Below are 72,089 nucleotides of genomic sequence, written 5' to 3' on the forward strand. Positions count from 1 at the left end.
AGAGGGCCCGGCTCAGGGTGGTTGCATTATGTGTGTGTCGGATTTCTCCCACGCTCAGTAGTAATTGGCCCCGACAAGCACCGGTCCCTTCTGTCCCGGTGGGTGGAGAGCTGGGGAGACAATGCAGAGTAAGGGGCACTGGCGTTATGGCTATGGGGCTTCTTCTCAGATATGTCCACTCCTGCCCATCCCATGGGTACAACCTGAGAGGAGCAGGAACCGGGAGCGTCCACAAGGGGGACCCAGACACCAAACACTGCACCGAAGCCGAGCGGCCGGGTGGGGCTGAAGAATCGTGTAGTCGATATGTCCGATCACCTCAGCTTCATATCATAGGGATCAGTAATAATAATATTCTATAACAGGGGAAAGGTATGCTGTATCACAGGACAGGATTAGATACACAGCTCAGCAGACAGTATCACACAGGACAGGATTAGATACACAGCTCAGCAGACTGTATCACACAGGATAGGATTAGATACACGGCTCAGCAGACAGTATCACACAGGAGAGGATTAGATACACAGCTCAGCAGACAGTATCACACAGGATAGGATTAGATACACAGCTCAGCAGACAGTATCACACAGGATAGGATTAGATACACAGCTCAGCAGACAGTATCACACAGGATAGGATTAGATACACAGCTCAGCAGACAGTATCACACAGGATAGGATTAGATACACAGCTCAGCAGACAGTATCACACAGGACAGGATTAGATACACAGCTCAGCAGACAGTATCACACAGGATAGGATTAGATACACAGCTCAGCAGACAGTATCACACAGGACAGGATTAGATACATGGCTCAGCAGACAGTATCACACAGGATAGGATTAGATACACAGCTCAGCAGACAGTATCACACAGGACAGGATTAGATACATGGCTCAGCAGACAGTATCACACAGGAGAGGATTAGATACACATCTCAGCAGACTGTATCACACAGGATAGGATTAGATACACGGCTCAGCAGACAGTATCACACAGGACAGGATTAGATACACGGCTCAGCAGACTGTATCACACAGGATAGGATTAGATACACAGCTCAGCAGACAGTATTACACAGGATAGGATTAGATACACAGCTCAGCAGACAGTATCACACAGGATTAGATACACGGCTCGTCTCTTACCTGATGCAGTTTAGTCAGTAACATATGACTCTGCCTTTAAGTCCTGATCCGTCAGTTATACTCACCTGACACATTCTGAGGGATGATGGGAGTTGTAGTCCTCACCCACCAGCTCTTGCTCCCAGGAGTCAGCTGTACCTCATTTCCCAGTACAGGCACTGGTTTGCTCCCAGTAAGTATTTCCGGTTTCCCAGCTTTCCATGGATCCTGAATGGCACATACAACCCCCGGCCGCTCCCCGTGGTCTTACCCTGAAGGCGCGTTTACATGAGACGCATCGAAAACCGCCCCCAGGACTAAAGGTCTTTTACAGGGAGCGATTATCCGGGATACGTGTTTGTAGAAATGCTCCTTCCGGATAATCTGCCTTCATGAAAGATGGCGGCTCATTCATCGGGTGATCGTCGTTCTGCCGGCCCGGAAAATCATGGCTCCTGCGCAGGCGATCCTGGTGTATAAAGACCGATCTGCTGCGCTGAGACAATGATCTTCTATGGGGAGAGGTCATCGCTGTATATGTCGCCTGTCCCCGGACCGCGGAGGGGATTGCGGTTGTGTAAAACGTCACTTACGCGGTTTTACCGCCATTTAGCCGGGCAGTTATTGACTTGCGTTTATTAAACATTTATTTCACCTGTAAAATTAATGCGTCCGATAATCACAGCGACGGCGGTGAAACAATATGTGGTTCTGCACCAGCCCCGGAGGAGAGGAGCGGAGGATGGGAGTGGTAGTGGCTCACAGAGGCAGTGACAGGAGGGCACACCCTTCTTCCCTCGGGGCACACCCTGATGTTGGGGCTCCTGCCTGATGGCGGTCGGGGGCCCTTCATGTTGTTGGTTTGCAGTAAGGAAGGAGGAGGAGATGCAGCGGACGGTGCAGGAGGGAGACAACAAACCTCTTTTTGCTAAAGAGCAGAATGGGAGTTGTAGTACATCCAACGGAATCAAACACAGGTCTGGATAACTCAGTGCAAAACCTTCCCAGATAGAGATGTATGGATGTGAGTAACGATGGGGGTTGTAGTCTCTTTTCTCTCCTCCCAGAGTCTCTGGCGCCGTTCTGACAAAACATATAAAGGTGACAACAGCAGAAAACGGAGGTCACCAGATCGCCGTGTCACACACCGCATCTCACCATAGTCTCCGACCTCCGCCGCTCCAGCTGTCGTGTCACTACAACTCCCAGCATGCTCCAGTCACTTCTAGATTCACTTCAACAGCTGAGCAGGTGTGCATGCTGGGAGTTGTAGTCCTATAACCGCTGGACTGGGGGAGGCTGCTGCCCCCAGGGCACAATGTGCCAGGAAAACATCACAATCTTCATCAGAAATCCCAACCTGCTGGACGAGACATCACCGGGCCCCACAGCAAGAGTCTACACGAGGCCCCAATGCCTCATTCTTAGCCCCTCCCACTACCCGTTCCTGCAGTATATACAGTAGTGTACTGACATGTGAGGTACGAGGTATAAATTACAGCTCACGCCTCATACATCAGTACACTGCTGTATATACTATATATCTGTACACTGCATCTATTACACCTCGTACCTCACATATCAGTACACTGCTGTATATACTATATATCTGTACACACTGCATCTATTACACCTCGTACCTCACATATCAGTACACTGCTGTATATACTATATATCTGTACACACTGCATCTATTATACCTCGTACCTCACATATCAGTACACTGCTGTATATACTATATATCTGTACACTGCATCTATTATACCTCGTACCTCACATATCAGTACACTGCTGTATATACTATATATCTGTACACTGCATCTATTATACCTCGTACCTCACATATCAGTACACTGCTGTATATACTATATATCTGTACACACTGCATCTATTATACCTCGTACCTCACATATCAGTACACTGCTGTATATACTATATATCTGTACACACTGCATCTATTATACCTCGTACCTCACATATCAGTACACTGCTGTATATACTATATATCTGTACACACTGCATCTATTATACCTCGTACCTCACATATCAGTACACTGCTGTATATACTATATATCTGTACACACTGCATCTATTACACCTCGTACCTCACATATCAGTACACTGCTGTATATACTATATATCTGTACACACTGCATCTATTATACCTCGTACCTCACATATCAGTACACTGCTGTATATACTATATATCTGTACACACTGCATCTATTATACCTCGTACCTCACATATCAGTACACTGCTGTATATACTATATATCTGTACACACTGCATCTATTATACCTCGTACCTCACATATCAGTACACTGCTGTATATACTATATATCTGTACACTGTATCTATTATACCTCGTACCTCACATATCAGTACACTGCTGTATATACTATATATCTGTACACTGTATCTATTATACCTCGTACCTCACATATCAGTACACTGCTGTATATACTATATATCTGTACACTGCATCTATTATACCTCGTACCTCACATATCAGTACACTGCTGTATATACTATATATCTGTACACACTGCATCTATTATACCTCGTACCTCACATATCAGTACACTGCTGTATATACTATATCTGTACACTGCATCTATTATACCTCGTACCTCACCTATCAGTACACTGCTGTATATACTATATATCTGTACACAGCGCATCTATTATACCTCGTACCTCACCTATCAGTACACTGCTGTATATACTATATATCTGTACACACCGAATCTATTATACCTTGTACCTCACATATCAGTACACTGCTGTATATACTATATATCTGTACACTGCATCTATTATACCTCATACCTCACATATCAGTACACTGCTGTATATACTATATATCTGTACACTGCATCTATTATACCTCGTACCTCACATATCAGTACACTGCTGTATATACTATATATCTGTACACACTGCATCTACTATACCTCGTACCTCACATATCAGTACACTGCTGTATATACTATATATCTGTACACACTGCATCTATTATACCTCATACCTCACATATCAGTACACTGCTGTATATACTATATATCTGTACACACTGCATCTACTATACCTCGTACCTCACATATCAGTACACTGCTGTATATACTATATATCTGTACACACTGCATCTATTATACCTCGTACCTCACATATCAGTACACTGCTGTATATACTATATATCTGTACACCTCATCTATTATACCTCGTACCTCACATATCAGTACACTGCTGTATATACTATATATCTGTACACACTGCATCTATTATACCTCGTACCTCACATATCAGTACACTGCTGTATATACTATATATCTGTACACACTGCATCTATTATACCTCGTACCTCACATATCAGTACACTGCTGTATACACTATATATCTGTACACTGCATCTATTATACCTCGTACCTCACATATCAGTACACTGCTGTATATACTATATATCTGTACACACTGCATCTATTATACCTCGTACCTCACATATCAGTACACTGCTGTATATACTATATATCTGTACACACTGCACCTATTATACCTCGTACCTCACATATCAGTACACTGCTGTATATACTATATATCTGTACACACTGCATCTATTATACCTCGTACCTCACATATCAGTACACTGCTGTATATACTATATATCTGTACACACTGCATCTATTATACCTCGTACCTCACATATCAGTACACTGCTGTATACACTATATATCTGTACACTGCATCTATTATACCTCGTACCTCACATATCAGTACACTGCTGTATATACTATATATCTGTACACACTGCATCTATTATACCTCGTACCTCACATATCAGTACACTGCTGTATATACTATATATCCGTACACACTGCACCTATTATACCTCGTACCTCACATATCAGTACACTGCTGTATATACTATATATCTGTACACACTGCATCTATTATACCTCGTACCTCACATATCAGTACACTGCTGTATATACTGTATATCTGTACACACTGCATCTATTATACCTCGTACCTCACATATCAGTACACTGCTGTATATACTGTATATCTGTACACACTGCATCTATTATACCTCGTACCTCACATATCAGTACACTGCTGTATATACTATATATCTGTACAGTGCATCTATTATACCTCGTACCTCACATATCAGTACACTGCTGTATATACTATATATCTGTACACTGCATCTATTATACCTCGTACCTCACATATCAGTACACTGCTGTATATACTGTATATCTGTACACACTGCATCTATTATACCTCGTACCTCACATATCAGTACACTGCTGTATATACTGTATATCTGTACACACTGCATCTATTATACCTCGTACCTCACATATCAGTACACTGCTGTATATACTGTATATCTGTACACACTGCATCTATTATACCTCGTAACTCACATATCAGTACACTGCTGTATATACTATATATCTGTACACACTGCATCTATTATACCTCGTACCTCACATATCAGTACACTGCTGTATATACTATATATCTGTACACTGCATCTATTATACCTCGTACCTCACATATCAGTACACTGCTGTATATACTATATATCTGTACACACTGCATCTACTATACCTCGTACCTCACATATCAGTACACTGCTGTATATACTATATATCTGTACACACTGCATCTATTATACCTCGTACCTCACATATCAGTACACTGCTGTATATACTATATATCTGTACACACTGCATCTACTATACCTCGTACCTCACATATCAGTACACTGCTGTATATACTATATATCTGTACACACTGCATCTATTATACCTCGTACCTCACATATCAGTACACTGCTGTATATACTATATATCTGTACACCTCATCTATTATACCTCGTACCTCACATATCAGTACACTGCTGTATATACTATATATCTGTACACACTGCATCTATTATACCTCGTACCTCACATATCAGTACACTGCTGTATATACTATATATCTGTACACACTGCATCTATTATACCTCGTACCTCACATATCAGTACACTGCTGTATATACTATATATCTGTACACTGTATCTATTATACCTCGTACCTCACATATCAGTACACTGCTGTATATACTATATATCTGTACACTGTATCTATTATACCTCGTACCTCACATATCAGTACACTGCTGTATATACTATATATCTGTACACACTGCATCTATTATACCTCGTACCTCACATATCAGTACACTGCTGTATATACTATATCTGTACACTGCATCTATTATACCTCGTACCTCACCTATCAGTACACTGCTGTATATACTATATATCTGTACACAGCGCATCTATTATACCTCGTACCTCACCTATCAGTACACTGCTGTATATACTATATATCTGTACACACCGAATCTATTATACCTTGTACCTCACATATCAGTACACTGCTGTATATACTATATATCTGTACACTGCATCTATTATACCTCATACCTCACATATCAGTACACTGCTGTATATACTATATATCTGTACACTGCATCTATTATACCTCGTACCTCACATATCAGTACACTGCTGTATATACTATATATCTGTACACACTGCATCTACTATACCTCGTACCTCACATATCAGTACACTGCTGTATATACTATATATCTGTACACACTGCATCTATTATACCTCATACCTCACATATCAGTACACTGCTGTATATACTATATATCTGTACACACTGCATCTACTATACCTCGTACCTCACATATCAGTACACTGCTGTATATACTATATATCTGTACACACTGCATCTATTATACCTCGTACCTCACATATCAGTACACTGCTGTATATACTATATATCTGTACACCTCATCTATTATACCTCGTACCTCACATATCAGTACACTGCTGTATATACTATATATCTGTACACACTGCATCTATTATACCTCGTACCTCACATATCAGTACACTGCTGTATATACTATATATCTGTACACACTGCATCTATTATACCTCGTACCTCACATATCAGTACACTGCTGTATACACTATATATCTGTACACTGCATCTATTATACCTCGTACCTCACATATCAGTACACTGCTGTATATACTATATATCTGTACACACTGCATCTATTATACCTCGTACCTCACATATCAGTACACTGCTGTATATACTATATATCTGTACACACTGCACCTATTATACCTCGTACCTCACATATCAGTACACTGCTGTATATACTATATATCTGTACACACTGCATCTATTATACCTCGTACCTCACATATCAGTACACTGCTGTATATACTATATATCTGTACACACTGCATCTATTATACCTCGTACCTCACATATCAGTACACTGCTGTATACACTATATATCTGTACACTGCATCTATTATACCTCGTACCTCACATATCAGTACACTGCTGTATATACTATATATCTGTACACACTGCATCTACTATACCTCGTACCTCACATATCAGTACACTGCTGTATATACTATATATCTGTACACACTGCATCTATTATACCTCATACCTCACATATCAGTACACTGCTGTATATACTATATATCTGTACACACTGCATCTACTATACCTCGTACCTCACATATCAGTACACTGCTGTATATACTATATATCTGTACACACTGCATCTATTATACCTCGTACCTCACATATCAGTACACTGCTGTATATGCTATATATCTGTACACCTCATCTATTATACCTCGTACCTCACATATCAGTACACTGCTGTATATACTATATATCTGTACACACTGCATCTATTATACCTCGTACCTCACATATCAGTACACTGCTGTATATACTATATATCTGTACACACTGCATCTATTATACCTCGTACCTCACATATCAGTACACTGCTGTATACACTATATATCTGTACACTGCATCTATTATACCTCGTACCTCACATATCAGTACACTGCTGTATATACTATATATCTGTACACACTGCATCTATTATACCTCGTACCTCACATATCAGTACACTGCTGTATATACTATATATCTGTACACACTGCACCTATTATACCTCGTACCTCACATATCAGTACACTGCTGTATATACTATATATCTGTACACACTGCATCTATTATACCTCGTACCTCACATATCAGTACACTGCTGTATATACTATATATCTGTACACACTGCATCTATTATACCTCGTACCTCACATATCAGTACACTGCTGTATACACTATATATCTGTACACTGCATCTATTATACCTCGTACCTCACATATCAGTACACTGCTGTATATACTATATATCTGTACACACTGCATCTATTATACCTCGTACCTCACATATCAGTACACTGCTGTATATACTATATATCCGTACACACTGCACCTATTATACCTCGTACCTCACATATCAGTACACTGCTGTATATACTATATATCTGTACACACTGCATCTATTATACCTCGTACCTCACATATCAGTACACTGCTGTATATACTGTATATCTGTACACACTGCATCTATTATACCTCGTACCTCACATATCAGTACACTGCTGTATATACTGTATATCTGTACACACTGCATCTATTATACCTCGTACCTCACATATCAGTACACTGCTGTATATACTATATATCTGTACAGTGCATCTATTATACCTCGTACCTCACATATCAGTACACTGCTGTATATACTATATATCTGTACACTGCATCTATTATACCTCGTACCTCACATATCAGTACACTGCTGTATATACTGTATATCTGTACACACTGCATCTATTATACCTCGTACCTCACATATCAGTACACTGCTGTATATACTGTATATCTGTACACACTGCATCTATTATACCTCGTACCTCACATATCAGTACACTGCTGTATATACTGTATATCTGTACACACTGCATCTATTATACCTCGTAACTCACATATCAGTACACTGCTGTATATACTGTATATCTGTACACACTGCATCTATTATACCTCGTACCTCACATATCAGTACACTGCTGTATATACTATATATCTGTACACTGCATCTATTATACCTCGTACCTCACATATCAGTACACTGCTGTATATACTATATATCTGTACACACTGCATCTACTATACCTCGTACCTCACATATCAGTACACTGCTGTATATACTATATATCTGTACACCTCATCTATTATACCTCGTACCTCACATATCAGTACACTGCTGTATATACTATATATCTGTACACACTGCATCTATTATACCTCGTACCTCACATATCAGTACACTGCTGTATATACTATATATCTGTACACACTGCATCTATTATACCTCGTACCTCACATATCAGTACACTGCTGTATATACTATATATCTGTACACTGTATCTATTATACCTCGTACCTCACATATCAGTACACTGCTGTATATACTATATATCTGTACACTGTATCTATTATACCTCGTACCTCACATATCAGTACACTGCTGTATATACTATATATCTGTACACACTGCATCTATTATACCTCGTACCTCACATATCAGTACACTGCTGTATATACTATATCTGTACACTGCATCTATTATACCTCGTACCTCACCTATCAGTACACTGCTGTATATACTATATATCTGTACACAGCGCATCTATTATACCTTGTACCTCACATATCAGTACACTGCTGTATATACTATATATCTGTACACTGCATCTATTATACCTCATACCTCACATATCAGTACACTGCTGTATATACTATATATCTGTACACTGCATCTATTATACCTCGTACCTCACATATCAGTACACTGCTGTATATACTATATATCTGTACACACTGCATCTACTATACCTCGTACCTCACATATCAGTACACTGCTGTATATACTATATATCTGTACACACTGCATCTATTATACCTCATACCTCACATATCAGTACACTGCTGTATATACTATATATCTGTACACACTGCATCTACTATACCTCGTACCTCACATATCAGTACACTGCTGTATATACTATATATCTGTACACACTGCATCTATTATACCTCGTACCTCACATATCAGTACACTGCTGTATATACTATATATCTGTACACCTCATCTATTATACCTCGTACCTCACATATCAGTACACTGCTGTATATACTATATATCTGTACACACTGCATCTATTATACCTCATACCTCACATATCAGTACACTGCTGTATATACTATATATCTGTACACACTGCATCTATTATACCTCGTACCTCACATATCAGTACACTGCTGTATATACTATATATCTGTACACCTCATCTATTATACCTCGTACCTCACATATCAGTACACTGCTGTATATACTATATATCTGTACACACTGCATCTATTATACCTCGTACCTCACATATCAGTACACTGCTGTATATACTATATATCTGTACACACTGCACCTATTATACCTCGTACCTCACATATCAGTACACTGCTGTATATACTATATATCTGTACACACTGCATCTATTATACCTCGTACCTCACATATCAGTACACTGCTGTATACACTATATATCTGTACACTGCATCTATTATACCTCGTACCTCACATATCAGTACACTGCTGTATATACTATATATCTGTACACACTGCATCTATTATACCTCGTACCTCACATATCAGTACACTGCTGTATATACTGTATATCTGTACACACTGCATCTATTATACCTCGTACCTCACATATCAGTACACTGCTGTATATACTGTATATCTGTACACACTGCATCTATTATACCTCGTACCTCACATATCAGTACACTGCTGTATATACTATATATCTGTACAGTGCATCTATTATACCTCGTACCTCACATATCAGTACACTGCTGTATATACTATATATCTGTACACTGCATCTATTATACCTCGTACCTCACATATCAGTACACTGCTGTATATACTGTATATCTGTACACACTGCATCTATTATACCTCGTACCTCACATATCAGTACACTGCTGTATATACTGTATATCTGTACACACTGCATCTATTATACCTTGTACCTCACATATCAGTACACTGCTGTATATACTGTATATCTGTACACACTGCATCTATTATACCTCGTAACTCACATATCAGTACACTGCTGTATATACTATATATCTGTACACACTGCATCTATTATACCTCGTACCTCACATATCAGTACACTGCTGTATATACTATATATCTGTACACTGCATCTATTATACCTCGTACCTCACATATCAGTACACTGCTGTATATACTATATATCTGTACACACTGCATCTACTATACCTCGTACCTCACATATCAGTACACTGCTGTATATACTATATATCTGTACACACTGCATCTATTATACCTCGTACCTCACATATCAGTACACTGCTGTATATACTATATATCTGTACACACTGCATCTACTATACCTCGTACCTCACATATCAGTACACTGCTGTATATACTATATATCTGTACACACTGCATCTATTATACCTCGTACCTCACATATCAGTACACTGCTGTATATACTATATATCTGTACACACTGCATCTATTATACCTCGTACCTCACATATCAGTACACTGCTGTATATACTATATCTGTACACTGCATCTATTATACCTCGTACCTCACCTATCAGTACACTGCTGTATATACTATATATCTGTACACAGCGCATCTATTATACCTTGTACCTCACATATCAGTACACTGCTGTATATACTATATATCTGTACACTGCATCTATTATACCTCATACCTCACATATCAGTACACTGCTGTATATACTATATATCTGTACACTGCATCTATTATACCTCGTACCTCACATATCAGTACACTGCTGTATATACTATATATCTGTACACACTGCATCTACTATACCTCGTACCTCACATATCAGTACACTGCTGTATATACTATATATCTGTACACACTGCATCTATTATACCTCATACCTCACATATCAGTACACTGCTGTATATACTATATATCTGTACACACTGCATCTACTATACCTCGTACCTCACATATCAGTACACTGCTGTATATACTATATATCTGTACACACTGCATCTATTATACCTCGTACCTCACATATCAGTACACTGCTGTATATACTATATATCTGTACACCTCATCTATTATACCTCGTACCTCACATATCAGTACACTGCTGTATATACTATATATCTGTACACACTGCATCTATTATACCTCATACCTCACATATCAGTACACTGCTGTATATACTATATATCTGTACACACTGCATCTATTATACCTCGTACCTCACATATCAGTACACTGCTGTATATACTATATATCTGTACACCTCATCTATTATACCTCGTACCTCACATATCAGTACACTGCTGTATATACTATATATCTGTACACACTGCATCTATTATACCTCGTACCTCACATATCAGTACACTGCTGTATATACTATATATCTGTACACACTGCACCTATTATACCTCGTACCTCACATATCAGTACACTGCTGTATATACTATATATCTGTACACACTGCATCTATTATACCTCGTACCTCACATATCAGTACACTGCTGTATACACTATATATCTGTACACTGCATCTATTATACCTCGTACCTCACATATCAGTACACTGCTGTATATACTATATATCTGTACACACTGCATCTATTATACCTCGTACCTCACATATCAGTACACTGCTGTATATACTGTATATCTGTACACACTGCATCTATTATACCTCGTACCTCACATATCAGTACACTGCTGTATATACTATATATCTGTACACACTGCATCTATTATACCTCGTACCTCACATATCAGTACACTGCTGTATATACTATATATCTGTACAGTGCATCTATTATACCTCGTACCTCACATATCAGTACACTGCTGTATATACTATATATCTGTACACTGCATCTATTATACCTCGTACCTCACATATCAGTACACTGCTGTATATACTGTATATCTGTACACACTGCATCTATTATACCTCGTACCTCACATATCAGTACACTGCTGTATATACTGTATATCTGTACACACTGCATCTATTATACCTTGTACCTCACATATCAGTACACTGCTGTATATACTGTATATCTGTACACACTGCATCTATTATACCTCGTAACTCACATATCAGTACACTGCTGTATATACTATATATCTGTACACACTGCATCTATTATACCTCGTACCTCACATATCAGTACACTGCTGTATATACTATATATCTGTACACTGCATCTATTATACCTCGTACCTCACATATCAGTACACTGCTGTATATACTATATATCTGTACACACTGCATCTACTATACCTCGTACCTCACATATCAGTACACTGCTGTATATACTATATATCTGTACACACTGCATCTATTATACCTCGTACCTCACATATCAGTACACTGCTGTATATACTATATATCTGTACACACTGCATCTACTATACCTCGTACCTCACATATCAGTACACTGCTGTATATACTATATATCTGTACACACTGCATCTATTATACCTCGTACCTCACATATCAGTACACTGCTGTATATACTATATATCTGTACACACTGCATCTACTATACCTCGTACCTCACATATCAGTACACTGCTGTATATACTATATATCTGTACACACTGCATCTATTATACCTCGTACCTCACATATCAGTACACTGCTGTATATACTATATATCTGTACACCTCATCTATTATACCTCGTACCTCACATATCAGTACACTGCTGTATATACTATATATCTGTACACACTGCATCTATTATACCTCGTACCTCACATATCAGTACACTGCTGTATATACTATATATCTGTACACACTGCATCTATTATACCTCGTACCTCACATATCAGTACACTGCTGTATACACTATATATCTGTACACTGCATCTATTATACCTCGTACCTCACATATCAGTACACTGCTGTATATACTATATATCTGTACACACTGCATCTATTATACCTCGTACCTCACATATCAGTACACTGCTGTATATACTATATATCCGTACACACTGCACCTATTATACCTCGTACCTCACATATCAGTACACTGCTGTATATACTATATATCTGTACACACTGCATCTATTATACCTCGTACCTCACATATCAGTACACTGCTGTATATACTATATATCTGTACACACTGCATCTATTATACCTCGTACCTCACATATCAGTACACTGCTGTATACACTATATATCTGTACACTGCATCTATTATACCTCGTACCTCACATATCAGTACACTGCTGTATATACTATATATCTGTACACACTGCATCTATTATACCTCGTACCTCACATATCAGTACACTGCTGTATATACTATATATCCGTACACACTGCACCTATTATACCTCGTACCTCACATATCAGTACACTGCTGTATATACTATATATCTGTACACACTGCATCTATTATACCTCGTACCTCACATATCAGTACACTGCTGTATATACTGTATATCTGTACACACTGCATCTATTATACCTCGTACCTCACATATCAGTACACTGCTGTATATACTGTATATCTGTACACACTGCATCTATTATACCTCGTACCTCACATATCAGTACACTGCTGTATATACTATATATCTGTACAGTGCATCTATTATACCTCGTACCTCACATATCAGTACACTGCTGTATATACTATATATCTGTACACTGCATCTATTATACCTCGTACCTCACATATCAGTACACTGCTGTATATACTATATATCTGTACACACTGCATCTATTATACCTCGTACCTCACATATCAGTACACTGCTGTATATACTATATATCTGTACACTGCATCTATTATACCTCGTACCTCACATATCAGTACACTGCTGTATATACTATATATCTGTACACACTGCATCTATTATACCTCGTACCTCACATATCAGTACACTGCTGTATATACTATATACCTGTATACACTGCATCTATTATACCTCGTACCTCACATATCAGTACACTGCTGTATATACTGTATATCTGTACACACTGCATCTATTATACCTCGTACCTCACATATCAGTACACTGCTGTATATACTGTATATCTGTACACACTGCATCTATTATACCTCGTACCTCACATATCAGTACACTGCTGTATATACTGTATATCTGTACACACTGCATCTATTATACCTCGTAACTCACATATCAGTACACTGCTGTATATACTATATATCTGTACACACTGCATCTATTATACCTCGTACCTCACATATCAGTACACTGCTAGATTGTATGTGTATTTCTCTTTAAGGAAGTTAGGCCTGCAGCAGGCAATGCAGATTCCAGCCAGCAGAGGGAGCCCCCAGTTCAGTATAAATAGGTCAGGACCTAGCCCAGGAAGGGAGTTCAGAAGTTTCCAGAGTCAGTGCTGGGAGAGACAGAGGCAAGCTCAGAAAAGCAAGAGGTACTAAAGACAACAGAGGAGGTACTTGATAATTATAAAACCAAGGATATACGCCAGAGATAGGGCATCGGCCTTGGAGAAGAGTTTCTATGTTCCAGGATCAGTCAGGAATAGAGTGCAAGCTGCCTGTACTATAAGTCCTGTGTTTAACACTCTGAAGTCACCTTGCTATATATTGCCTGCATCAAATGTACTGCAACCAACTGTCTTCAAAGGAACTGCGCTTCCATCTATGTCCCATGTATGATGACTACTAAAGTTTGAGTTCTGTTTTAACATCACGTGGTTCCTCAGTTATTCCTGCTATCAGCAAACGGCGTGCCACCGTTTAATTGGCACTGGCGTCACGAACATTTCTTATCATCACCTGCCCTTGCAGAGAGTCGGCTGTCTCAGGTTAGTGTCACAATTGCACTACAACACCCAGGAACAATATTAACCCTAACTTGAGTACGCTGCACCTCTCTTTTGGCGTCACGAACAGGATACGCACGCTTTCTAGTGCAAGAAGCGTGAACTTTGCGCCTTATACAGTTGCCCTGTGACCAAAGTGACAAATTGCCTGTTTTATTAAAGTGGACTTTGTGGACCGAAAAACATACTAAAAGTGTCCCTAAAACCTCCGAAAAGCGCTGTGCAGTGTTGCGCTATCAAGAGGAAAGAAATCGCCACATCGGAGTGTGGTTTTATGGACTTTTTACAACCCTGCTTGCTGTCAGGGAATGGTAACCAAGATGGCCACCGGCCGCCTGGAGTAAAGTTTCCCGCGCTGCTGAGGACCTTCGTGGGCGGATCCCTTCAAAGACACAGAAGATCACGCCCCTCGTCATCATCGCACCGCCGCAGCCCGGTTTCTTCTACGTCACCGCGTACTCAGGACGTCCGGAATCTCTCGAGACTTGGCCTGCGCAAGCCCGGCGATACCGGTAAGAACTTGTAACCGGAGGGAAGGGGATTGTTCCGGCCCCTTTAGTCACCAGCGGCCACATCTCAATAGACTAACATGTCAGCCCCGGGAGAGCTTGCAGCTCCTAATCATCCCATTGCCCCCAGCATGATGCCCTTTACCATGCCTTACTATTTCGGGGCCCCATGGTTTCCCCGCTACAGAGGAGAGACCCATACCCTGAAAGACTTTAAAGAAAAGTTGCTGGCATTATTCAAACTGTACCCCATTAATGCCGATCAGCAAATGGAAATCCTGCAAGCGCAACTGGAGGGAGCTGCCCGCAGGGAGGTATTATCCTGGCCTGCTACTGAGCGGAGTACTCTAGAACAGATATTCATCCGCCTCAGGGCCACTTTTGAAACTAGGACTGCCTCAGAGATAAAGATGCACTTCTTTGGCAAGAGACAGAAGCCCGGTGAGTCCCTCCGTGACTATGCCCTATCACTTCAGGAGGCTTTAGGGGCTGTAATTCAGATAGATCCCAAAGAGGCTGATAATCAGGACCAGACCCTGAGGGAACAATTTATCAACGGGGTGTCTAGTGAGCAAATAAGGACCCAACTAAAGATGCTGTCCGCCCAGCACCCTAACAGTACCTTTCTGGACTTTAAAGAACTGGCTATAAAAATTCTGGGGTCAGCAGTATCTCCGGAGTTGAGCACCCTACCTGAATCACCAGCCTGCAAGCCAAAACCGCTTATCACTAACCAAGCTCAGGCCGGTCAAGCTGTTCAAGCTTCAGCTACCGATACTATCGCCATGCTGACAGAGCAAGTAAATCACCTCACTAAAAGTCTAGAGAGAGTGTGCAGAAAAATAGAGGAATGGGAAAAACCCATAATGTCAGAAGAAGAGTTCCTGTCACCTCCTAGGCCGTTCCCACCTCCTTACCAAGAGACTCACCCCAGGGATCCTGGGAGGCGTAATAGAGATCGCAAGCGGCCCGTGTGTACATACTGCAAAAAGCTGGGACACACAGAATCCACGTGCTGGCAGTTAAACGGGCAACCCCTGAGGCTGAGGACCACCCCTCGGGAGGTAGAACACTAGGTCCAAAGGATCCAAATTGGATGCCACGGTATGTAGGATCCCATCCTAAAATCAACATAGAGATCAACGGGGTCTCCTTTGAAGCCCTATTAGATACTGGGTCTCACTACTATTCAGCTGCCCGCCTTTGAAAGATTCTGGGACACCAACCAATTGACCCAGCCGCCTGAATCCTGGGTGGAGATTATCGCCAGCAATGGCAAACCAGTAAAGATTCATGGATACTGGGAACCCACCCTGCAGGTGGGAGAAGTAACCTTGCCTCAACAGGGGGTGATAGTAGTACAGGCCGGCGACAGAGGAGGACATCCTGTCATTCTAGGCACCAATGTCTTCAAAAACTGTTATTCAGAATTACTTGCTGTATTACATCAGACTTTGCCCACTGCTTCCTCTGCATCCAAGAGGGTAATTCAAAAGACTATTACTGTGTTAAGTGCCCAGCAGAGGTTTGCTAATGGGAAAGGAGAAATTTGTACTGCCAGGATTAGTGATATTAAGCCTGTGACTTTGCCTCCTAATTCTCAAACTCTTTTATGGTGTCGTGCTGTCCTGGAAGTCCAAGGCCGAGATTATCCAGCCCTGGTGGAACCAATCCAGATGGAGGATTACCCTTATGTGAGAGCTGCCAAGTGTCTGGTGAACGTCTCCCAAGGTAAAGTACCTGTCCGTCTGATTAACCTGAGTGATCATCCTGTGGCGCTTACTAAGCATTGCCGTGTTGCCCAGCTTTCTCAGGTGTCTTTCCAAGACATCATTCGTCTTCCAGTGACAGAAAAGCCGCCAGCTGCAGGCAGTGGACGCCCGTCAGTGACCCAGCCACAAGTGCCCTGGTGGGAAGAGCTCCATGTGGGGGACGAGACTACCCCCCAACATCAACAAGAAGGGATCCTACAGCTGGTCAAAGAGTACCACCAGGCCTTCAGTAAGCATGCTACTGATTATGGAGAGGTGAGTGCCATACAACACACCATACCTACTGGCTCTCATCCTCCTATCAAGGAGAGATACAGACCCTTACCGCCTACTTCATATCAGACTGTAAAAGAAATGATCCAAGAGATGAAAGACTCTAATGTAATCCGGGACAGCCGTAGTCCGTGGGCTGCACCCCTGGTCCTTGTAAAGAAAAAGGATGGTGGTATCCGTTTCTGTGTGGATTATAGAAAAATTAACCAAATAACCCACAAGGATGCATACCCACTGCCCCGCATTGAGGAGTCGCTAACTGCTCTGGGCTCCTCTGCCTATTTCTCCACCTTGGACTTGACCAGCGGCTACTGGCAAGTACCCATGGCCCCTGCAGATAGGGAAAAGACTGCTTTCACCACTCCCATGGGTCTATTCGAATTCAATTGTATGCCGTTCGGGTTATGTAATGCCCCAGGAACTTTTCAGAGACTAATGGAGCGGTGTTTGGGTCACAAAAACTTCGAAACAGTGCTGCTGTATCTAGATGACGTCATTGTGTACTCAAAAACATATGAAGACCATCTGAAACATTTGGCAGAAGTATTGAAATCCTTATCAAATATGGCCTGAAGGTAAAGCCATCCAAGTGTCACTTGCTCAAACCTGCAGTAAAATACCTGGGGCATGTGGTAAGCGGAGAGGGCGTGCAACCTGACCCTGATAAGTTAGCGTCTGTCCGTAATTGGCCGGTCCCCACTACCGTCAAAGAGGTGAGGGGTTTCCTTGGTTTTGCCGGCTACTATAGACGTTTTATCCCCCATTTTGCTCAAATAGCTGATCCTATCCAGGAGCTCTTGAGGGGGCAACCCAAGAAAAGTCCTAGAACTCCTGTGCCCATCGAGTGGAATGAGGAAAGAGAGATAGCGTTCCAATTGCTTAAAAAGAAACTGACCGAGCCTCCTGTGTTAGGTTATCCAGACTACAGCAAGCCCTTCCATCTGTATACTGATGCTAGCAAGCGAGGCCTGGGAGCGGTGTTAGCCCAGATCCAAGAGGGAAAAGAAAGAGTGATAGCTTATGCGAGTCGCTCCCTGAAAGGAGCTGAGAAAAATGACCAGAATTATAGTTCCTTCAAACTAGAGTTCCTGGCATTAGTGTGGGCAGTGACGGAAAAAATCAAAGATTATCTAGCCGCTACCCCATTCATTGCATTCACTGACAATAACCCTCTGGCACATCTCAATACAGCTAAATTGGGGGCTTTGGAGAAGAGATGGGCCTCTCGCCTCGCCAACTATGATTTCTCTGTAAAATATCGTGCTGGACGTACTAATGATAATGCTGATGCTTTATCCAGGCTTCCCACAGAGACAGCTCCTGATGATGTGCGAGATGCTTGGGAAGATGTAGAGATGCCGGCCTTCTATAACAAATTTGCTCAACAGGATCAGGCTCGAGCTACCAATGACAGAGCTGCAGTTCCTTCACCCTCCAGTAGGCCTGAACCTAAAGAAGAAAGGTGGGTGAAACTACAGTCTGAAAGTAGAGTGCTGGGTGAGTTGTTGGACTTCATTACTAGTGGCAGAGCCCCTGAGAGGATTCGGCGTAAGAGTGCAGATCCTGAGCTCATCAAACTGTGGAGACAGCGCCATCAGCTCTTCATACAAAAGGGCCTATTGCTACGGAGAAGCCTAGACCCAGTGTCCAACGAGAGAGTGCACCAGATTCTCATACCCCGACGAGATGCAGGTATGGTGTTGGAGATGTACCACAATCAATCCGGTCACTTTGGGGTCCAAAAGACTGAGGCTAATATCTGCCAGCGGTTTTACTGGGTGGGCATGAGAGAAGACATGGAGAAGTGGTGTCGGGAGTGTGTAGCCTGTGCCTTAAAACGAAGTGAGCACCATGACCAGAGGGCACCACTGAGACCCATTGTAAGTACTCGTCCTCTTGAACTTGTCGCCATCGACCATGTAAAACTGGAGCCTAGTCGCTCAGGGTATGCTTATACCATGACTATTATTGACCATTTCACTAAGTTTGTTGTAGCGGTGCCTGTGAGAGACCAGACAGCCAAGACTACAGCTGAACTGTTCTGGAAGCACTTCCTCCTGCCCTACGGATGTCCAGAAAAGATCCTCACCGATCAAGGACCTGCTTTTGAGTCCCATCTGTTCCATGAACTGTGCCGCTTACACAACTGTAAGAAGATCCGGACAACGGCCTACCATCCTCAAGGTAATGGATTATGTGAAAAAATGAATCAGACCTTGATAGAGATGCTGAGGGCCGTGCCTCCTGACAACAGAGGAGATTGGCCTAATCTGTTGCCACAGCTCATGTTCACGTACAATCATACCATACATTGTTCCACCGGGTATACCCCCTTTTATTTGATGTTTGGGCGCCAAGGGACATTGCCTGCTGATCATTCATTGGACATACACGTACCTGATTGCATTAACCCATTACCTAACACCGACTGGGTTGCTGAGCATCAAAGGCGATTGAATACAGCCAAAGCCATTGTTCAGGAACGTATGGACGATGCTAGGGACCGACAGCAGAGAGACTATGATCAAGCAGCCCATGCAGAACCCTTGACAATAGGGGCTGTGGTATGGTTAAAAAATAACCGCCGTACCAGTAAACTGGACAGTAAATGGGAGCGAAGTCCCTATGTTGTCACTGCAATCCCAAATGTTGGAACTCACACTTATGAGATCACCCGGGAAGACAAGGGATCCCAAATTGTACACCGAAACCGGTTAAAGCTCTGCCTGACGCCAGAACCTAGTGCCGAGAGTTCTGGATTTGAATCCCCTGTGTCAGAGTCATCAATACCGCCCGAGGATCCTATGCAGGCTGTCAGTAATCTAAGGTATGACGCTGATCCCATGCATTGGCTTCTGACACCGTGGCTGAACTTGTTGGTGCCCGCTCCGGCACCTACTGTACCTTCACGTCCAGAAGAGCCGGTTCAAGATGCCCCGGATCCAGTTTCCCCTCTAGTGGATCTAGTTGTTCCTGTTGTTCCTGTTGTTCCTGACCAAGGTCTCACTGATGGAGACCCTCCTGTTGCTCCTCTCTCTTCTACCTCGTTGCTAAGGGAAGAGGAGACCCCTGTATTGAGAAGGTCCACCCGGATGACCAGGGGACGTCCGCCAGTCCGTTTAGGAGACTTTGACTATGCTGGTGGTGTCTCCTCCCGAGCAGTTGCTACTGGTAATACCTTACTTGACATTTGTGCGCAAGAATGGACTCCTCCACGTGAGCCCTTGCCTGTGATACACCCACAGGATACTCCTGGGTAGTTCCATTATTATACTGCCACCAAAGAGGAATGGACTAACCTGGTTCACCCTAAGTCCGCTGTGCCAGGTCAGCGGCCGTGTCTAAGAAGCAAGAAGACGCCCCTTTCCCTTGCTCATTTGTTCATTAAGTTACAAATGTTATGTTTTCTGTGTGAAATGATTATTTATCATATTTATAATGCATGTTTAAGTTATGTACCATTTTATGCCGGTTCAGGAAGGTGTGTGTGAGTACGAGGCCTTACTCACGTTAAAGTCTGGGGGTGTGCAGCATACGGGTAGGTTACCCGACACTGCTAGATTGTATGTGTATTTCTCTTTAAGGAAGTTAGGCCTGCAGCAGGCAATGCAGATTCCAGCCAGCAGAGGGAGCCCCCAGTTCAGTATAAATAGGTCAGGGCCTAGTCCAGGAAGGGAGTTCAGAAGTTTCCAGAGTTAGTGCTGGGAGAGACAGAGGCAAACTCAGAAAAGCAAGAGGTACTAAAGACAACAGAGGAGGTACTTGATAATTATAAAACCAAGGATATACGCCAGAGCTAGGGCATCGGGCCTTGGAGAAGAGTTTCTATGTTCCAGGATCAGTCAGGAATAGAGTGCAAGCTGCCTGTACTACAAGTCCTGTGTTTAACACTCTGAAGTCACCTTGCTATATATTGCCTGCATCAAATGTACTGCAACCAACTGTCTTCAAAGGAACTGCGCTTCCATCTATGTCCATGTATGATGACTACTAAAGTTTGAGTTCTGTTTTAACATCACGTGGTTCCTCAGTTATTCCTGCTATCAGCAAACGGCGTGCCACCGTTTAATTGGCACTGGCGTCACGAACATTTCTCATCATCACCTGCCCTTGCAGAGAGTCAGCCGTCTCAGGTTAGTGTCACAATTGCACTACAACACCCAGGAACACTATTAACCCTAACTTGAGTACGCTGCATGTATATACTATATATCTGTACACACTGCATCTATTATACCTCATACCTCACATATCAGTACACTGCTGTATATACTATATATCTGTACACTGCATCTATTATACCTCGTACCTCACATATCTGTACACTGCTGTATATACTATATATCTGTACACTGCATCTATTATACCTCGTACCTCACATATCTGTACACTGCTGTATATACTATATATCTGTACACTGCATCTATTATACCTCGTACCTCACATATCAGTACACTGCTGTATATACTATATATCTGTACACTGCATCTATTATACCTCGTACCTCACATGTCAGTACACTGCATTATATACTATATATCTGTACACTGCATCTATTATACCTCGTACCTCACATATCAGTACACTGCTGTATATACTATATATCTGTACACTGCATCTATTATACCTCGTACCTCACATGTCAGTACACTGCTGTATATACTATATATCTGTACACTGCATCTGTTATACCTCGTACCTCACATATCAGTACACTGCTGTATATACTATATATCTGTACACACTGCATCTATTATACCTCGTACCTCATATATCAGTACACTGCTGTATATACTATATATCTGTACACACTGCATCTATTATACCTCGTACCTCACATATCAGTACACTGCTGTATATACTATATATCTGTATACACTGCATCTATTATACCTCGTACCTCACATATCAGTACACTGCTGTATATACTGTATATCTGTACACACTGCATCTATTATACCTCGTACCTCACATATCAGTACACTGCTGTATATACTGTATATCTGTACACACTGCATCTATTATACCTCGTACCTCACATATCAGTACACTGCAGTATATACTATATATCTGTACACACTGCATCTATTATACCTCGTACCTCACATATCAGTACACTGCTGTATATACTATATACCTGTACACACTGCATCTATTATACCTAGTACCTCACATATCAGTACACTGCTGTATATACTATATATCCGTACACACTGCATCTATTATACCTCGTACCTCACATATCAGTACACTGCTGTATATACTATATATCCGTACACACTGCACCTATTATACCTCGTACCTCACATATCAGTGCACTGCTGTATATACTATATATCTGTACACACTGCATCTATTATACCTCGTACCTCACATATCAGTGCACTGCGGTATATACTATATATCTGTACACACTGCATCTATTATACCTCATACCTCACATATCAGTACACTGCTGTATATACTATATATCTGTACACACTGCATCTATTATACCTCGTACCTCACATATCAGTACACTGCTGTATATACTATATATCTGTACACTGCATCTGTTGTACCTCGTACCTCACATATCAGTACACTGCTGTATATACTATATATCTGTACACACTGCATCTATTGTACCTCGTACCTCACATATCAGTACACTGCTGTATATACTATATATCTGTACACTGCATCTGTTATACCTCGTACCTCACATATCAGTACACTGCTGTATATACTATATATCTGTACACTGCATCTATTATACCTCGTACCTCACATATCAGTACACTGCTGTATATACTATATATCTGTACACACTGTATCTATTATACCTCGTACCTCATATATCAGTACACTGCTGTATATACTATATATCTGTACACTGCATCTATTATACCTCATACCTCACATATCAGTACACTGCTGTATATACTATATATCTGTACACACTGCATCTATTATACCTCACATATCAGTACACTGCTGTATATACTATATATCTGTACACACTGCATCTATTATACCTCATACCTCACATATCAGTACACTGCTGTATATACTATATATTGTGTCTCTTCACATTCCTATAGACAGTATCACAAAGCAGAGCTGCATACACTGCTTAACTACACAGACATACAGCTCTGCTACATACACTGCCCAACTACACAGACATACAGCTCTGCTACATACACTGCCCAACTACACAGACATACAGCTCTGCTGCATACACTGCTCAACTACACAGACATACAGCACTGCTGCATACACTGCTCAACAACACAGACATACAGCTCTGCTACATACACTGCTAAACTACACAGACATACAGCTCTGGTGCATACACTGCTCAACTACACAGACATCCAGCTCTGCTGCATACACTGCTCAACTCCACAGACATACAGCTCTGCTGCATACACTGCTCAACTACACAGACATACAGTCGTGGCCAAAAGTTTTGAGAATGACACAAATATTAGTTTTCACAAAGTTTGCTGCTAAACTGCTTTTAGATCTTTGTGTCAGTTGCTTCTGTGATGTAGTGAAATATAATTACAGGCACTTCATACGTTTCAAAGGCTTTTATCGACAATTACATGACATTTATGCAAAGAGTCAGTATTTCCAGTGTTGGCCCTTCTTTTTCAGGACCTCTGCAATCCGACTGCGCATGCTCTCAATCAACATCTGGGCCAATTCCTGACTGATAGCAACCCATTCTTTCATCATCACTTCTTGGAGTTTGTCAGAATTAGTGGGCTTTTGTTTGTCCACCCGCCTCTTGAGGATTGACCACAAGTTCTCAATGGGATTAAGATCTGGGGAGTTTCCAGGCCATGGACCCAAAATGTCAACGTTTTGGTCCCCGAGCCACTTAGTTATCACTTTTGCCTTATGGCACGGTGCTCCATCGTGCTGGAAAATGCATTGTTCTTCACCAAACTGTTGTTGGATTGTTGGAAGAAGTTGCTGTTGGAGGGTGTTTTGGTGCCATTCTTTATTCATGGCTGTGTTTTTGGGCAAAATTGTGAGTGAGCCCACTACCTTGGATGAGAAGCCACCCCACACATGAATGGTCTCAGGATGCTTTACTGTTGGCATGACACAGGGCTGATGGTAGCGCTCACCTTTTCTTCTCCGGACAAGCCTTTTTCCAGATGCCCCAAACAATCGGAAAGAGGCTTCATCGGAGAATATGACTTTGCCCCAGTCCTCAGCAGTCCATTCACCAGACTTTCTGCAGAAGATCAATCTGTCCCTGATGTTTTAACCCAATCAGCCTGACATAATGATCTCCAGCCTTGTGCTCGTCAACATTCTCCCCTGAGTTAACAAGACGATTACTGAAATGATCTCTGCAGGTCCTTTAATGACAGCAATGAAATTCAGTGGAAAGTTTTTTTTGGGATTAAGTTAATTTTCATTGCTATTATAAAAACTTAAGCAGCAACTTTTCCAATTTCCAATATTTATGCAATTCTCAAAACTTTTGGCCACGACTGTACACTGCTCAACTACACAGACACACAGCTCTGCTACATACACTGCTCAACTACACAGACATACGGCTCTGCTACATACACTGCTCAACTACACAGACATACGGCTCTGCTACATACACTGCTCAACTACACAGACATACAGCACTTCTGCATACACTGCTCATCTACACAGACATACAGCTCTGCGACTAGCTCAGCGCGAGCGGCCAAAAATAAGGAAAAGAACAGCAGGTGGCGCTGTACAGATCCAGTGTATTGCAGAACTCATTACCTGCGGTTATAACAGACATGATGGCGGAGGAGACCACGGACACCCAGATGATAGGACCGACAACTCTGATGGACAGAAGTAGTCAGACATTTATTCCATAAAAAGGGGAAAAACACAACAAATGCCGCGTATAGTGCGGAAAGAAGCGTCACATTGTCACATCTCTACAGAAATAGGAAAAGCTGGTTAATAATTATATGTTCCCCAAATGTGTCCCAGAAACATAAAGAAGCCCCTACAGCGACATCAGTGGAGGACGGGGAAGGGTTAATGATGCCCCCATGAGGTACGGGCACTCGGCGGTGTATCTCCGCTCCAGGATCCACACCTGTTACCTGCAGATCCTGACACGGATTTCCCCAGATCTCCCCCTCTGCATTGTAAAGGGAGAAATCCGCACGGACAATCCACCGGCCGCAGATCTCCGGATCCGCTCCGCAGGTCACTCCTGACGCAGGAAACTTCCGCTCCGTGTAGATGAGATACTGAGAATCCCATCTGCTTAGGCGGTATTATTTCACTCTGGAAAACCAGCAGGTAATACGCAGCGTGCGCTTGTACCCGAAGGCCATCTGCGCACGCTGCGGAATACTCTCAGTCTTTCCACGCGACTTCCCATGTGGAAAAACCGTAACGAATTACAGCAAAGTGTATGAGATTACCCCGGTCACGTACTCTTTGCCGATTATTTCCGTGCGGATTCCCAGATCTGCGGCCTGTCAGTTATGTTTGTGGTTTTAGCTGCGGATTTCACCCTTTTCAGTGGAAAACCGCATCTTATCCGCACCAAAAACCGTAATCACACATTGCAGGTATTGGTGCGGATACGCTGCGGATCTGATGTGCGTTCACCCGAACTCGTGTGCAGACGACGTAACTTTTCATTTGTCTCAAGCATCGATTCTGGATCTGATCTCCAAGGAATATAAAATAATCGTACAGTAACCCCCCCCATAGAGCCGCCATATACATTGTGTGATCGGAGGCTCCGCCCATACAGCGCTATATAGTGACTTATAGGCGGACATTATAACGGGACGTGGACGCATCGGCCTCAGCTTATTATTCTAACAGAGGCTCCAGACCACAACCAGAAGAGAACATGTAGGGGTTCAGAGAAGGAGGCGGTGAAGGTGTGTAAGTGTCTGATGGGGTCACACAGCCGATAGAAGGACAGACGCCCGGCCTCATAGTCTAAGAAGACCCCAAGTCTAGGACATGTTGTATCTACACTGAGGCGGGATCCGACTGAGCGGTGATACACTGTACATCCTGCACCATACATTTCCAGACACCAAGATTTATCATTATCTCCAATACAAGACTGAAGTCCTTCCCTTTCTACACTGGGATAGGACAGTCCGATGCCACATCTCCCTTTCAGATCCCACTCTACCTCCCAGTAATGTCTTCCTGAGGAGAGGACACATCTGCTTAACACCTGGGGATAATCCAGGAACCTTCCCGGTGATTCTGGTCTGTTCTGTTTATCTTTAGATCTTGTTGCTGTTTTCAGATCTTCTGATATCTTCACATGTCTATGAGCAGTGTCCTCATCCAGCAATATGTCTGGAACATGGAGCCCGAGCTCTGATGTGACATTGGTGACAATATCCCTCATAGATCGGTGTAAGGTCAGAGAGATCAGAACCTCATCCAGATCATCCTCAGACCTGCCCTCTCCACCATCTCCCTCTGTGTCCTCATCATCTCCATGACCACATACTGTAATGTCACTTTCTTGTAGGAGTCTTATTGGGTCGGTGACATGACACATCTCCTCCACGTGACGCATCTTCCTGGACAACTCGTCCTCTTCCATTTCCAGCTTCTTGATCAGATTAGATATCTGGGACACAATCTTCTCCTCCTGCCTGGAGATCTCGCTCAGCGCTTTCTTTTCTGCCATTTTCAGTTGCTCCTTAATGTCCATAAATAACTTCCTGACGTTCTTCCTCTTATCAGAGGCCTTCTCCTGGATATTCCTCTGATGATCCTGCAGATTCTGGAGTTTACTCTGAATTTCTGCTTTTTGTGGGTTTAGTTCCTCCAGATATTTCCTCAGCTTCTCTTTCTCTTTCTCAGAGGCCACGTCCAGTAGCTCCACGTCATGTCCCTTGTGGTCTCCAGCCACCCAGCAGGACACACAGATACAGGCGGCGTCCATCGGACAATAGTATTTCAGCACCTCCTTGTGTGTGGAGCATTTTCTTTCCTTCGGGGTAGCAGTGGGTTCAACCAAAGTATGTTCTGATGACTTACTGTGTCTACTCAAGTGCTTTTCACAGAACGAGGCCTCACAGTGCAGACATGTCCTCACAGCCGGTACAGGAGACTTAGTACAGTAAGTACAGAAGATCCCGGTCTCCTCCATATCAGGCTGAGCAGATAAGAAACGCTCCACTATGTTCCCCAGCTTCCTGTTCTTCTCCAGGGCCGGACGCCCCGGATATTCTGCTCTGCAGTCAGGACAGGAATACACTCCAGCTGCCTCCTGCGCATCCAGCGCACTCACAATACACGAGCGGCAGAAGTAGTGTCCACATCTCAGGGACACGGGATCTGTATAGAGGCTCAGGCAGATGGAGCAGTCCAGCTCGGCCCTCAGGTCAGCAGACGCCATTGTGGTACGGAGGAGCAGGAACCGAAAGTGGAAAAGTCTCTTCTGATAAGAGGGCGGAGAGCTCCTGTAGAGGAATTAACCCCTGCAGCTCAGAGATTGCATTCCATTGAGAAAAAAGCAGAAAACCCACTAAACGTCAGTACAAAAAAAAAGAGTCCATCAGAAATGTTGGGGAGAGTAAAGCAAACTTCACCTCTGTCTCCTCCAGTCAGGACAATGAGACATGTGGAGTATTACAGGTGACCCCTGTAGGAGGTGGATGATGGTCTCCATCCTGAGGAGCAGCGAGGGCAATCTTCTCAGGAATCAAGCTGAATGGATTATTTTTCCTCCAATCATCATTTTTTTTTTTATAAAGGGAACCGGTCACCGGGATTTTGTGTATAGAGCTGAGGACAGGACTCATCTCAGGTTAATTTGCATATGTATCAAATAGTTTTTTTTTACACAATAAAAGCACAGAGCTATGGGGACTGGGTATTGCGGATGTGCTGGGGGCCTTCTAGCAGCCCATGTCCTCAGCTCTATACACAAAATCCCGGTGACAGGTTCAATTTAAAGGGGTTCTCCGGGATTAACCAAATCTAACCTGTGGAGGAAAGATTAGTGACCAGATACTTACCTTCCAAAGTGCAGCCGTTCAGGAGATCTGCCTCCCGGTCACGTGGTCCCTCCAGATGTCTTTTCTTTGCTTCTGGAATAGTTCGTCTTCTTGTCTTCCGCTCCTCTCTTCTTGGCTTGAGCAGTAGACGGATCATCACTAATGACGTCACCGCCTCCTGCAAGTCGAGGCGCCGGCCTCCGTCTTCTTCACCCGCGCAGGCGCAGTACGCACAGTTACAGTGCGCATGCGCCCGACTCTCTGCTCCCTCTCCGTCCAAATTCTCACTGCGCATGCGCCGTATCTCCAGTGAGTGAAGCGTCTTAAACTGCACCCTATAGCGATTATCCTACACTACTCAAATGACTAATATAATTAGTAGTGTAGAAAATAAAGGACTAATAAACTTGTACTTGTGCTTTTGTTTCATTTCAACCTCAGCGGCATTTGGGCAAATTGGGAAACTTGTCTGTATATCTTCAAAAAGGTGTGTGCGGTTATTTATTTTTTTCACCCTCATTTATCTAATATCTCTCTCTGTGTATATATATATATATATTAATATACGCACAAAAATATATTTTTAGATGTAATACTTATAGAAAAAGGCAGTAATCAAAAATGTATAAAAATGCTCACCCAGGTGGATACACGAAGTTTCATCTCAACTTTAGAGCCGAAACGTCGCACATCCACAGGGGTGAATAAACTTTTAGCATTTTTATATTTTTTGAAAAGTGCATTTAGGTTATTTTGTGTATTGGGCAATGGTATCGCCCCTCAAGCGTGCGCCTAGTTTTCTCTTTATCTGACTGCTGTTATTTATATACACACAAGGGCCATTCACAAGACCTCATCCGTTTATCATTTAAATACTGACTATTCTGGTGCGCACAAGGTAGAAGAACAGGACACGTTCTCTAATGTGCGGCTCGGCTACACGGATTTGGACAGTACAAAGATGTTATCCGCGTCCTGACCTCCTTTTCTGTCAGAACCCATGGGTCCATGTGCGATATACAGAAAATGAGAATCGCACTCCCGAAACCACATCTTATTTAAAGTTGTTTTCCCTTTTCAGACAAAGGGCGTATCGCTAGGATAAACTGCCGTTATCTGATCGGTCTAGATCTCAGCTCTGGAACCCGCACCTACACCGAGAATGGGGAGCGCACATTAGCGCCGGGCGTACTGCACATGTGAAGCCTCCCTCCATTCATTTCTATGGGGACGCGGAAAATAGCCGAGCGCTGTCTCAGCCATTTACGCCGACACAATGGAAATGAACGGGAGTAGCGGCCACACAAGCGCCGTGCGCTCCCATTCACTGCTATGGGTAGAGCGCCTGGTGGTGGCCGGACCCAGGAAGACCCGGGGTCCTCCTGCAGCCACCTTCCCAGATCCGTTCTCAGAGTAGGTTCGGGTACCAGAGGTGGGACCTGCAATGATAAGACGTGGGGTCACATCCTAGCGATCTGCCCACATTGTCAGAAATAGGAAAACCACTGAAAACTAGTATTTGCGCTATAGAAATAAGGAGCTGCCTCTTCATAACTTCCGCGGATCCACCCCGCTAAAAAAAGTCATACATCTTCATAGCTTCATTGAAAATGTTAAATGAGACCTCCGCTTCCACCCACCGACGCCACACCCGCTGTTGTAGACCCGCCGCGTGCAGGGAGAATTCACAGATTGCGGCAACACTAGCCGTTGCGCCACAAACTGCGCCTCAAATACGCCTAAGGCTACTTTCACATCCGCGCTTTCCCCTTCCGCTGCTGAGATCCTTCATAGGGCCTCAATACGGTGGGAAAAAGCTTCAGTTTTGTCCCCATTCATTGTCTACGGGGACAAAACTGAACTGAAGGGAACGCAACGCACCAGAACGCATTCCGTTACGTTTCATTGCGTTCCCATGACGCACACAAAAGAGCTGCAAGCAGCGTTTCTGACTGCGTACTGATAAACCGATCAAAAAGGGATCAGACGCGACTCACAATGTAAGGGCTCATGTACACGACGTGTGCTGGCCGTGCCGTGCATTGGGGACCGCAATTTGCAACATCCGTGCGGTGTCCGCAGACAGATCCAGACCCATCAACTTGAATGGGTCCGTGATTTGTCCAAACCGCAAAAAAGTAGTGCATGCAGTGCGGAGACACGGACAGAAAACCTACGGAAAAACTCTGTACTGCTTACGTGGGCTTTCGTTCCGTGCCTCCGTTCTGCATCTCCCGGATTTCGTACCGATTGAAGTGAATGGGTCCACGATCCGTGAAGCAGGATGCACACAGCCGGTGACCGTGTATTGCGGACCTCCCGTATGTGGGCCACAATACAGCCACGGGGCGCACACGTTTGTGTGAAGCCTGGTGCCATATTGCGGACCGCATTTGCGGTTCCGCAATACACAGGCACCGTTCCGTGTGAATTCTGCATCAAGGATGCGGACCCATTCATTTCAATGGATCCGCAAATCTGGAGATGCAGAACGGAACGGAACACTACTGAAGCACTACGTAGTGATTTTTGAGGTTCCGTTCCGTACCTCCGTAACCCAAAAAAATAGAACTTGCTGTATCTTTTTGCGGAACGGGCAGGGATAGCGGACCCATTGAAGTGAAAGGGGCTGCGATCCCCATGCGGCGGGCACACGGCGGGTGCCCGTGCATTGCGGACCGCATTTTGGGGTCCACAGCACGGCCACGGGCTTCACGCGGTCGTGTGGACAAGACCTTACAATGGTTTTAATGATGGATCTTTCGTGGCCATTTTAGAGATAATACAACCGGATCCGTCTACAAATGCTGTCCGTCTGCGCGCAGATTGCCGGATCGCTCTGCCGCAGTGTGAAAGTAGCCTCATCATTGAAAAATCATTTTAGCGGCCCCTAGACTTCTATTATAACGGAATGAATAGCGAAATGCCTCTAAAGGCAATCCGCTATGCAATCCGTCATATAATGCTGATTGGTCCGTGGTAATGGAATCCAGAACGCAATTCACCTTTTACCAGTAAACGAAGCGCGAACGAATTTCAAAATATGAAATGCGCTCATCTCTATCAATATATCCAAGGAGATGTAGAACTTATACCTGGTGTATATATAAATCATTATATCCAGGGGAATAAATATACAATTTTGAAGACTAACTTTGAACAACGATCTTTCCAGGAAAAATGATTTCAATATAAATGTAACCGATTTTCAAACTTGTTTTATATAAGAATAACATTTTAATGATTTTTTTAGAATGCCATCCTGCATCGTTCGACGTTGTTCATCGCCTACTAATAGAAGGGATCCATCAATAATTCTTCATCCTTTTCCTACGCAGCCCGAGAGAATGAGACAATGGCTAATCCAAACCGCTCAATTTGCAAACGATCTAGAAATGATGGTCAAAAAAGTTACTGAAGGAAAGTTGCGTGACACATACCGCATATGCTCTTTACATTTTTCCTCCGATGCCTATACCGACCATGAAGAACGGAGAAGGCTACGACCAAATGCCAAACCCACTATTTCTAAAGACATTTGTTATAACCGGAGAACCTTCAACGTCAACAGAGTCTATTGAAACAATTATGGAAACTAGACATACCACTGTGGAAACTGTTAGGCCTCTTTCACACGGGCGTCGCGTGTGAGGGCCGGACAAGATACGGGTGCGTTAAGGGAAAATGCCCCATTTGCAAAACGTTTTAATGCGTTTTGCACGCGCGTGAGAAAAATCGTTATGTTTGGTACCCAGACCCGAACCCGGACTTCTTCACAGAAGTTCGGGTTTGGGGATCGGTGTTGTGCAAATTTTATTATTTTCCCTTATAACATGGTTATAAAGGAAAATAATAGCATTCTTAATACAGAATGCTAAGTAAATTAGGGATGGAGGGGTTAAAAAAATTAAATTAAACTCACCTCATCCACTTGTTCGCGAAGCCCGGCTCGTCTCCCTTCTTCTTCTTTGAGGACCTGGGAGAAAGGGACCTTTGGTGACGTCACTGCGCTCATCACATGGTCCGCTACATGATCCATCACCAGGACCATGTGATGAGCGCAGTGACGTCACCAGGTGAGGAAAGCTAGAACTCTTGCTTACACCCACCGCTTACTCCAGAACTAATAAATAATAATAAGTGGCTCATCTCAGACTCTCCTGCAATGGATCAGCTGAAGAATATTGTACTGAGAAAAGCACTTCTTCGTGACCTCCGGCAAATCACCTGCTTCTGCCTCACAGGTGACTTAGAAGTCTACCACAGTGTTAGTGTAAAGTACAGGACAAAAATAATTCATTATTACATTGATGGAATGGTGGCAAGAACCCAGCTTGGACCATAATCGAAATGTTGAACTGGACCTCATCGTGTTGAGTTTTCAATAGCTCGCAAAGACTGGGTTGTCAAAGCCTTATATGAACCTACATCACAGGACTTTGTAAAGGACATACTAGAAGATGTCCTACGTATTATGAAGAAATAACTTGCCACTAGAGTTGAGCAAACACCTGGATGTTCGGGTTCGAGAAGTTCGGCCGAACTTCCCGGAAATGTTCGGGTTCGGGATCCGAACCCGATCCGAACTTCGTCCTGAACCCGAACCCCATTGAAGTCAATGGGGACCCGAACTTTTGGGCACTAAAAATGCTGTAAAACAGCCCAGGAAAGAGCTAGAGAGCTGCAAAAGGCAGCAACATGTAGGTAAATCCCCTGCAAACAAATGTGGATAGGGAAATTAATTAAAATAAAAATTAAAAAAATAAAAATGAACCAATATCAATTGGACAGAGGTCCCATAGCAGAGAATCTGGCTTCACGTCAGCAGAGAATCAGTCTCTTCATGCCATAGCAAAGAATCTGGCTTCATGTCAGCAGAGAATCAGTCTCTTCATGCCATAGCAGAGAATCTGGCTTCATGTCAGCGCAGAATCAGTCTTCATGTCATAGCAGAGAATCAGGCTTCACGTCACCCACCACTGGAACAGGCCACTGTCACACATTTAGGCCCCGGCACCCAGACAGAGGAGAGAGGTCCCGTAACAGAGAATCTGGCCTTATGTCAGCACAGAATCTGTCTTCATGTCATAGCAGAGAATCAGGCTTCATGTCACCCACCACTGGAACAGGCCACTGTCACACATTTAGGCCCAGGCACCCAGGCAGAGGAGAGAGGTCCCGTAACAGAGAATCTGGCCTTATGTCAGCGCAGACTCAGTCTTCATGTCATAGCAGAGAATCAGGCTTCACGTCACCCACCACTGGAACAGGCCACTGTCACACATTTAGGCCCAGGCAGAGGAGAGAGGTCCCGTAACAGAGAATCTGGCCTTATGTCAGCGCAGAATCTGTATTCATGTCATAGCAGAGAATCAGGCTTCACGCCACCCACCACTGGAACAGGCCACTGTAACACATTTAGGCCCAGGCACCCAGGCAGAGGAGAGAGGTCCCGTAACAGAGAATCTGGCCTTATGTCAGCGCAGAATCAGTCTTCATGTCATAGCAGAGAATCAGGCTTCACGTCACCCACCACTGGAACAGGCCACTGTCACACATTTAGGCCCAGGCAGAGGAGAGAGGTCCCGTAACAGAGAATCTGGCCTGATGTCAGCACAGAATCTGTCTTCATGTCATAGCAGAGAATCAGGCTTCACGTCACCCACCACTGGAACAGGCCACTGTCACACATTTAGGCCCCGGCACCCAGACAGAGGAGAGCGGTCCCGTAACAGAGAATCTGGCCTGATGTCAGTGCAGAATCTGTCTTCATGTCATAGCAGAGAATCAGGCTTCACGTCACCCACCACTGGAACAGGCCACTGTCACACATTTAGGCCCAGGCACCCAGGCAGAGGAGAGAGGTCCCGTAACAGAGAATCTGGCCTGATGTCAGCACAGAATCTGTCTTCATGTCATAGCAGAGAATCAGGCTTCACGTCACCCACCACTGGAACAGGCCACTGTCACACATTTAGGCCCAGGCACCCAGGCAGAGGAGAGAGGTCCCGTAACAGAGAATCTGCCCTGATGTCAGCACAGAATCTGTCTTCATGTCATAGCAGAGAATCAGGCTTCACGTCACCCACCACTGGAACAGGCCACTGTCACACATTTAGGCCCAGGCACCCAGGCAGAGGAGAGAGGTCCCGTAACAGAGAATCTGGCCTGATGTCAGCACAGAATCTGTCTTCATGTCATAGCAGAGAATCAGGCTTCACGTCACCCACCACTGGAACAGGCCACTGTCACACATTTAGGCCCCGGCACCCAGACAGAGGAGAGCGGTCCCGTAACAGAGAATCTGGCCTTATGTCAGCGCAGAATCTGTCTTCATGTCATAGCAGAGAATCAGGCTTCACGTCACCCACCACTGGAACAGGCCACTGTCACATATTTAGGCCCAGGCACCCAGGCAGAGGAGAGAGGTCCCGTAACAGAGAATCTGGCCTTATGTCAGCGCAGACTCAGTCTTCATGTCATAGCAGAGAATCAGGCTTCATGTCACCCACCACTGGAACAGGCCACTGTCACACATTTAGGCCCAGGCACCCAGGCAGAGGAGAGAGGTCCCGTAACAGAGAATCTGGCCTTATGTCAGCGCAGACTCAGTCTTCATGTCATAGCAGAGAATCAGGCTTCACGTCACCCACCACTGGAACAGGCCACTGTCACACATTTAGGCCCAGGCAGAGGAGAGAGGTCCCGTAACAGAGAATCTGGCCTTATGTCAGCGCAGAATCTGTATTCATGTCATAGCAGAGAATCAGGCTTCACGCCACCCACCACTGGAACAGGCCACTGTAACACATTTAGGCCCAGGCACCCAGGCAGAGGAGAGAGGTCCCGTAACAGAGAATCTGGCCTTATGTCAGCGCAGAATCAGTCTTCATGTCATAGCAGAGAATCAGGCTTCACGTCACCCACCACTGGAACAGGCCACTGTCACACATTTAGGCCCAGGCACCCAGACAGAGGAGAGCGGTCCCGTAACAGAGAATCTGGCCTGATGTCAGTGCAGAATCTGTCTTCATGTCATAGCAGAGAATCAAGCTTCACGTCACCCCCCACTGGAACAGGCCACTGTCACATATTTAGGCCCAGGCACCCAGGCAGAGGAGAGAGGTCCCGTAACAGAGAATCTGGCCTGATGTCAGCACAGAATCTGTCTTCATGTCATAGCAGAGAATCAGGCTTCACGTCACCCACCACTGGAACAGGCCACTGTCACACATTTAGGCCCCGGCACCCAGACAGAGGAGAGCGGTCCCGTAACAGAGAATCTGGCCTTATGTCAGCGCAGAATCTGTCTTCATGTCATAGCAGAGAATCAGGCTTCACGTCACCCACCACTGGAACAGGCCACTGTCACATATTTAGGCCCAGGCACCCAGGCAGAGGAGAGAGGTCCCATAACAGAGATTCAGGCTTCATGTCAGCAGAGAATCAGTCTTCATATCATAGCAGAGAATCAGGCTTCACGTCACCCACCACTGGAACAGGCCACTGTCACACATTTAGGCCCCGGCACCCAGACAGAGGAGAGCGGTCCCGTAACAGAGAATCTGGCCTTATGTCAGCGCAGAATCTGTCTTCATGTCATAGCAGAGAATCAGGCTTCACGTCACCCACCACTGGAACAGGCCACTGTCACACATTTAGGCCCAGGCACCCAGACAGAGGAGAGAGGTCCCGTAACAGAGAATCTGGCCTTATGTCAGCGCAGAATCTGTCTTCATGTCATAGCAGAGAATCAGGCTTCACGTCACCCACCACTGGAACAGGCCACTGTCACACATTTAGGCCCCGGCACCCAGACAGAGGAGAGGTTCATTCAACTTTGGGTTGCCCCGCAATATAATGGTAAAATTAAATTAAAAATAGTATTGAATGAGGAAGTGCCCTGGAGTAGAATAATATATTGTTAAGGGGAGGTAGTTAATATCTAATCTGCACAAGGGATGGACAGGTCCTGTGGGATCCATGCCTGGTTCATTTTTATAAACGTCAGCTTGTCCACATTGGCTGTAGACAGGCGGCTGCGTTTGTCTGTAATGACGCCCCCTGCCGTGCTGAATACACGTTCAGACAAAACGCTGGCCGCCGGGCAGGCCAGCACCTCCAAGGCATAAAAGGCTAGCTCTGGCCACGTGGACAATTTGGAGACCCAGAAGTTGAATGGGGCCGAACCATCAGTCAGTACGTGGAGGGGTGTGCACAGGTACTGTTCCACCATGTTAGTGAAATGTTGCCTCCTGCTAACACGTTCCGTATCAGGTGGTGGTGCAGTTAGCTGTGGCGTGGTGACAAAACTTTTCCACATATCTGCCATGCTAACCCTGCCCTCAGAGGAGCTGGCCGTGACACAGCTGCGTTGGCGACCTCTTGCTCCTCCTCTGCCTTCGCCTTGGGCTTCCACTGGTTCCCCTGTGACATTTGGGAATGCTCTCAGTAGCGCGTCTACCAACGTGGGCTTGTAGTCGCGCATCTTCCTATCACGCGCCAGTGTGGGAAGTAAGGTGGGCACATTGTCTTTGTACCTGGGATCCAGCAGGGTGTCAACCCAGTAGTCCGCACACGTTAAAATGTGGGCAACTCTGCTGTCATTGTGCAGGCACTGCAGCATGTAGTCGCTCATGTGTGCCAGGCTGCCCAGAGGTAAGGACAAGCTGTCCTCTGTGGGAGGCGTATCGTCATCGTCCTGTGTTTCCCCCCAGCCATGCACCAGTGATGGGCCCGAGCTGCTTTGGGTGCCACCCCGCTGTGAACATGCTTCATCCTCATCCTCCTCCACCTCCTCCTCATCCTCGTCCTCCTCGTCCTCCAGTAGTGGGCCCTGTCTGGCCACATTTGTACCTGGCCTCTGGTGTTGCAAAAAACCTCCCTCTGAGTCACTTCGAAGAGACTGGCCTGAAAGTGCTAAAAATGACCCCTCTTCCTCCTCTTCCTCCTGGGCCACCTCCTCTTCCATCATCGCCCTAAGTGTTTTCTCAAGGAGACTTAGAAGTGGTATTGTAACGCTGATAACGGCGTCATCGCCACTGGCCATGTTGGTGGAGTACTCGAAACAGCGCAACAGGGCACACAGGTCTCGCATGGAGGCCCAGTCATTGGTGGTGAAGTGGGTCTGATCCACAGTGCGACTGACCCGTGCGTGCTGCAGCTGAAACTCCACTATGGCCAGCAGCTGCTCGCACAGTCTGTCCAGCATGTGCAAGGTGGAGTTCCACCTGGTGGGCACGTCGCATATGAGGCGGTGAGCGGGAAGGCCGAAGTTACGCTGTAGCGCAGACAGGCGAGCAGCGGCAGGGTGTGAACGCCGGAAGCGCGAACAGACGGCCCGCACTTTATGCAGCAGCTCTGACATGTAGGGGTAGTTGCGAATGAACTTCTGCACCACCAAATTCAGCACATGCGCCAGGCAAGGGATGTGCGTCAAACCGGCTAGTCCCAGAGCTGCAACGAGATTTCGCCCCTTAATCGCACACCACCAGGCCGGGCTTGAGGCTCACCGGCAGCAACCACTCGTCGGTCTGTTGTTCTATACCCCGCCACAACTCCTGTGCGGTGTGGGGCCTGTCCCCCAAACATATGAGTTTCAGAACGGCCTGCTGACGTTTACCCCGGGCTGTGCTGAAGTTGGTGGTGAAGGTGTGTGGCTGACTGGATGAGCAGGTGGAAGAAGAGGAGGAGGAAGCTGAGTAGGAGGAGGAGGAGACAGGAGGCAAAGAATGTTGCCCTGCGATCCTTGGCGGCGGAAGGACGTGCGCCAAACAGCTCTCCGCCTGGGGCCCAGCCGCCACTACATTTACCCAGTGTGCAGTTAGGGAGATATAGCGTCCCTGGCCGTGCTTACTGGTCCACGTATCTGTGGTTAGGTGGACCTTGCCACGGATGGCGTTGCGCAGTGCACACTTGATTTTATCGGACACTTGGTTGTGCAGGGAAGGCACGGCTCTCTTGGAGAAGTAGTGGCGGCTGGGAACAACATACTGTGGGACAGCAAGCGACATGAGCTGTTTGATGCTGTCTGTGTCCACCAGCCTGAATGACAGCATTTCATAGGCCAGTAGTTTAGAAATGCTGGCATTCAGGGCCAGGGATCGAGGGTGGCTAGGTGGGAATTTACGTTTTCTCTCAAATGTTTGTGAGATGGAGAGCTGAACGCTGCCGTCTGACATGGTTGAGATGCTTGGTGACGCAGGTGGTGGTGTTGGTGGTACATCCCATGTTTGCTGGGCGGCAGGTGCCAACGTTCCTCCAGAGGCAGGAAGAGGCCGAGGCGGCGGCAGCAGCAGCAGAAGAGGCCGAGGCGGCTGCAGCAGCAGAAGAGGCCGAGGCGGCAGCAGCAGAGGAGGTAGCAGGGGGAGCCTGAGTGACTTCCTTGTTTTTAAGGTGTTTACTCCACTGCAGTTCATGCTTTGCATGCAGGTGCCTGGTCATGCAGGTTGTGCTAAGGTTCAGAACGTTAATGCCTCGCTTCAGGCTCTGATGGCACAGCGTGCAAACCACTCGGGTCTTGTCGTCAGCACATTGTTTGAAGAAGTGCCATGCCAGGGAACTCCTTGAAGCTGCCTTTGGGGTGCTCGGTCCCAGATGGCGGCGGTCAGTAGCAGGCGGAGTCTCTTGGCGGCGGGTGTTCTGATTTTGCCCACTGCTCCCTCTTTTGCTACGCTGTTGGCTCGGTCTCACCACTGCCTCTTCCTCCGAACTGTGAAAGTCAGTGGCACGACCTTCATTCCATGTGGGGTCTAGGACCTCATCGTCCCCTGCATCGTCTTCCACCCAGTCTTGATCCCTGACCTCCTGTTCAGTCTGCACACTGCAGAAAGACGCAGCAGTTGGCACCTGTGTTTCGTCATCATCAGAGACGTGCTGAGGTGGTATTCCCATGTCCTCATCATCAGGAAACATAAGTGGTTGTGCGTTAGTGCATTCTATCTCTTCTACCCCTGGGGAAGGGCTAGGTGGATGCCCTTGGGAAACCCTGGCAGCAGAGTCTTCAAACAGCATAAGAGACTGCTGCATAACTTGAGGCTCAGACAGTTTCCCTGATATGCATGGGGGTGATGTGACTGATGGGCTTGGTTTTCATGCGCCATCTGTGCGCTTTCTGCAGAAGACTGGGTGGGAGATAATGTGAACGTGCTGGATGCACTGTCGGCCACCCAATTGACTAATGCCTGTACCTGCTCAGGCCTTACCATCCTTAGAACGGCATTGGGCCCCACCAAATATCCCTGTAAATTCTGGCGGCTACTGGGACCTGAGGTAGTTGGTACACTAGGACGTGTGGCTGTGGCAGAATGGCCACGTCCTCTCCCAGCACCAGAGGGTCCACTAACACGACCATGTCCACGTCCGCGTCCGCTATTAGATGTTTTCCTCATTGTTCCCGTTCACCACAATTTTGAGAGTTTGGGAATAGTTTTTCAACCCAGAACAAAAAGTCTGCTTTTACGGTCACTACAAATAACTTGACCAGCTAAAACAGTGCAGATTTGGTTGAATAGAAATGTGAGGCCTGTTTTTTTTTGCGCTGTGTGACAAGTATAGGTTTAATCACAGAATCAGACTTCTATCAGCACGGTAGCGTGTGTCTTAGGTTTTTCTGAATGACACTATCAGTACCTTCAATGTAAGATATCCTTTTTGGGATAGATTTCAAGTAGGCCTCAAATACCAGAAACTAGTTATTTTGATAATGGCAAATTTGGGAATAGTTTTTCAACCCAGAAAAAAAAGTGTGCTTTTACGGTGACTACAAATAACTTGACCAGCTAAAACTGTGCAGATTTGGTTGAATAGAGATGTGAGGCCTGTTTTTTTTTGCGCTGTGTGACAGGTATAGGTTTAATCACAGAATCAGACTTCTATCTGCACGCTAGCGTGTGTCTTAGGTTTTTCTGAATGACACTATCAGTACCTTCAATGTAAGATATCCTTTTTGGGATAGATTTCAAGTAGGCCTCATATACCAGAAACTAGTTATTTTGAGAATGGCAAATTTGGGAATAGTTTTTCAACCCAGAACAAAAAGTGTGCTTTTACGGTCACTACAAATAACTTGACCAGCTAAAACAGTACAGATTTGGTTGAATAGAGATGTGAGGCCTGTTTTTTTTTGCGCTGTGTGACAGGTATAGGTTTAATCACAGAATCAGACTTCTATCTGCACGCTAGCGTGTGTCTTAGGTTTTTCTGAATGACACTATCAGTACCTTCAATGTAAGATATCCTTTTTGGGATAGATTTCAAGTAGGCCTCAAATACCAGAAACTAGTTATTTTGAGAATGGCAAATTTGGGAATAGTTTTTCAACCCAGAAAAAAAAGTGTGCTTTTACGGTCACTACAAATAACTTGACCAGCTAAAACAGTACAGATTTGGTTGAATAGAAATGTGAGGCCTGTTTTTTAGGCGCTGGGTGACAGGCTCAACTTGCCCCTGATGTAGTATATGGCCAAAAAATAACCACACTGTTGATGGTTAAATGCACTTGGGTGACACAGGCTCAGCCTGCACCAGATGTAGTATATGGCCAAAAAATAACCAGACTGTTGATGGTTAAATACACTTGGGTGACACAGGCTCAGCCTGCAGCTGATGTAGGATATAGCACAAAATAACCACACTATCGATGGTTAAATACACTTGGGTGACACAGGCTCAGCCTGCAGCTGATGTAGTATATGGCCAAAAAATAACCAGACTGTTGATGGTTAAATGCACTTCGGTGACACAGGCTCAGCCTGCAGCTGATGTAGGATATAGCACAAAATAACCACACTATCGATGGTTAAATACACTTGGTGATAGCTTGTGGTGGCGCACCACAAGTCACAAAATGGCCGCCGATCACCCCAGAAAAAAAGTGATCTAAAAACGCTCTGGGCAGCCCAAAAAAAGTGAGCAAGTCAATAATAGCACTTCAATGATCCACAGCTGCAGATCGATCACAGAATGAAGTCTTTTGGAGGAGTTAATCACTGCCTAATCTCGCCCTAACGTCGCAGCTGCAACCTCTCCCTACACTTGTATGAGCAGAGTGACGTGCAGCGCTACGTGACCCAAGCTTATATAGAGGCTGGGTCACATGCTGCACTGGCCAATCACAGCCATGCCAATAGTAGGCAAGGCTGTGATGGCCTCTTGGGGCAAGTAGTATGACGCTTGTTGATTGGCTGCTTTGCAGCCTTTCAAAAAGCGCCAAGAAAACGCCGAACACCGAACCCGAACCCGGACTTTTACGAAAACTATACAGTTCGGGTTCGCTCATCCCTACTTGCCACCTCATGGCAATCTCGACGATCATCTTACCCACCAAATATTGCCACACTTCCTAAACCGGATAGACAAGAACTTATTCAAGAACATCAATCCAGATTCAGAATTCACCATATTTCACTATTTGAAATATTTGTTTAATAAAATGTTTAAATTGATAAATTATTTCACCCAGGCAGCCCCCTGACAAGAGCATCAGAGCTTTCCGTGGAGTTACAGGGATGCCACCTGGTACTGACGGGTGGAAGCCTCCGCCGGGCAGTGTGTAATAGTAAATAAAAGAGCCCTTGCCCTGCGTGATCCTGCGCAGGGAAAGGGAGAGCATCTGAGCAAACTGCTCCGATGCTAAAGTCGGGGGGATGCCTCGCTGAAATTATGGGTAAGTCCGTGATCAGCTCTGAACCCGAACAACCACTTTAACCCCTTCCCGACTGCAATCCGTTTATATACGTGATATTTGCACATGCCCCGTGCAGCTATCACGTCTATAAACGTCAAGCCAGTTCTTTAATCCAAGCGCTGCAAAGCGCTTGGATTAAAGCTTCTGCCCCTGTCCTGCTGCTGTCACGGACAGCATACAGTTCAGTAATGCCGGCAAGGGACCAATCAGAGTGGTCCCTTGCCGGCAATCGATCCGATTGGTTAGTCTATGCAGACTAAGCAATCGGATCGCAGCAGTGAAAAAATGCCGGTTTCAGGCTCTGATCTGCGCTCTGCAGATCAGAGCATGAAATAAGGTAGTGTTCCTTGTGCCCCCCGATCTGTGCCCCTCCAAGCCCCCCTTGTGTCCAAAAAATAAAAAAGCTATGGCTCTCAGACTATGGAGACACTAAAACATCATTTCTTTGGTTTCAGAAATGCTATAATTGTGTAAAACTTAAATAAATAAGAAAAAGTATACATATTAGGTATTGCCACGTCCGTAACGATCTGCTCTATAAATCTATCCCATGACCTAACTCCTCAGATGAACGCTGTAAAAATAAATAAATGAAAACTGTTCCAAAACTTTTTTGGTCACCTTGCCCCCATAAAGTGTAATAATGAATCATCAAAAAATCCTATGAACCCAAAAATGGTACCAATAAAAAGCTCAACACTTTCTGCAAAAAACGAGCCCCTGCACAAGACGATCGGCAGAAAAATAAAAAACATATGGCGTTCAGAAAACCAATCCAGCAAAATCTGCCTTCCAAAAACCGTATGGCATTCCTTGCCTTCTGCGCCCTGCCGTGTGCCCGTACAGCAGTTTACGACCACATGTGGGGTATTTATGTAAACCGCGGAATCAGGGTAATAAATATTGAGTTTTGTTTGGCTGTTAACCCTCAATGTGTTAAAGAAAAAAATGTAATAAAATGGAAAATCTGCCAAAAAAGTGAAATTTAGAAATTTCATCTCCATTTTCCTTTAATTCTTGTGGAATGCCTAATGAGTTAACAAAGTTTGTAAAATCAGTTTTGAATACCTTGAGGGGTGTAGTTTCTACAATGGGGTCATTTATGGGGGTATCCACTATGTAGGCCCCACAAAGTGACTTCAGACCTGAACTGGTCCTTAAAAAGTGGGTTTGGGAAATTTTCTTAAAAATTTTAAGAATTGCTTCTAAACTTCTAAGCCTTGTAACGTCCTAAAAAAATAAAATGACATTTCCAAAATGATGCCAACTTAAAGTAGACATATTGGGAATGTTAAGTAAGAAATATTTTATTAGGTATCACTTTGTGTTTTAGAAGCAGAGAAATTGAAATTTGGAAAATTGTGAATTTTTCAAAATTTTGGGTACATTTTGGATTTTTTCATAAATAAAGGTGAAATATATTGACTCAAATTTATGACTGTCATGAAGTACAATGTGTCACGAGAAAACAATCTCAGAATGGCTTGGATAAGTAAAAGCGTTCCAAAGTTATTACCACATAAAGTGACGCATGTCAGATTTGTAAATTTTGACCTGGACACTAGGTACTTTAAACATTACAAAATGGAAGCCATATATTGTTCAAGGCAAAGTAATGAATAAATTGCACCAACAGAGATCAGAAATGATTCTTCTGCATAGAAAAAGAACATTGGTTTTAGAAATGTAGATGGGACGGATAAGAACTAACATCATACACTGTAAACCATTTGAAACCAGTATAGGTTTGATTTGGCTCAGGAACAGTTACTGGGATTTTGTTCTCTGCACAGGATGGTATCGGTGCTCGATGTCCTTGTCCCAGGAGGCCATAAACTATGCTGGTAAATTTGCGATTTGCGGTTAGACGGATAATTCTGTAGAAAAATAAAATAAAAATTATAAATGTATTTTACTTAAAACAACCGTGCAGGTAATGTGCTGTTAGACTTGCAGATGAGCAGCAGATTGTATGGAGAGAAGCGTTCCGTGCCGACAGTCGGCTGCTTGTTCGGTGACAGCGCCATTTACATGCAGCGATCTCAGCCGCAGGATGAGAACGAGCAGATGCTATTTTGATATCTCGTACACATACAGGATCGCGGTTTCTGGCCAGCAGATTGCCATCTTGAAGTCATGATTCCATATCTGTCACCTGAATGATTGCTTGGCCGACATCCTTCTAAATCCATATACTGGTCCCACTAGCCCAAACCATTGACTTGCATTCAATAGAGAGGGAACTTCAGGAGAATGTGCAGGTGCATGGTTGTAGCTTTAGGCGAAGTAGCTGTTATGTAGCCCGTACGTCATCCATATTTTTTCGGATCAGTCTTTTGCGTACCACTAAATACTGAAAAAGCCATACAGTCGTGTGTAAGAGGCCTTAGGCTTCTTGCACACGAATGTGTGTGCCCCGTGGCCGTACTGTGGCCCGCATATTGCGTGTCGCAATGCACGAACACCCACTGTGGGAAAGCCACAGCGGATTGCGGACCCGTTCACTTTAATGGGTCCGCTATCCGGCTGTTCCTCAAAAAGACAGGACATGTTCTATCTTTTTTGTGGAACGGAAGAACTCCGTAGTGCTTCTGTAGTGTTCCGTTCCGTGCTTCCGTTCCGCACCATTTCGCATCTCCGGATTTGCGGACCCATTGAAGTGAATGGGTCCACATTCGTGATGCGTAATTCACATGGAACGGTGCCCGTGTATTGCGGACCTGCAAAAGCGGTTTTCAATACAGCCACGGAGCGCACATGTTCGTGTGCAATAAGCCTTAGGGCTCGTTCACACGAACGTGTGCTGCCCGTTGCCGTATTGCGGACCGCATTGCGGATGTGGACCCATTCACTTCAATGGGTCTGCAAATCTGGAGATGCGGAATCACGGAACGGAACATTACGGAGTGCTTCCTGGGGTTCCATTCAGTGCCTGCACACCACAAAAAGATAGAACTTGCGCTATCTTTTTGCGGAACGGAGGGATCGTGGACCCATTCAAGTGAATGGGTCCACGGTCCCCATGTGGCTGCCCCACGAACAGTGCCCGTGCATTGCGGACCGCAATTTGTGGTCCACATCACGTTCGTGTGAATGAGCCCTTACAATTGAACAGCAGAAAAATAAACACAGAAGTCACACGGACGTCATTAATTTTTTGGGAGGATACGCATTTGGCGGACCTGAAAATACATACGGTCGTGTGAATGTAGACTAACAATGCCTATCCTTGCCCACTAAACGGATATATTTTTAGCGTGGCTACGGAACGGTGTGCCGTCTGTATTTTCTGCAGACCCATTTAAATTAATGGGTCCATATCCTATCTGTAAAAAAAACCTAATGGACACGGAAACAAAATACGTCCGTGTGCACGAGGCCTTGTTTTGCTGGACGGACATACGGACTCAAACATTACTTTCAGGAAACGGGTCTGTGTACAGTTTGCCAAAAATGTGCATTGGACTCGGAGGCAAAATTTTTTAGTGTGCATGAGGTCCAAGTGAGAGCTGATGGATCAGAAGAAAGGAATATGTAACGGAGAAGTGAACTCGCCAAAGGGCGTATTCTCACGACTACAACGTGGTTTTTTTTCCGCAATTTGCTGAACGGAACAGGCAATTATATAAATGGCTATTCTTGTTCGCAATTGAGGACAAGAATAGGACACGCTCTATATTTTTGGCATGGATACAGAACCAAAAAACGTACGTGGTGTGCTGTCTGTCTTGTGAGGCTCCGTTGAAATGAATGGGTCAGCGCCCGTTCCACAATATTGTTCATTCATACAGTTGTTTGAAGGAGCCCTTCCTAAAACACAACTGACTGAGGCCTTCATTTCCTGGATATATATTGAGTACATTGTGATTTTGGATACAACTTGATTTGCACAACCAAAGACTGCACGTGGCCTCGTGCACACAACTGTCACCAGGATCCGTGTTGATTCAGCAAAGGCTACTCGCAAACCCATTTATTTCTTTTTTTGTAAATTCTTTATTTAAATTTTGCATTTTTATGATTAAAGCAGACAGAGTAAGTGTGGGGCGCAGCCCAACAAGTGTCAAGGGCACATATCAAGTAAAACATAAGGAGAATAGTCCTTAAAAGATTATCTCTAAAACTTTAAAGAGAAAATGGTACAAAATGTTGGACAGCACATTCCTGGTTAGGTAGGTCTATGTTGTTAGTGCAAGGTAATGGAGTCACAGCATAGATCCCAACATGTGAATCAGGACAGATGAATGGGTGTGGAATAGAGACAAAGGGAAAAATGGGAGAGAGCGGAAGAAGAAGAAAAAAAAAGGGGGGGGGGGGGTAAACTATAATAGAATATAATAATAACCACCTTAGTCTCTTTAGAGTTTGAGAGTTAGTTACTCATTGCGATGATAGTAATAGTCTGCATGCTTGGGAATTATGAAAGTTAATCCAACTTTTCCAGGTTTTAATGAACTTTTTTTCGGCGTTTCTCAGTGATGCGGTTAGATCCGCCATCCTCATGGTCTCCTGCACTTTGTTAATCCACATTGCGATTGTGGGGGCAGAGACTTGTCTCCACATACAAGGGATACACGCTCTCGCTGCGTTGAGCAAATATCGTACCACTGATTTATTATAGGTAGCGATAGGAATCTCGCACTGATGGAGCAGAAAAAATGCCGGCGTCTTGGGCAGGACATAGGGAGTGAATGTAGATGTGGTACGCCATACCTTCTCCCAGAAACTGGCAAGAATTGGGCATTCCTAGAAAATATGTAATATTGTTCCCCTAGCTCCCCCACATCGCCAGCGAAGCGGCGAAACTGTAGGGACAATAGAGTGGAGTTTTGTAGGGACTCTGTACCATCTAGAGAGGATTTTAAAGGGCTTCTGTCACCCCCAAAACCCTTTTTTTTTTTGGGGGGGGGCTTGTTAAAATCGTTATTTGCGACTATTCCCTATATAGGGATCTTACCTTTTTCTGTGGTTTCTTTTCATTAAAAAACGATCTTTTAAAATATGCAAATCGCTTCACTACCAGCAAGTAGTGCGTCTACTTGCTGGTAGTCGCCGCAAAAAAATGCCCCCCTCCTCCTTGTTGATTGACAGGGCCAGCAGCGCTCTCCTCCTCCGGCTGGCCCTGTCAGCATTTCAAAAATCGCGCGCCTGTCTTGATTCGGCGCAGGCACTCTGAGAGAAGGAGGCTCGCCTCCTCAGCACTCCCTCAGTGCGCCTGCGCCGATGACGTCACCGAAAGAGAAGACGTCATCGGCGCAGGCGCACTGAGGGAGTGCTGAGGAGGCGAGTCTCCTTCTCTCAGAGTGCCTGCGCCGAATCAAGACAGGCGCGCGATTTTTGAAATGCAGACAGGGCCAGCCGGAGGAGGAGATCGCTCGCTGGCCCTGTCAATCAACAGGATAAGGGGGCGTTTTTTTGCGGCGGCTACCAGCAAGTGGACACCCTACTTGCTGGTAGTGAAGCGATTTGCATATTTTAAAAGATCGTCTTTTAATGAAAAGAAGACACAGACAAAGGTAAGATCCCTATGTAGGGAATAGTCGTTAAATAACTATTTTAACAAGCCCCCCCCAAAAAAAAAATAAGGGTTTTGGGGGTGACCGAAGCCCTTTAAACCCTGCTTCTTGTATGTTACTAGCTATGGAGGATTTATGTGTACAGATAAATAATCGTTTTTTTTGTTCTGGAGAAAAAGTAAGACCCAAGTCTTGTTCCCAATTGTGTATGTAATTGGGAGGTGGCTGGTCAGAAGGTGAGATCAGTAGATTAGACATTTGAGAAAGAGCGTGTCGGGATTTGCCTCTTTGTTCGCAGAGTTGTTCAAAGACTGTTTTGTCCCTTTTGTAAGTTGCTGCTGAGGGAAGTGTAGCAAGAAAGTGTTGTAGTTGTTGAGATTGCCAGGGCGTTAAGTTAGGAGTAATTTCCGAGTTAATGTTGTGTTGAGGGAGGAGACAAGAGTCCGACGCGATAAAGTGGTGTGCCCTGTATTTATTATTTAATAGTAGACTCCGGAATGTTCCGTGTTCAAGCCCAGGGGGGAAACTGAGGATTCCCTAAAATCAGGTACATTGGCGAGGGTGACGGAGAGATCTCCGGATTGTCCTTGATTGAGGAGAAGATTTTCAGGGTAGGACCTATTGTCGGATGGTGTGTAAGTCCCCAGCCACGGTGTTAGGATTGCTCAATTGCAATCCATTGTTAATGTGTCTGATGCCGACACCAGTCGACTATTCTCAGAAGGTGGGAGGCCATATGATAGGCTATGAAGTCTGGTAAGCCCAGACCTCCATTAAGTTTGGTACAGAATAGGACATTTCGGGCTATTCTAGGCGTTTTCCCAGCCCATATGAATTGTGTGAGTATTTTTAGTAAGGTATGGAAGAATAATCTAGGGATATGTATTGGCATGGCTTGAAAGAAGTACAGTATTCTGGGTAAGATGTTCATTTTGAAAATGGAGATCCGACCAAACCATGAAAATGTACTCTTGTGCCAACGGTCTATGTCCGCTTTTATAGTTCGAAGGAGAGGGGGGTAATTTTTCGGGTATAGATCGGAAAGAATGGGGGTTAGGTGTATTCCCAAGTATTTCGGGGACGATCTTGCCTTTTTAAATGGGAAGTTAGCCGATAATTCTAAAACTATTTTAGTGGGGAGTGTGACGTTTAGGGCTTCTGACTTTTGGTAGTTTATCTTGAAATTTGAAAATTGGGCATAAGCTTTAAGTTCTCGTTGCAGATTTGGTAGTGATATCCTAGGATTGGTGAGGAAAAAGAGTAGATCATCTGCATAGGCTGCAACTTTATGTGTGGTTCCCTGAATTTGCAACCCTGATATGTCAGGATTCGCTCTTATGTGGCCTAAGAGTGGTTCTAAACATAGTACAAATATTAGAGGAGAGAGGGGGCATCCCTGTCTTGTTCCGTTCTTGATGGAGAGACATGTTGAGAATTGGCCATTCACTTTGATCAAGGCTGTGGGATTTGAGTACAAATTGTGGTTACGGGCCATCATCGTCTCGCCCAATCCAATGCGTTTCAGGGTTTCAAACATAAATGTCCAGTTTATCGGCGTCAGTTGAGAGGAGAAACATGGGTAATTTGGAGGTTATTGCGTGATATATCCTGTTTATGGCCCTAGTATTGTCTCGGGCCTCCCTCAGGGGGAGGAAACAAGTCTGGTCAAGATGGATGATGTTTTGTATGTATGGGATAAGACGTGTGGCTAGGATTTTAGAGAACAATTTTAGGTCCACATTTATTAGCGAAATGGGTAGGTAACTCTGGCATTGGGATGGGTCCTTCCCTTTTTTGGGGATGACCGTAATGTGAGCTCTAAGTGTGTCTTAGGGAAGGTTACGAATTGAGTCAAAGGAGTTAAAGGCGGCTAAAAATTGTGGGGAGAGTATGTCCATGAAGGTTTTGTAATATGACAGGGGAAGGCCATCTGGGCCGGGAGCTTTCCCTGTTTGGGAATCTTTGACCGCCGACATCAATTCAGGGCCATAGTGGCTTCCGGGTGGGAGGCTATTTAGACCTGAGGCCGCAATATATGTACGGATCAATTGTACAGTTTCCTCAGGGTTCTGCATTGGGGATTCGCGCATATTGTAGTGAATGATAGTATGTTTTGAAAGTTTCGGCCATTTTTTGGGGTAGCGTTACCCGTTAGTCCGGTATTGTCCGTTATAAATGGTATGTATGAACGCATTCTAGTTTTGTGCAGTGCCCTTGCTAGGGTCCTACCGGTTTTGTTCCCATGTTCGTAGTAGTGTCTGCGACATTTAACCATGGTCGCTTTTGCTTTGGATAGGCAGAGGGATCGAACTTGGTCTCTTAATAGTGAAAGTTCCGCTCCTATTTGTATGTCCAGGGTATTCTTGTGTTGTTGTTCTAGGGTATATATTTTGGTTATAAGTCTGGCGATTGTTGTTGCCCTTTCTTTTTTCAGTTGCGTGCCCATTTTAATGAGGGTACCCCTGATAAAACACTTTTGTGCCTCCCATATGGTGAGGGGATCGCTATCAGACGTGGTATTAATTGAGAAATATTCTGTTAGGTCTTTCTGGACCTCTGTGAGAACCTGTAGGTCTTGTATGAGGGAGTTGTTTAGTTGCCAATGCCAGGCTCTGGCCTGGAAATTTGGAAGAGAAATTGTCATTGATATCAGAGCGTGGTCAGAGAAAGTGATGGAATCGATTTGGGCCCCTGTTAGATGTTCCAGTTTGGAGTGTTGTATCAAAAAATAGTCTAGTCTAGAATATGAATTGTATGGATTACAGTAAAACTGTATAGTTGTAACGGTCGCGTACACACACACACACAGGGGGGAGGGAAGTGACCACTGCGCTCCACCCTTACCCCTGGCCCTGCCTACTTGCCTCGCGAGTTCTAATGACAGGGGACAACTGGACGGCAATCCCTAACTTGGAATAAGTGCAGGGATGACAGACAGACGAACAACAGGATGTGAACGGACCGAGTCAATACCAGGAAAGCTACAAAGTACAAATGGAGCAAGCAGAGAATTGTCAGGAGAAGCCGGGGTCATAAATACCAGGAGAGCAGCAAAGTACACAAGGAGCAGGCAGAGGATCGTCAGGAATTCAGCAGGAGGTAAGTACGCCAGGAAAGACCAAATCACAGGTGGAACCTAAATTAACAGGCAACCTGTGGCCAGCAGGCTGCCTGTATTTATAGTGGGGAGTGAGGATCATGTGACGTGGCCAGCGTCACATGACCGACAGACCAACCAGTCGAGCACCGAGTGATCAGCTCGGCGCTCAAGGCAGACTTAGGAGCAGGGAGCCACCCAGCTAGTAAAGCCGCCCTGGGAATGAGGTCAAACACAGATCCTCATTCCCAAAGCTAAGCAACAGTTCTGCGGGCAATGGGGGACCGAGTGCACCTTCGGAACCCCGTTACAGTACCCCCCCTTTTACGAGGGGCCACCGGACCCAAGACTTCAGGCGATGGCTTTTCAGGGTGTTCTAAATGAAATTTTCGAACAAGTCTAGGAGCATGAACCTCCCTGGCAGGTACCCAAGATCTCTCTTCAGGTCCATACCCCTTCCAGTGAATCAGGTACTGCAAGGAATTACGCACCTTCCTGACATCCACTATTTTAGACAGCATCATTAACAAGAACAGGCGGAGGCGAGGCTTTCGATGGTACTACCGGTTCAAAATATTAGAGATTTATGGAACACATCATGAATGTGGAATGACTCGGGCAGCTCCAACCTAAATGATACCGGGTTAATCACCTCCGTGATCTTATATGGTCCAATAAAACGAGGAGCAAACTTTTTAGAATCTACCTCAAGAGAGAGATTCTTGGAGGACAACCATACCTTATCCCCAACCTGAAAATTCACCCCCCTTGAACGTCTCCTATCGGCCTTGAGTTTCTGAGAACTTTGAGCCTTTTCTAAGTTCGATTGAACCCGGGCCCAAACTGTGCACAGTTCAGAGGAGAACCTATCCGCCTCAGGGTTAGAGGAGGAGACGGATGACCCAGAATGAAAACGGGGATGGAAACCATGGTTACAAAAGAAAGGTGAAACCCCAGCAGAAAAATTGACACGGTTATTCAAAGCAAATTCAGCCAATGGAAGAAATTTCACCCATAATTGCTGGTCATGAGCAACATACAACCTCAAGAATTGTTCCACAGACTGATTAAGGCGTTCAGTCTGCCCATTACTCTCAGGGTGGTAGGCAGAGGAAAAAGACAATGAAATTTTACATTTTTGACAGAAGGCCCTCCAGAATTTGGACACAAACTGCACACCCCTGTCAGAAACAATATTTTCCGGGATACCATGCAATCGAACAATTTCTTTCACAAAAATAGACGCCAGGGTTTTGGCATTCGGGAGTTTAGACAGGGGAATGAAATGGACCATCTTGCTAAACCTATCGACCACTACCCAAACTACAGTCTTACCCTCCGCCGGCGGTAGGTCAGTTATAAAGTCCATCGAGATATGGGACCAGGGTCTACTGGGAATGGGTAGGAGTCGTAGGTTACCAGCAGGGCGAGTCCTAGGTGTCTTGGACCTGGCACAAACCTCACAGGCTGACACGTAGGACTTGACATCCCTAGTTAGAGTGGGCCACCAATAAGATCTAGAAACCAGATCCTTAGTGCCCTCCACACCCGGATGTCCACAAAAGGCAGAATCGTGACACTCACCCAACAGCTGGAGACGAAATTGTACGGGAACAAACAACTTATCTGTTGGGGTGGATGCCGGTGCCAGATGTTGTTCAGACCTAATGCGAGCCGAGATATCCTGGGTAAGAGCTGCTAAGAAGATTTTTGCTGGTAGGATGGATTCAGGTGGTACCTCAGTAGGTTGAAAAGCCTGGAAGCTCCGAGATAATGCGTCCGCCTTCACATTTTTACTTCCCGGCCTGAACGTAATGGAAAAATCTAAACGAGTAAAAAACAGAGCCCATCTGGCTTGACGGGGATTCAACCTCTTAGCAGACTCGAGAAACATAAGGTTTTTATGGTCAGTGACAACAGTTACACAATGCCTTGCCCCCTCCAGAAAATGCCTCCACTCCTCAAAAGCCCATTTAATGGCCAGCAGCTCCCTATTCTCTATTCCCTATGTCGTAGTTTCTCTCCGTGGGAGAGAATTTCCTGGAGAAGAAGGCAAATGGTCTCAGGTTAGTGAGGCTAGCAGGACCTTGTGAAAGGACTGCTCCTGCGCCGTCCTCGGACGCATCCACCTCCACAATAAAAGGTTTCTCCTGATCAGGCTGGATCAGAATGGGAGCGCTACTGAATGCCTTTTTTAATTTTTCAAATGAAGAAATGGCCTCAGTAGACCAATTCTCCAAATCCGCCCCTTTCTTTGTAAGGTCGGTCAACGGTTTAGCAATTATGGAAAAATTCATAATAAATTTACGATAGTAATTGGCGAAACCTAAGAACCGTTGTAAGGCCTTTAAGGATGAAGGTCTTACCCATTCCTTAATTGCTATTACCTTACCAGGATCCATCTTGAAGGCGTGAGGAGTCAGAACATGCCCTAGAAACAGAATCTCCTGTACACCAAAGACACATTTCTCTTGCTTAGCGGATAGCTGATTCTCCCTCAACACCTCTAATACTTGTTTAACATGAGACACATGGGATTCGAAGTCAGGAGAGAATATCAAAATGTCGTCAAGATAGACAATAACAAATTTACCTAAGAACTCCCTAAGAATGTCATTCATAAAGTTTTGGAACACAGCTGGGGCATTGCTGAGTCCAAAAGGCATCACCTGATATTCAAAGTGTCCTACCGGGGTATTGAACGCCGTCTTCCATTCATCTCCCTCCTTGATTCGGATTAGATTGTATGCCCCTTTCAGGTCAATTTTGGAAAACCAGGTTGCCCCCAGAACCTGGTTAAATAAATCCGGAATCAATGGGAGGGAGTATCTATTCTGGACAGTGATTTTATTTAATCTCCGGTAATCGATACATGGCCTAAGACCACCATCTTTTTTCTTAACGAAGAAAAACCCCGCCCCCATGGGAGAGACAGAAGGTCTAATATGCCCTTTACCAAGGCTCTCCTTAATATAATCTTCCATGGCCTTGCGTTCGGGCATAGAAAGATTATAAATTTGTCCCTTAGGAAACTTGGCCCCCTCTACTAACTCTATGGTACAATCATAAGGTCTATGGGGGGGTAGAACCTCCGGGGTTGGTGATGAGAATACATCAGAATATTCTCTAACAACAGAGGGTAAAGTATCAGACTTTACTGAGACCCCAGCCTGTACTACGGACAAGCACGAGTCACACTTAGGCCCCCATCTCACCAACTCCCCATTGGACCAATCTATAGTGGGGTTATGTAGTCGGAGCCAAGGCAACCCTAGTACCACCTCAGCCGGTAGGTTCTCCAGGACTAAAAGCGAACATCTCTCTGAGTGGCACACACCCACGGTTGGAGAAATCTCCGAGGTACATAAGCTCACCGTACCACCAATAAGAGGAGTAGCATCAATAGCCATGACATGAATAGGAGTTGGTAAGGCAAACATAGGAATACCCAATCTTATAGCATACTCAGAGTCAATAAAGCTAGCCGCTGAGCCAGAATCAATAAAGGCCTTACCCGGCCATTTATCTACTCCCAGAGAAATCGTAATGGGTACCGAAAGCTTACATTTAGAAAATTCAGGGTGCACCTGGTCTTTAGGTTGCCTTGCCTTTGGAGACTTGACAGAGAGGACCTTCTTAGGACACTGGTTGATCCAATGGTCAGGATCTCCACAGTAAAAGCATTCTCCACGTCTGCGGCGAAGATTCCCTCGGGTCATGCCAACCTGCATGGGTTCCTCGGTGGAGACCTCAGCATTGTCTCTGGGATAGGCCTCTGGCTGGACCACCATCTGGGAAGAGAACTGTTGTTCCTGTCGTCTCTCTCTAACCCGTCGGTCAAGTCGGACAACAAGGGTCATCATCTCCTCTAAGGTCTCTGGAAGTTGATAACTGACCAGAAGATCCTTTAATTTATCAGACAGACCTGACCTGAACTGACTCTTCAGGGCTGGTTCGTTCCATCCTGAGGGGACACACCACCTTCTGAATTGGGTGCAATAATCCTCCGCTGGTAGATTGCCCTGAACCAGTGCCTTTAGAGCCGTCTTGGCTACTAGAGCCCTGTCTGGTTCATCATAGAGGGTACCCAGGGCCTGAAAGAACCCCTCCACAGAAGATAAACAACTGGCGCCAGCAGGTAAAGAGAACGCCCAGTCCTGGGGATCACCCTGTAATCGGGAAATCATAATGCCCACGCATTGACTCTCGGGGCCAGAGGACACGGGGCGCAAACGGAAGTACAGTTTGCAATTCTCCTTAAAAGAGAGAAACTTCTTCCGGTCTCCAGAAAAGGGTTCTGGGAGCTTAATCTGGGGCTCAAAATGCGGACTGGAGGCCTGAGGAGTGGAAGAGCCTTGCCCTAACTCAAAAGAACTGAGTTTTTCCCCTAACTCCTGCACCATCTGCGTCAGATTAGAGACATGGTCAGTCAGAGTCACCAGAGGATTCATTATACAGTGGTTATTGGGCCTGTTAATCTGTAACGGTCGCGTACACACACAGGGGGGAGGGAAGTGACCACTGCGCTCCACCCTTACCCCTGGCCCTGCCTACTTGCCTCGCGAGTCCTAATGACAGGGGACAACTGGACGGCAATCCCTAACTTGGAATAAGTGCAGGGATGACAGACAGACGAACAACAGGATGTGAACGGACCGAGTCAATACCAGGAAAGCTACAAAGTACAAATGGAGCAAGCAGAGAATTGTCAGGAGAAGCCGGGGTCATAAATACCAGGAGAGCAGCAAAGTACACAAGGAGCAGGCAGAGGATCGTCAGGAATTCAGCAGGAGGTAAGTACGCCAGGAAAGACCAAATCACAGGTGGAACCTAAATTAACAGGCAACCTGTGGCCAGCAGACTGCCTGTATTTATAGTGGGGAGTGAGGATCATGTGACGTGGCCAGCGTCACATGACCGACAGACCAACCAGTCGAGCACCGAGTGATCAGCTCGGCGCTCAAGGCAGACTTAGGAGCAGGGAGCCACCCAGCTAGCCGCACTGGGAATGAGGTCAAACACAGATCCTCATTCCCAAAGCTAAGCAACAGTTCTGCGGGCAATGGGGGACCGAGTGCACCTTCGGAACCCCGTTACAATAGTCCCTGGTTGTCGGGTGTAAGATACGCCATGTGTCTATCAGTTGGTGTGTAAAGAAGAGTTCCCGTAGTCTGGATTGTGTAGAGCGAGGTAAATATGATTGACCCTTGGAAGAGTCAATGCTTGGGTCGATAGTAAGATTGAAATCACCCCCCTAATATCAGGATGCCCTCAGTAAATTCTTCTAGGGCTGTGATTGCTTTCTAGAAAACTGGTTTGTCCTGTGTTAGGAGCATATACTGTTGCTAGTGTAGTGATCGTGCCCACAAGCCTACCCTTAACAAACAGGTAGCTGCCGGCTCCATCAGTGCGAGACCCAGTAAACTCCCAAGAGACAGCGTTAGAGACGAGGACAGACACTTCTTTTGTCTTGGAGTCCGGAGAGGTACTGTGGTACACATGAGGGAATCACCTGTCAGAGAGAGATTGGATTTTGTCTGAGCAAAAGTGCGTTTCCTGTATGAACGCAACGTGTGCTCTTTTCTTCCATAGGAGTCTGAGGAGAGAGATCTTTTTTCCGGTGTGTTCAGGCCCTGCGAGTTGAGAGAGATCAGTAAAATATCAGACATAGTGAAGGATTTATCAACGGAGGTGAAATAAGGTAATGCGAGAACTATAGGAGATTATAGCGCTCACAAAGAGAAGAAGAAAGGAGGAGGAGAAAAAAAAGGGGTGGGGGTGGTAGAGGGGTAGGAAAATAAAGGGATCTAGTGTTGAGGTGTGACTAGATCACTTCTGTGAATCTAACAGATAGCTGTTATGCTAACTTAACTGTGTATTATCCGTTCCGGAGAATGCCAGAGGGGCAATGGCCACAGTACCCTAGTAGGGGAAAGTGGAACAGATGGTCGAACAAGAAGAAAAAATAAAAGAAAACAGCGAAGAGCAGCCATTGACCAAAGTAGAGATGAAACATCAACTTTTAGCAAAGAAACTCTAGTATGATAAGTGGGTGATCATGCATCAGGGAGTGGACATGTGGTGGGTAGACAAATAGTGGCAACAAAGGCTGAGTTATGAGTCCGTCACTATCTCCTGCGGTTATGATGGGTTGGTATTTTGATGGGATTCTCTGATGAGTCGGGTAGAACAATATGAGAGTCCCCAGAGATCACTTCGGTAAGGATGGAAGTTTCTTCAGAAGTAGAGATCATGGTTCTGTTTCAGCGAGGGGAGATTGGTTGCCATCTTGATGGAGGGTATTGTGCTCGTTGTGTACGTCCCCGGTTGCTGCCTGGGCGGCCATTCAGTGCTAGTTGAGGGAGAGGTGGTGGGTATCTCCACGGTTGCTCATTTCTCAAAGTTGGGGACTGGAGTAGCGGAGGTAGTGTCCATTCAGGGACTGGGACCGGATGAATGTCCAGAAATCTAAAAGCTTCCGGCAGGTCTTCTGGAGAGTGGATCAGCATGGACTGTCCATCTTTGTTGCGCAATATGATGTGAAATGGGTGGCTCCAGCGGTACGACGCTCCTGCTTCTTTTATAGCTTCCAGTAGAGGTCTGACTAGTCTCCGCATGTAAAGAGTTAGGCGGGGGACATCTGGCAAGACGGTGATTGGGGTACCGTCAAAGAAAAGTTCTTTCTTCTCCCAGGCTTTGCGAAGGATGTCCTCTTTCACTTTATAAAAATGAACCTGGCAGATTACATCACGTGGTCTGTCAGGGTCGCGGTTCCTCGGACCGCTTGTTCTATGGACTCTGTCCAACTCAATCTCGGTTCTTGGTGGATTGTCCAGAATTGTGTTAAATATGGTTACTACTGTTGTATACAGTTGGTCACTGAGAATTGTTTCCGGGATATTGCGGATTTTGAGATTGTTGCGGCGGCCTCTGTTTTCCACATCGTCGAGGTGAAGAGAAAAGTCCTTCAACTGAGCTGTATGGGAGGCCATTTCCCGGAGTTCCGCTAGTGTGCAATCTAGGGTGGCAGGTGGGAGCGATTTCCCCCGCGTGCCTTCAGGTGGTTGTGAGGGAGTTGAGAATAACGCCGGCATGCTCTGGCTGAAAGATGGTGTCTCAGTCACGGTTAATGGGGCAGTACCTGCACATGCTGCATCATGAGTCTGGACTCTCCTCGAGTGTCTTCTATGTGGCCAGAAGTATACTGTCTTGTAGGCAGTTCATCCCTTCCCCATTTATTCTGGTGGGACTCTCTGTATGATGAGACAGTGTGGGGATGTAAGGGTGTATGGGCGACCGTATCTTCATCTGAAGTAGGCCCAGCGCGCGCCCTTATTGACGTACCTGTCTGCCCAGAGAGATGTGGTGCCGCCGTTACTGCCGTCTTTGCTGGCAAACTTGTTAGTTGCTCCGCCGACCTCCCCGGACGGCGGGGCAGAGTGGGTAGGTAAGTGTAAGCCAGCTGTAGTGTTTTCTGGCGCGATCCCGCTGCGTGCCCTTGTCGGGGTAAACGGCTGTGCTGAGGAGCGCAGCGTTGTTTTTGCCGCCGCCATTGCTGGTGACTCTGTGTTGGTCATTCCCGGAGGTCCAGAACGGAGGAATCTTTCGAATTATTGATCAGGGGGGACCACAGGCTAGCTCCTGGATAGTCTCCCTCTGGTCATGGCCTCTTGGAGTCTGTAAAGATGGTGTTTTTCTGCAGATCTCCTGCTCTTGGTCTCGGAGCTCTTGTTACATGCGTCTTCACGCCGCCATGCCGGACCGTACAACACAAGGATGTCATCTTGTGCCATCCTGCATCCATATCCTTATTATTATTATTATTGTGGTCAGGAATAGTCTTTTATACAGATGGTAGTTAGAATCAAGCAGATTGCACACGGAAGGTGTGTACATGTAGTGGATGCACGATGTTATGACCCCCATACAGACGCAGGGCATGTGTCCAATAAAGCATGTTACTCTCTCTGTCTCTCTTGCTCTATATCAGGATGATGAACCTGTGGCTCTACAGCTGTTGTAAAACTACAATTCCTACCATGCCCTGCTGTAGGCTGTCTGAACATGCTGGGAGTTGTAGTTTTGCTACAGCTGGAGGGCCGCAGGTTGGGCATCCATGCTCCATATGACTCAGCCCCTATGCATTCTGAATGGGTAAAGATTCGCTCATAATGCATCAGTTTGGCTGCGTTGGTCTTCGTTGCGTTTTTTAGATGGTCACTAAAACGCAGCATGCAGCGTTTTGGTGACTGTCTGACTATGCGGAGCCAAACGGATACGTCCTGACTTACAATGTAATTTAATGGGGACGGATCCGTTTTTCATTGACACAATATGGTGCAATTGAAAACGGATCCGTCCCCCATTGACTTTCAATTTAAGTCAGGACTTTTTTTTTTAAAGAATAATGCAAACGGATCCGTCTATGCAGATACAAGACGGATCCGCACTGAACGCAGGACGCATTACTTATCCTGCACTGATCCTGAGTTACATCCTGTATTATACTCCAGAGCTGCACTCACTATTCTGCTGGTGCAGTCACTGTGTACATACATTACTTATCCTGTACTGATCCTGAGTTACATCCTGTATTATACTCCGGAGCTGTACTCACTATTCTGCTGGTGCAGTCACTGTGTACATACATTACTTATCCTGTACTGATCCTGAGTTACATCCTGTATTATACTCCAGAGCTGCACTCACTATTCTGCTGGTGAAGTCACTGTGTACATACATTACTTATCCTGTACTGATCCTGAGTTACATCCTGTATTATACTCCAGAGCTGCACTCACTATTCTGCTGGTGGAGTCACTGTGTACATTACATTACTTATCCTGTACTGATCCTGAGTTACATCCTGTATTATACTCCAGAGCTGCACTCACTATTCTGCTGGTGAAGTCACTGTGTACATTACATTACTTATCCTGTACTGATCCTGAGTTACATCCTGTATTATACTCCAGAGCTGCACTCACTATTCTGCTGGTGCAGTCACTGTGTACATACATTACTTATCCTGTACTGATCCTGAGTTACATCCTGTATTATACTCCAGAGCTGCACTCACTATTCTGCTGGTGCAGTCACTGTGTACATACATTACTTATCCTGTACTGATCCTGAGTTACATCCTGTATTATACTCCAGAGCTGCACTCACTATTCTGCTGGTGGAGTCACTGTGTACATACATTACTTATCCTGTACTGATCCTGAGTTACATCCTGTATTATACTCCAGAGCTGCACTCACTATTCTGCTGGTGCAGTCACTGTGTACATACATTACTTATCCTGTACTGATCCTGAGTTACATCCTGTATTATACTCCAGAGCTGCACTCACTTTCTGCTGGTGCAGTCACTGGGTACAGACATTACTTATCCTGTAGTAATCCTGAGTTACATCCTGTATTATACTCCAGAGCTGCACTCACTATTCTGCTGGTGCAGTCACTGTGTACATACATTACTTATCCTGTACTGATCCTGAGTTACATCCTGTATTATACTCCACAGCTGCACTCACTATTCTGCTGGTGCAGTCACTGTGTACATACATTACTTATCCTGTACTGACCCTGAGTTACATCCTGTATTATACTCCAGAGCTGCACTCACTATTCTGGCCCTGGAGAAAACCTAGAAGAGGCCCCGCTGCTGTAGACAGGTCCAAAGTGACAGAAGGTGGGCAGCACAAGTAGATGGGGGCAGCAATATCATAGTGCAGCACAAAATATTGCCCCAGCAGAACCAAATACCAGCATGCAGCACGAAATACTGCCACCCCCGCCGCAGTATTCAACTGAATCACAGTGCTGAGGACAGCCATGCAGTGAATTCGGGAGGGCACTTGCCGGCCAAGTGCTCCTAGCATTAATTACTTCTGAGAGCATGAGACGATTATGTATCCAGCTAGCGGCCATCAGGAGGGTTCAGGCGGCCCCTGGGCATAGGGCCACCGGGAAATTTCCCTGTAGTGTCTGTGGCCAGTCCGCCCTGTCCACCGGAGACCATTCTGTATAATGATGAGCGTGTGATGAGAAGAGGATTTCCTGTTAACCCTTGTGGGGAAGGTCTAGACAAGGCTAAAGTTTTGCTGATAAGAGCAATAATCGTAACTGCAACTACGCTTCACATGAAGGTGACAACTACACTACACATAAAGGTGACAACTACACTACACATAAAGGTGACAACTACACTACACATAAAGGTGACAACTACACTACACATAAAGGTGACAACTACACTACACATAAAGGTGACAACTACATTACACATGAAGGTGACAACTACACTTCACATAAAGGTGACAACTACACTACACATAAAGGTGACAACTACACTACACATAAAGGTGACAACTACACTACACATGAAGGTGACAACTACACTACACATAAAGGTGACAACTACACTACACATAAAGGTGACAACTACACTACACATGAAGGTGACAACTACACTTCACATAAAGCTGACAACTACACTTCACATGAAGGTGACAACTACACTTCACATAAAGCTGACAACTACACTTCACATAAAGCTGACAACTACACTACACATGAAGGTGACAACTACACTACACATGAAGGTGACAACTACACTTCACATGAAGGTGACAACTACACTACACATGAAGGTGACAACTACACTTCACATGAAGGTGACAACTACACTACACATGAAGGTGACAACTACACTTCACATGAAGGTGACAACTACACTACACATGAAGGTGACAACTACACTTCACATAAAGCTGACAACTACACTTCACATGAAGGTGACAACTACACTACACATAAAGCTGACAACTACACTTCACATGAAGGTGACAACTACACTACACATGAAGGTGACAACTACACTTCACATGAAGGTGACAACTACACTTCACATAAAGCTGACAACTACACTACACATGAAGGTGACAACTACACTTCACATGAAGGTGACAACTACACTACACATGAAGGTGACAACTACACTTCACATGAAGGTGACAACTACACTTCACATGAAGGTGACAACTACACTACACATAAAGCTGACAACTACACTTCACATAAAGCTGACAACTACATTACACATGAAGGTGACAACTACACTACACATAAAGCTGACAACTACACTACACATAAAGGTGACAACTACACTACACATGAAGGTGACAACTACACTACACATAAAGGTGACAACTACACTACACATAAAGCTGACAACTACACTACACATAAAGCTGACAACTACACTACACATAAAGGTGACAACTACACTACACATGAAGGTGACAACTACACTACACATAAAGGTGACAACTACACTACACATAAAGCTGACAACTACACTACACATAAAGGTGACAACTACACTACACTACACATAAAGCTGACAACTACACTTCACATGAAGGTGTTGTGCTTTTTCATAAGTGTAAACAGTTATATCTACTTATTTTAGTTATAATGGGTATTCATTGCCTTTAAGAGCAATGTTGATTTATATTCACTGTTTTGTATGGATTTTCATGTAGGCCAAAGTAAGTCCATGAGAAGATTACTGTGCCGTTCAAAAGCTAGTGTTATAGTAACAATATATTATGCATTTAGAAAGTTAGAAGATACACCGCACCTGCAGATTCTGAGACTTCATTGTTTTTCCTATCTGAACATGAATTCCACAGTGTGAGAATTGTCTAGATGTTCCTCAAAGTATACATTCATGTATCAAAGTTTGTCCCTCGGCCCTGAGACAAGGCCTACAGACGTCAGAGGTGTAGTAGTGAAAATATCAGGCATGTATGAGTTAACCCTTAATGGTATGATGCCTATTGCTTACACAACAGTGCCACCTAGATATGAGCAGTTAATACTACATCAGTAGCAAAAGTGCATTCTGGGTAGTATGATGACGTCAGGCTCCTTATCAATGCACACACCCATCCAACAATGATTGGAAGTTCCAAACTCGGAGGGCGTGTTCATCTGATAAGTTTTGGGTTAAGAAACCAGTTACCAAGAAAAAAGAAAAGGAAGGAAAGAAAAACAAACAAACATTGGGATTATAGATCTCTGGAGAATCAATTGGATTATCGGGAAAAACTCTTGAGAGCTGGCTGCCCCAAGACTCTGCACACCACTTGACCCTTGGGTAATGTATATTTTTGTTTTATGTAGTATTGATCTAAATTAATTGGCTTGATACTTAGTCAGATACCCGCTCATTTGCGGACGTGTAACGTTAGTTGCCACATCAGTGTTCTCTCTTGTTTCAGTTACGATGCATATAACTGAATAAAGGGGACTACGCTTGTACCCTGTTTTACTGATTGCACAAAATAATCAGGTTCTTGATCGAACTCGTGAGATGCTTATGTCCATCTCCGGATCAATATCGTTTGCATAATTTTTCTTTTGATCCGCTAAATTTTTTTTTTTTAAATCTTTATATAAAGCATTTGCTTTATATACCCGACATAAAATGGAGGCCCCAGTAGCGAGATCGAGTTAATTCTTTGATTATTTGTGCAAATAGTAAACCGTTCCATACCTTTCTTGGCTAACCAGATTATTCATAAATCTGTGTATAACTTATTGCAAGAAAATGAGTGAAGCCAGTAGTGATGTTGCAACAGGAGATGGTCCATCTAGCCCGGAGCAGTTAATCCAGAACGTTGTTGAATATGTAAATTCACATTTAAAATTGGATCATGATGTGGCTGCATGGATAAATGAGTTGCAGGCAGAAGCCAAGAGAGAATGTGTGGATGTATGGACGCCACTTGGCACAGTCAGGAGACATCTAACTTATCTTGATGTGCTTAAAAATAATGCCAGTAAAAACCAACACCTCTTAAAGATGTTGCCACCAATTTTGTATGCATTATTAGAGGTCAGCATTCTCTCAGAGAGTAGACATGTGCATATAACGAAAGTGCAAGCATATGTATCCCATATGGAAGAAAGATTAGAATCTGCAAAGGCATCGATCGAGGATTTAAAATGCGAGCTCGATCACAGCCATGCTGCCTATCGCAAATTAAAAAGTGAGGCAGAGGAGCTGCACAGCCGTTATAGCAGTCTGCAGCAAACAAATGAACTAAGCCAAACTGTAGCTAATGTTCAAAGTGATCTGTCTGATCATGAGGGATCTCCAGACCCTCCAATTCTCACACCCCAAAATGTAAATATGTCATCATCACATGCTCTTAAAGCGCAATCCATCCGAGACCCTAAGCCACCCGAGGGTGATGGCATGATTAAACAGAAGGCCTTAAACCAATTAAATCAGGCGTTTCAAGCTGTAACCGCCTTACTAGGCGCTAGCGACGCAAAAGGGTACAGAAGTGCCCCTCCACGTCCTCCTCTAGAGAGGAATGTTAGGGTTAAGTCACCTGTGCCAAGAGGGTCTGATGGAAGTGAGCGGAGCGTGAGTGATTGTGACAGTGATGTGGGAAAGCGTATTATCCATTCCCTACCACGCAGGCATAAGATTGCCCATCAGGGGGATGAGAGTTTCAGACGACCAACATATGCTGAGGTGGTCTCTAGAAAGAAAAATACTCAGTGTTCAGAAAAGGATCAGAACTCCTCCAGTATCATTAAGTTTCTAAATGTCACTGTGCCCAAATTCTCTAAAAAGGGTTCTGCTGAAATTGCCAATCACTTAGAATTGTACCAGTCCACCATGGATTCTTTAAAATTGTATTCTGATGCGGACAGGATCAGATTCCTACCATGGGCATTTGATGGTAAATATCGCCACTACTTTATTTCATTTAGGGAGAGGGGAATTCTGGATTGGCAGGATGTTTTGCACGGGGTCAAATTAGAATTTGGCCCTTACCGTACTGTAACTGCTGCAAAACGTGATATCTATAAACTCACATGTAGACCCAATCAGAGTCCCCGGGAATTCCTCCCCATCCTTAAAAATGCCTATGGGTTGGCGTATAGATCCCCAAACTGGGAGTCTGAGGAGTTCAAACAGCTGTTTTATGATGCAATGCCCATGCAAATTAAGCTTAGCTTAGCTAGAGATCTTGATCTCCAAGCCCCCTTGGACAGGTTGGTGACAGCTGCCACCTCACTGTATAACATCAGTGAATGCCATGCTACAGGTGAGAGGAGATATAAAAAGTCCCCAGAACAAAGCGTAGCAGAAGCTAAGGTAAACCCTGGTTTCAAATTTGAAATGCAGCCACGTAAGTACCCTCAGTCTACAGGACCTGTCCAACAAACCCAGCGACAACAGGTAGGACCCAAGCAAGCAAGACCTCAGAGCCCCAAGGGGCCAGAGGGGGATAACTCCAGTGCTGGGAGGTCTAACTACCGTCCCCAATATTACAATAGAGGTCCCCAAGGATACAGGCGCTGGAACAACAGGCCCAGACAACAGAAGGAAAATAGGCCTGAATCCCCTACCTCATCTAGAGGTCGGTCACCCACTTCTAATAAGGGAACACCAGAAGTCCAAACTGTGCGCAAACCAAACAATCGTTTGGATCATTTGGCAGATCAAGTAGCCAAATTACAGGAGATCATTAGTAAAATGTCCCAGGTGTCAACTGGAAAACAGCCTGAGTCTTTTTTAGGGGTAACTGCAGGACCCAGCTCAGCCCCATAATGCAGGCAGGGCAGGGTCAGAGCCCAGGCCGGTGCAAGGCTACAGAGATGGTTGTAACAGAATCTAATGTGATTTCTAATCCTACTTTGCCTTGCAGTGTTCTTGACCCTAAAATTGAGGCCAAGGAGGAGATGTCTAACATGTTGTCTATATTACAGTCTAATCATGATGATTCCTGCACTAATGTGTCTTCTCCAGTGAGTGATCCTATCATCTCAGCGTCAACCTGTGAGCTGCCGTCTGTAAGCTGTGATGTGATCCAGTGTACTCCGAAGGTGGGGGCTGCTGCTGCCGCCGCGAGCTGCAGGAATTCCAAGAATTCACCAGAGGTCGCGACGCTGCAGAAAGGTCAAATCCTTAACAAATGTCAAATAAGTGATCACCCTAATTTTTTATGTGATTTGTTTCAGATCAAAGGCCGATATTTTCTTGATCCCTATCTCCAAGATGAACTTATTGGGCCAATCAGGGGTTTACTTGACACAGGATCACAAGCCACTATATTGTCATATAGGTATTTCCAACAAGTATTGGAGCTGACAGCAAAGAAGCCGAAACTGAAATCGTTTGATGGCTCTTTGATAAGTGTCGGCGGAGACGCTTTGCAGGTAAAAGGTACATCATGGTTAAAATTCAAAATTGGCAAGAAGATAATTAGACATCCCACACTGATTGTGGACCTTCCCTATGATCGGCTGATCATAGGAATCGACCTCCTGAGAAGATTGAGTTCCATAGTAGACTTCATCAATGAAGCCGTCTGGACTCAGGTGAAGGCACCCATTGCCTATGAGTACTCTTGCAATGCACAATCCCAACGTAATTGTCATGTGATTGAGGAAAGGTTTAACTCTGTTGAAGTGCATTTTAGGAACAATCAAACGCCGGATGTCACGATCCTGAAAAATGGTGAGCCCGAGGAAGCCGTCAACGGTGCCGCACATACCATAACCATCCAGAAGGACAGAATTGAAAAGGTAACCCTGGATGGGGATGCATTAACTATTTCTCTTAAAGGGAGAAGTTACGAAGTCGCGGACCTGAACAGGCATACTCAATCCATGGTACGGATTGAGAGGGTTAATGATAACTTATTGATTTCCGTACAGGTGAACAATATGGCCCGGGTGAAATACGCCAAGTTGGATCTGAAATCCGAAGACAGTTACATAAGCCTGAGTCTCTTGAAACAGATTGCTAATCCTAAAATGATTAAAGTTTCCTCTCCACAGGACCAATGGGTTCATGATCTGGATGGAGATTCACAGAGTCATAATGTGATTGCAAGATGTCTTTTGTCTATTTCCATAGGAGATAAAACCACAGAACATTTATTCATTGTGTTGAATGAACCACGGTACCAGATGTACATAGGTAATGACCTTCTACACCGATTTGCCGTGCAGATTGATCTAGTCAACAATACTCTATGGTCCAGATTACCTGGGAACCCGGAGGGATTCCAGAATGAAGACCAAGCCTTGAGATGGGGACAACAGATGCCCTATGCCGTGAGTTTCGTGGTTGCAGATTAAGTTAAAATCCCTGAAGGATGTAAACCATTTCTTCTTCCCATTCAAATAAAGAAGGGACAAAGACTGAAGAATGCAGATGCTTTGATCTGTTTGTCCAACCGGACAACAGACCAAAATTTGATAAATGCTTCAACAGCCCATCAATACATAGAGAATCTACGTAAGCACCTTCAACATGCTTTTGCATTTGCCCAGAAGAATCTGGAGAAAGCAGCCGTAAGCGCCAAAACCTACTATGATCTGAAGACTACTCAAAAGGAGTACCAAATTTCCGATCAGGTTTATCTCTATAACTTCGCCCGGGATCAGGTGAAGGAAAAGAAGTTCCTGCCTTCCTGGAAGGGACCCTATGTCGTCATTGACAAATTGTCACCTGTGGTCTACAGAATCAAAATTCCAAAGGGGGATGAATTTATAGAGAAATGGGTGCATATTAATCAATTACGTGTTTGTGTCACGGAACCATGAACCAGACGTACAACAAGAGATAAGTGAAAATAAGAAGGCTTTATTGAAAATAAAGCTGTAAAGCAAAAGTCCAAACGAATGGTGAAACCGAAGCAGAGTCTTTGAGAGGCCAGAGATCAGGAACCAGAAGGGTAGTCAGACGAAGCCAGGATCAGGAACCAGCAGGGTAGTCAGACGAAACCAGGATCAGGAACCAGAAGCAGCAGCAGTCTTAGAAGCATGTAAACACAGGAGGACCAAGCAAGGAACTGAAGCCACAGACCTCCTATATATATGAGCTAGGCATCCAGCTCCTCCCAGTGGGAAGGAGGAGCCGCAGGGTGGAAGGCTACAAGAAACCCAGAAACCAAGATGGCCGCCAGCACATGTCAAACGAAGGAGAACAGCAAGAAGGTAAGACCATGACAGTACCTCCCCCTCAAGGGCCCCTCCTCCGCGGAGCAAAAAACGGTTTCTGAGGGAAGCGTGCGTGGAAGGCTCGGAGCAAGGCAGGAGCATGGACATCTGCGGAGGGAACCCAGGAACGCTCCTCTGGACCATAACCACGCCAATGGACCAAAAACTGCACCCGACCGCGGACCAGGCGTGAGTCCAGGATATTGCTCACCTCATACTCCTCATGATTGCCCACTCGGACCGGACGAGGCCGAGGAACCGAGGAAGTGAAACGATTACACACCAGTGGCTTCAACAGGGAGACATGAAACACGTTAGAGATCCGCATGCCAGGAGGAAGCGCAAGGGCATAGGCTACCGGGTTTACCCTGCGAAGCACTCGGAAGGGACCAACAAAGCGAGGCGCCAGCTTGGGAGTGGGCACTCGAAGGTTGAGGTTGCGGGTGGACAACCATACACGGTCTCCGACCTGGTAGGAAGGAGCGGGCGCTCGTCTGCGATCAGCCTGGAGTCTCTGGCGCTGCGCAGAGGCCTCAAGGGACTTCTGGATCTGTACCCAAGAAGCACGTAGGACGGAAAGGTGATCCTCCACCGCCGGAATATCCTGGGGAGAGAATACCTCCGGTAACACGGCAGGTTGGAACCCATAATTGGCCATGAAGGGAGACGTCCCAGAGGAAGAGTTCACCGCCGTGTTCCTGGCAAACTCAGCCTAAGGCAGAAGGTCAACCCAATTGTCTTGGTGATCGGAGACATAGCAACGAAGGAATTGCTCCAAGGCCTGATTGGATCGTTCTGCGGCCCCATTGGACTGAGGGTGGTAGGCCGAGGAGAAGGAGAGATGAATCCCCAACTGGGAGCAAAAGGCGCGCCAGAACCTGGACACAAACTGACTCCCCCGATCCGACACAATCTCCTTGGGCAAACCGTGCAACCGGAAGACCTCCCTGGCAAAAATCGTGGCCAACTCTTGTGCAGAGGGTAACTTCTTGAGAGGAACACAGTGGCACATTTTGGAAAACCGATCCACAATCATGAGAATGACCGTATGGCCTCGGGATGCAGGGAGGTCCACAATGAAATCCATCCCCAGGTGTGACCATGGGCGCTCCCCGGTGGCTATGGGTTTCAGAAGGCCCAACGGAAGGTGCCGAGGGGACTTACTCTGGGCACAAACGGAGCATGCCGCTACATATGCGGCGATGTCGGAACGTAGGGAAGGCCACCAGAACAGACGTGAAACAGCCCAGGACAGCTGATTCTTTCCAGGATGCCCCGCGGTCTTGGAGTTATGGTAGGTTCGCAACAACCGAGTGCGCAACTCCTCAGGCACAAAACATCTGCCGTTGGGTCTCCCAGAGGGAGCACCAGATTGAGCCGCCAAAATCTGCTCACCCAGGGGAGAGGTCAGGCTGGTGCGAATGGCGGCCAGGATCTGATTCGGAGGTATGACCGAAGTCGGAATCGACTCCTCCCTGGACAGCTCGGAGTACTGCCGTGATAGGGCATCCGCCCTGATGTTCTTGGAACCGGGTAGGTAGGAGACCACGTAATTAAAACGTGACAAGAACAGAGCCCATCTGGCCTGACGTGGTGTCAATCTCTTAGCCTCAGAAAGGTAGGTCAGATTCTTATGGTCCGTCAGGATGAGAACCGGAACCACCGAACCCTCGAGCAAGTGCCTCCATTCTTTAAGGGCCTGCACGATGGCCAATAACTCCCTGTCACCAATCTGATAGTTGCACTCCGCGGAAGACAGTTTCCGGGAGTAAAACCCACAAGGAAGCAGAGGACCCTCTGGTGTTCTACGCTGAGACAGAAGGGCGCCTACTCCCGTCTCAGACGCGTCCACCTCGAGGACAAAGGGGAACCCAGGGTTGGGATGCGACAGAATCGGAGCCGACACAAAAGCGGACTTTAGGGCCTCAAAAGCTCGGATGGCCTTGAGCGGCCAGACCTGGGAATTACTGCCCTTCCTGGTCAGATCCGTGAGAGGCTTGGCCAGCATGGAAAAGTCCCTGATGAACTTCCGATAATAATTGGCGAAGCCCAAAAAGCGCTGCAGGGAACGAAGACCACTGGGCTGGGGCCACTGTAAGACAGCCGAAACCTTCTCAGGATCCATGGAGAACCCCTCAGCGGAAATGATGTAACCTAAGAAGGTTACCTGGGATCTGTGAAATTCGCATTTCTCAAGCTTACCGAACAGCTTGTTCTCTCGTAACCGTTGCAACACTCGTCTGACATCCAGAATGTGGGCCTCCATGGATTCAGAATATACCAAGATGTCATCCAAATAGACCACCACACACTGCTGCAACAGGTCACGGAAAACATCGTTGATGAATTCCTGAAAGACTGCGGGCGCATTGCACAACCCAAAGGGCATAACCAAGGATTCATAATGACCGGTCCTGGTGTTAAACGCGGTCTTCCACTCATCGCCCGCCTTGATCCTTACCAGGTTATATGCCGCCCTCAGGTCGAGTTTGGTAAAGACCGTGGCCCCTTTAAGGCGATCGAACAGCTCGGAAATCAAGGGTATCGGGTAAGCGTTCTTGATCGTGATGCGATTGAGACCCCTGTAATCGATGCAAGGCCTCAACTCACCGCCCTTCTTTTTCACAAAGAAAAATCCAGCCCCTGCCGGGGACGAGGATTTGCGAATGTGTCCGCGTGAAAGCGCCTCCCTCACGTACTCCTCCATGGCCTCATTCTCCGCTACCGACAGTGGATAGACCTTGCCACGAGGAGGAACGGCACCAGGTTGTAACTCTATGGCGCAATCGTATGGGCGGTGCGGAGGTAGGGCAACCGCGCGCACCTTATCGAATACATCCCGGTACTCCTCGTATTCAGGAGGCAACAGAGAGTCCGAGGAAGTACACAGCAACTTGACAGACCCATGGATGCAACTAGTCCCACACTGCGGTGACCACGAGAGGATCTCGGCCGATCTCCAATCGAAAGTCGGATTATGCTTCTGGAGCCAGGGGTACCCCAAGACCACCGAGTAGTGTGGAGACGAAATAACCTGGAGACAGACCGACTCTCTGTGAACGGCACCAATGGCTATCCCCACTGGAAGGGTCTCATGAGTCACGTGTGACGACAGAAGGGGTCTGCCGTCTATCGCC

General features: G+C 45.2%; 1 protein-coding gene across 1 annotated transcript; it reads right to left on the bottom strand.

The window, feature by feature from the left end:
* Positions 1-26,457: 26,457 nt before the first annotated feature.
* Positions 26,458-29,154, bottom strand: LOC121007895 (E3 ubiquitin/ISG15 ligase TRIM25-like). Its single transcript, XM_040440168.1, has one exon. It carries the CDS (start codon positions 29,007-29,009, stop codon positions 27,441-27,443), a length of 1,569 nt encoding a protein of 522 aa, XP_040296102.1. The 5' UTR covers positions 29,010-29,154; the 3' UTR covers positions 26,458-27,440.
* Between the last annotated feature and the right edge of the window lie 42,935 nt (positions 29,155-72,089).

This window comes from Bufo bufo, chromosome 7 (assembly GCF_905171765.1).
Source record: "Bufo bufo chromosome 7, aBufBuf1.1, whole genome shotgun sequence".
NCBI lineage: Eukaryota > Metazoa > Chordata > Amphibia > Anura > Bufonidae > Bufo > Bufo bufo.

Coding starts and splice junctions, on each gene's coding strand:
- LOC121007895 (XM_040440168.1), bottom strand. CDS start 29,009: ATGGCGTCTGCTGACCTGAGGGCCGAGCTGGACTGCTCCATCTGCCTG.